Here is a 70,121-nt window from a genome sequence, read left to right on the forward strand (position 1 = left end):
AAGATCCACATCATACTAACCCTTGAGTTAGCTTTGGCTAATACGCCCAAGGCTTAGTATGATCGGTAGGTAACGATTACCAATTACATCTCTATGCAACTCTTGTTTATAAAATCAATATCCGCATTTATATTAAAACTCGAGTTAGCTTTGGCTAATACGCCCGAGAGTTAATATAGATGTGATTTTGACCTATCTTTTCCAACCGTTGGAATAATGCCTATAGTTGACTCGATCCAACTGAGTAACTAGGAATACTCAATCTAATTGAGTTTGTATTCACCCATGCGTTGATAGGCGGGACCAAGATTGTCCCTCCGTACCCTACCAAGATAATATGTATTGCTCTGCTTTGGCAGATTCAACAATACATGTGATCGAGGTAGTGATAGGTATCACGGCACGGTTAGGCATTAGAGTTGAGTCGATTGAGATCTAATCTAATCGAAAAGGATGCATCTTGTACACGACTTAGATCTAATCTAATCGCAAGGGTGCATCATGTGCACGACTTAGATCTAATCTAATCGTCAAGCACTAATTAATTAACTACTTATTAAATATGCATCACATACACAAGCAATTAATTAATCTATTTGTGATTTAGTCATGGCCCTACTACGATCTTCTCAAGACAATGAGAAGATCGATTGGTCAACCTAGGGTCAACAGCTTCTCCAAGCTCCTCCCTTTGACCACCTTGTGTTGCTCGTGCCCGCCTCGGAACTCTGTCTCGTGTGGACCCTCCACCGCTCCAATTTGTACATTACAATTTGAAACTCGAGTTACATTCGAGTCTAAATCTAATTTACAACAAGAATATAAGAGAAGGCACAACGCGCAGGTCGCGAATATAATACAACACTCGCAAACACATAACGGCACGCAGGCCGTATTATGAATTACAACACAATCCAATCATATTGGGTTTTTGGGCCATGACTATCATAAAATTAATATATAATTCAAAATTATATATTTTCATAATTTTCTGTAATTTTAAAATTAATTTTTACAATTTTTACGAGTAAAATTTCTCGACGGACCCGTTTAGCGGTTTCGGGCGCAATCGCGGAACGGATCCCCTTGCGGGGCCAGGGGCAGCGCCCCTACCCGCGATCTAACCATCGCGAGGGTTCCTTTGCGATCCAACAGTGCCTAAACCCGCTGTCCCAAAATGATTTGGGCCGAGACATTGCCGTTTCGGAAAAATCTTCTCGGCGGGTTCGTTTTTAGCGATTTCGGGTGCAACCGCGGAGCAAATCCCCTTGCGGGGTTAGGGGCAGTACCCCTACCCGCGATCTAACCATCGCGAGTTGCTCCTAAGCGATCTAATGGTACCCAAGCCCGCTGTCCCCAAAAATTTTGGGGCGAAACGAAGCCGTTTTGGAAAAATCTTTCCGGTAGCCGAAGCCTACAAGTGCCGAGACACTTGTGCTTCGCTTCTACGGAAAAATTACCCATAAAAACTCGAAAATCATAATTTTACAGAAAATTACAGAAACTTTAGTTTTCATAAAACCAAAAACAAACTCGTACAAGCCTTGCATGTGGCTCTGATACCACTGTTGGGTTCTTCGGGCCGCGAAAACCGCTTTTCGCGTCGCGGAAACCCCGAATCACCCAAGGCCAACGGATCCGTGCAAGGAAAAACCAAACGAAAATTACGAGTACGAGTTTCAAAATATCTAGATCTACTCCTAGATCTATGTGTTAAGAATATACCTTGAAGCGTGCCCTTTCGCGTTCCCGCTTGTCCAAGATGTCGCCGGATCTCTAGTTGTCAAAGTAGACAACCTCTATATGTATCCACACGGACACAAGTAGAAGGAGATGACCAAAACACAAGGTGTGCTAGCACCAATGGAGTGTTCGGCCAAGGAATGGGAGAAGGAGAAGAGAGAGCACCCAAGGGAGAAGAAGAGTGAATCAAATCAATAATAGGAAATTCAAACAACCCCTTAGCCATCAAGTGGCCGGCCACTCTAGGAGGTGTAACCCCCACATTAATTCCAATTAATGTGGAGACCATTAAGAGTTGTAACCCCCATGAGGTGGCACTCTAGGATGATGTGGATCAACACTATTGGTCCACATCTTGCCACCTCACTAAATGACATGGCAACAAGTGTAACCTCCTCATTTAATGTGGGCCGGCCACATTAAATGCTATGGAGGCTTGTAACCTCCATGAGGTGGCACACATTGATGATGTGGAGCAATCCTATTGGTCCACATCTTGCCAACTCACTAGTGATGTGGCAAAAAGTCAAGTCAAACATGACTTTTTCTCTTCCTCTCAAATCAAGTCAAACTTGATCAAATCTCTCTCATGGTTGATCTAATCCAACCATATGATTCAAGCCAACTTAATATAATGAATCTAATTCATTAAATTAAGTTGATTTAATGAGTCATAATCTAAATTAGACTCATTGAATACATGAATCAACTTGAGTCCAACTCAATTAGCCCAATTTGGATTACTCTTAATCCAATATGATTCATCAAATGAATCTAATCCTCTTGGTTCATCATATGAACCAAATCTCCATCTAATTGTCCTTAGTGTGTGACCCTATAGGTTCTTGTAACATTGGCAATGCCCTAAACCCATTTAGGAGCATAAGTAATGAGCGGTATCTAGCAACACATCATTACTACCCAAGTTACAAGAATGTCGAGATCCGACATCACCTTGTGACTACCAATTGTGACTCCTCACAAAATATGTGACATTGTCCTTCTATCCTAGACATCTAGATTGATCAATGTGAGGCATAGACCGTGTCATCCTCTAATCAATCTAAATCTTGAACTCCAAGTAGATTCACTCGATCAAATGAGCTCAACATCTAATGTTGACTCATTTGGGCATGGCCATGCACTTCGTGGTCTAACTCTATCAAGAATACCGATGTCGCTCCCGTCATATGGGAGGGATAGATCCCATCTACATCACTCACATCCCTCTACATAATTCGTTATATACCCAGTAATCGCCTTTATAGTCCACCCAGTTACGGGTGACGTTTGACGAAACCAAAGTACATAACTCCTTATGTAGGGATCCATGGTGACTTCAGGTCAAAGGACTAATAGTCATACTAATAGCCACATGAGAAAGTATATGCCACTCATATAACGATCCATGATACTTTCTCATAGCGGGTCATTCAGTATACATTCTCTAATGCATACCCATGTGTCAGCTTGATATCTCTATATCCATGACTTGTGAGATCAAGTCATCGAGCTGACCTACATGCTAGTCTTATTGTATTAACATTGTCCCTGAATGTTAATACTCGACTAGGAATGATTTAGAGTAGTGTTCCCTATATCATCTCACTATCGATTCAACCAATCGATTGATATAGGTAAGAACCTTCTACTCTAGGACGTTACTATACTTATTTTATCTGGCACTAATACAAATAAGCATAATAACCAAAAATCAAATGCCTTAATATATATACATGAATATGATATACATGAGTCCATAAAATCATCAAATGATTGGCTCTAGGGCTCTAACTAACAGAAATTACATCAAATGGATGTAAAAATCACTTTCCTTAATGGTGAGCTTGACGAGAAAATCTATATAATTTATCCAGAAGGTTTCATTGTTAAAGGCCAAGAGAAGAAAGTATGTAGACTTAAAAGTCTATATATGGGCTAAAGTAAGCGTCAAGACAATTAAACAGATTTAATGAAGTCATTTTATCTTATGGTTTCAAGATGATCAAATAGGATCATTACGTTTTCATGAAAAAAAAGTATGTCATTTTATCATTATATGTTGATGATATGTCAATAGTTGGAAATAATATAAGGTATGTGAATGAAGTCAAGAAGTGACTGTAATCACAATTTGATACAACGAATATGGGAGAAACTAAGTACATCTTAGGGGTGAAGATCATTAGAGATCATCCTAAATGAATTTTGGGTCTGTCACAAGAGTTTTATATAAATAAGATGTTACATCATTTCAACATGCCTAATTGCAACATAGAACATACACTTATTATGAAAGAAAATGTTTTGAGCAAGAGTAAGTATCCCAAAACTCCAGAGGAAATAGCTGAGATAAATTAAAAAAATCATATGACCGTGCTAGTGGTAGTTTGGTGTACACTATGTTGTGTACACATCTCGATATCAGCTATGTTGTTGGTTTAGTTAGTCACTTCCAGTCAAACATAGGACCGAGACATTGGAAGATGATAAAAAAAGATATTCAAATATCTAAAGACGACAATAGATTATTGTCTCTATTTCCAAGGATCAAATATGAATCTGAAATATTATTCAGATGCAGATTGAGCTGGGAACCTAGATTATAGAAAATCTATATCAGGCTATGCATTTTTACTGAATGGTGGTGTCATCTCATGGAACATAAGAAACAAGCTTGTGTACCTTTGTCAACTGTGGAAGTTGAATATGTGGCATGTTCAACGGTTGTACAAGAAGTAGTTTGGTTGAGAAGGTTCTTGAAATATTTGAAGATTGCCGAGGATAGCGGGAGTTCAATAACTGTCTACTATGATAGTCAAGCAACAATAACTTTATCCAAGGATCCCAAATATCATAGCAAAGGCAAGCATATAACTATAAAATATAACTTTGTGAGGGATATTGTGGCTAAAAGAAAGGTAATTGTTGAGTATGTTCCTACACGTGTTATATTTGTAGATCCTTTTACTAAGTCAATGACTAGAGAGTCATTTAAAGAACATGTAAAGTTTTTGAAACTTCGTAGAATGTAATAATATTATAATAATAAACAGATATTGTAATTTGATTGTGTGATTTGTCATAATTTATTCAATATATATGATTTTATTACATTCATATAAGATCTTGGTGAGCATGTTAGCAAGTTGAGATTAGTCCACTCACATGGACAATCACCTCTGTTTGTTAGGTACAAATAAAGGTAAGATCGTTATTTATGGGACAACTTACGTAGCTGTGAATAGAGACAGATCCATAAGTTAAGGTCGTCTTGATAATTATATCAATATGAAATCATTTATGTGTTAATAATGATCGAAGTAAATGAACCCACCATTTACTGAACTTGTTGAAGGCTAGATTGGAATTCATATGTTGAATTTAGAATTAGACATTAGGTATGTCTAGTTCAAAATTTATACAATGTTAAATTTAAAGGAAATATGCACTCTTTTTAGTAAAGAGAATAACATTGAAGCATGTGATTTATACCACATGTGCTATTGTGACAATAAAGGTAGTAGAAGAATGGATCTCTGTTTCTCTATTATGTGAGACCTTTGAGATTACAAGTTAATCTTAATTTTATCCTAAGTGACTATTTAGCTATTTACTTGAAATTTTAATTAGTGACTGCTACTTTAATATGTATCCTATAACTATGGATGATTCAATTTATGGAGCATAACTAGGAAATTGACTGATTTAAATGAATAGATTCTAGCTAAAAAGGAAGATTAAATAGATTTACATCTTTTGATGTTATTCACTGATAGACCCATTTCTATTATATATAGAAATAATTATGAATATTGAATATGGATCATGCTCTTGACGTTCATTATGAGTGATTAGAGATGCTCATATTGATATAGATGAAGATTATTTAATCTAGGTAAATAGAAAAACATGGATATCTCCAAGATAATGGTTTTGTTTCACTGGGAGATTGGATGTTTCGTGGATAACGGATATGTCCGCTAGGAGAGAGGTTATGTACCATTATGAGAGTATTTCTGATTCATTTGGAAGAGTTGCTAAGTGTAACAACTTTGTTAGTATTGATTGCTTAGAGAGTGGCTATGTACGGTGTAATAGTTTTCTTAGCAACTATCGTTCAGTGTGCTTGCTATTGCACGAATCATTTTCTCTAAGTATCGATTGGATGTTCTGATATGATCTTTGTGACTAAACTCTTATATAGTCTTGTGACTTATTAGTTTTTGTGATTTCATTTTAATTTGGTCTTTGTGGCTTGACTTGGACGAGTGAGAAATGTTAGAAGTGGGGCATGAATAGGATGTGCATGAGATGTGCGCACAAGACGTGCATGAGGTGTGCAGTTGCATTGCATCTGCACATGTTGTTTTGCCCACTATCGGCTGCTACGAGTAGCTTTCATCTATATATGTTCTAGCGTCCAAGTGAAGAGTGAGGGAGCTTGATTTTGTATCAATGACAAGGTATATCCAAGAACAGAATAGGATTTGGTTTGTGGATTTGTGAAGTTCTTTTTATATCTATAATTACTCTTTTGATAATGAGTACGAATCTTCCAAGGACAAACACGAAGAACACGATTCATTATAGATCATTGTAAGTTTGTACGTTCTTCTTATCATATTATTTTATGTATTCATAACTAATAATAATTATTTATTATTAATTTAAATTTAGGAAAAAAAATTAAAATTGAAAAACAATACAAGTTAGTGTAGAATTTGTAAATTAGAAAAAGGTACAACTTGCGGGACAATTTTCTCAAACTGTACCATGCACGATGGCTGATAGTGTTGGTTGCTACTCGGAAAACCTAGAGGTTCCACTGTACAAAAATTTTGTACAAAGGTCTGAACCTTTTCCTAGCTACCATGTGTTCTTTTAAATTAAATTTTGGATCGCCTGCGGAACTTAACACGTTCGACCCAAATCACCTTAAGTTATTAATTCCATTAAATATTAATTTCCATAATCGGTTCCCAGTACTGACGTGGCGAGGCACATGGCCTTCTTGGATATGGGAGCAACCACCACCGACTAGACAAAACCTTTTATAGAAAGCTAATATTTAATTTCCTAAAATAACTTAAGGTGAACCGAAAAGAACAATCAAATCACAAGGAAAAGAAAAAAACAAAAGAACACAACATCGAAAAACATATTCGAAATTCTAGAATCGTATGCCTCTTGTATTTGGTATTATTTCCAGAAATAACTAGTATGATGCGGAAAGAAAAATTACTAGTTATACCTTTTAGAAAGACCTCTTGATCTTCTACCGTATTCCTCTTCTAACCTCGGACGTTGTGTGGGCAACGATCTTCCGAGATGAGAAACCACCAACCACCTTCTTCTCCTCCTAGCTAGGTTCGGCCACAAAGAAGCTTTACCAAGGATGAAGAACAAAACACCAACCAAGCTCCAAGAGATGCAAGCTTTCTCTCCTTCTTCTTCTTCTTCTCCAAGTAGTATCCGGCCACCACGAGAACTCCAAGAGGGATGAAGTATTCGGCCACCACAAGAGGAAGAGAGGGAGAAGATGATAGCCGGCCACAACACCAAGGAAAAGAGGGAGAGAAAATAATAGAGGTTGTGTCTCATGAAGGCACCCTCACCCCTTCTTTTATATTCCTTGGCCTAGGCAAATTAGGAAATTTAATTACAATAAAATTTCCTTAATGTCCTTGACATGATTTAATTGAGAAAAATAAAATAAAATTTCCCAAATCAAACTCTAATGGCCGGCCACATCAATGAAGGAAAAAATTAGACAAGTTTTAATCAACAATTAAAACTTCCTAATTTGTTTCCGGAAATTTTAAAAATAAAATTTCTATTTAAAAATCTCTTCATGGTTGATAAAAGGAAATTTCTATAATTTTAATTTTATCAACATGTGGATAATTTTAAAGAAAAAAATAAAATATCTCACCAATCTACAAATAAGGAAAGAGATCTAATCTCTTTCTTTAATCTTTTGTAGATCTTTTACAAGAGAGATATTTTAATTTTAATTCTCTTTAATAAATTATTTCTTCCACATAATAAAAATTAAAATTAAAATCCCTTTTTAATTTAATTTGGCCGGCCCCCACTAGCTTGGGTTCAAGCTAGGGCAGGCCACCCAATTTTATACCTAGGCCGACCCTAGCTTGGTTCCTAAGCTAGCTTGGTCGGCCCCCTATTGGTGGGTATAGGTGGGTATAGTACTCTATGAATAAGAGGCTACGATAGGGACCGAGAGGAGGAATTGGTTTTGGTCTCCGGATAAAATTAAGCATCCCGTGTTCGCCCCGAACACACAACTTAATTTTATCAATAATAATTCATTCCACTAGAGAACTATTATTGAACTACCGCACCAATCCCAAATTATATTTTTTGGGCTCCTTCTTATTATGAGTGTGTTAGTCTCCCTGTGTTTAAGATATCGAATGTCCACTAATTAAGTGAGTTACTGACAACTCATTTAATTAATATCTTAGTCCAAGAGTAGTACCACTCAACTTTATCGTCATGTCGGACTAAGTCCACCTGCAGGGTTTAACATGACAATCCTTATGAGCTCCTCTTGAGAACATTATCAACCTAGTATCTCTAGGACACAGTTTCCTTCTATAATCAACAACACACACTATAAGTGATACCATTTCCCAATTTATCGGGCTTATTGATTCATCGAATTAAATCTCACCCATTGATAAATTAAAGAAATAAATATCAAATATACGTGCTTGTTATTATATTAGGATTAAGAGCACACACTTCCATAATAACCGAGGTCTTTGTTTCTTTATAAAGTCAGTATAAAAGAGCAAATGGTCCTACTCAATACACTCGAGTGTACTAGTGTAATTATACAATCAAGATAAACCGATACTAATTACACTACGACCTTTTAATGGTTTGTTCCTTTCCATTTTGGTCATGAACTACATTTATAATTTATAAAATCGATAACATTATCTTCGCATGTGACACCACACACTATGTTATCTACAATATAAATTAATTGAACAACTACAACTAAATGTAGACAATTTGACCAAATATGATTCTTTATTCATAATGAATGTTTACAAAGCTTAGGCTTTGGTATACACTCAACAATCTCCCACTTATACTAATGACTAAGTCATATCTTCTACCATACATATGATTCCCATTCCTCCACATGCCGATCAAAAGCTGTAGGAAGGGCCTTAGTGAAAGGATCGCCAGGTTGCTGATGCAATCTTGGCGATGACAACTTCTCCTCGCTCCACGATATCTCGTATCACGTGGTACTTGCGCTCTATATGTTTACTTGCCTTATGAGCTCGTGGTTCCTTCGAGTTTGCAACTGCATCGCTATTATCACAATAAATTGTGATAATTTTGGGCAAACTAGAATCACATCTAAGTCCATTAGAAAGTTCCCGAGCCATATCGCTTCTTTAGCTGCCTGAGGCTGCTACATACTCGACTTCCATGGTTGAGTCCGACACGTTTTGCTTAACACTCCTCCATGAAATGGCTCCACCTCCTAAAGTAAACACATAGCCCGATGTAGACTTACTATTGTCCCTATCGATTGGAAATCAGAATCCATGTAAGCAAATTCTGCTTGGTAAATTAGCATATAATCTCTAGTCCTTCTCGGTACTTTAATATATGCTTTACCGCAGTCCAATGTCCTTGTCCGGGTTACTCGATATCACGACCATGACCACGTAAAACAAATATCGTGTCTCGTACATAGCATTGCATACATAAGGCTTCCTACAGCCGAAGCATAAGGAACTGCTTTCATGTCTTCTATCTCCTTTGATGTCTTCGGAGACATCTCTTTAGATAGAGCTATTCCATGCCTAAAAGGTAAGAAACCTTTCTTGGAATCCTGCATACTAAAACGAGCAAGGATTGTATCTATATATGAAGCTTGGGACAGACACAACATTCTTTTCTTGCGATCCCTTATCACTTTGATCCCAAGAATGTGTGCACACTCTCCTAAGTCCTTCATATCAAATTGTTTGGACAACCATACCCTTACGTCTGATAATACCTTGACATTGTTGCCAATTAACAAAATATCATCTACGTATAGTACAAGAAATACCACCACGTTTCCGTTACACTTCTTGTATACACAAGACTCATCCGGACACTGAATAAATCCATACGACTGGATTACTCATTAAACCGGATGTTCCAAGACCTTGAAGCTTGTTTCAGTCCATAAATGGACCGATTGAGCTTGCATACTAGATGCTCTTTGCCTTTTTCAATGAACCCTTCTGGTTGCTTCATATGGATATTCTCTTCAAGACTTCCATTAAGGAAAGCTGTCTTGACATCCATTTGCCAAATCTCATAATCCATATGAGCAGCAGTGGATAAGAGTATCCGGATAGACTTAAGCATGGCTACCGGTGAAAAGGTTTCCTCATAATCGATTCCCTCTTTCTGAGTGTACTCTTTCGCAACAAGCCTAGCTTTGAAGGTTTCTACCTTCCGTCATCCCTCTTTTCCTTTTGTAGATCCACTTGCATCCAACGTCTTTTACACCATCGGTGGTTCTACAAGCTCGGACCTTATTAGAGTACATAGACTCTATTTGAATTCATCGCCTTTTGCCAAGATGTTGCATCTATATCTTGGAGTGCTTAGTCATATGTCAGGGATCGGGTTCATGTTTACCGGGATCAAATTCAAGACTCTCCCAAAAACATGAATCTTCAGGTTGCCTTACAACCCTCCCACTACGACGAGGCTGTCCGTGGTTGTGTATCATGTGTGACACGTGTTGCGGTCTCTTGTGGTACTTCATCTTGTCTTGTTGGTACTCAAGTAGACGTGTCCTCTAAGTTCTTCTAAAACAACTTTGCTCTTGGGCTTGTGATCCATTATATAGTATTCTTCTAGCGGGCATTGGTGCTAACAATGACGGTCTTAGGACTATAAAATAAACCACCTTTCGTTCCTTTGGGATATCCTACAAACACGCGAACTTCTGTACGAGATTCTAACTTATCAGCATCTGGTTTCAGCACATGTGCTGGACTACTCCAAATCCGAATATGTCTTAGACTGGGTTTTCGCTCATTCCACAATTCTATGGGAGTAGAAGAAACTGATTTAGAAGGTACTAAGTTCAAAACATACACTGCTGTTTCCATATCAAAACGAATTTGGTAATTCTGAATAACTCATCATCGATCTAACCATCTCCATAAGAGTCATATTCCTTCGTTCTGCCACACCATTCTGTTGGGGTGTACCAGGTGCGGACAGTTGGGATTGAATCCCAACCTCTAATAAGTAATTCCTAAACTCTCCTAAGAGGTATTCGCCACCACGATCTGACCGTAGTGTCTTGATACTTTTACCTAGTCGTTTCTCCACATCAGCCTTATATTCTTTGAACTTATCAAAGCACTCGGACTTGCGGCGTATTAGGTAAATGTATCGATATCTTGAATAATCGTCTATGAAAGAGACAAAATATTCAAAACCTCCTCTTGCCTGGACAGACATAGGACCACACAAATCAGAGTGGACCAACTCTAACACTTCTTTGGCTCTATACCCCTTGGCCTTGAACGGTCTCTTGGTCATTTTTCCTTCTAAGCAAGATTCACAAGTTGGAAAATTTTCCAACTCTAATGAACTCAAAAGTCCATCGGCTATAAGCCTCTGAATCCTACTTAAGTTAATATGACCAAGCCTTAGATGCCAAAGATATGTTTGGTTCATTTCCGAAGGTTCTTTTCTTTTATTAGAGTTAGAAGATGAGTTATAAATTTCCATGTTTTGCTTTGTGGAAGAAGTTGGATTTAAAGTATACAAATTGCCAACTAATGCACCAGAACAGATAATCACTTTATTTCTTTTAATAACTACATCGTTACTGAAAGAAACTGAATATCCATCTAAAAACAGTTTAGAAACTGAAATTAAATTCTTTCTAAAACTGGGTACATAAAGACAATTTCTTAAAACCAAATTCCTATTTCTACTAAAAGATAAGTAGACGTCTCCCACTGCAACAGCTGCCACCTTAGTAGCATTGCCCATGTAGACGGTAATTTCTCCTTCAGATAGTCGTCGGGTTTCCTAGAACCCCTGCAAGGAATTGCAGACATGATCAGTGGCTCCCGTATCTACACACCAGGTGTTGGTAGATAACACCGCTAAACATGTTTCAACAACTAGAGCATGAGATATACCTTTGTTTTGGTTCCTACGAGGACAGCCCGCCTTCCAATGTCCTGCCTGCTTGCAGATGAAGCACTTGCCCTTCGGCTTCTTCACTCCAGCTTTAAATCCTGTACTCTGAGACTTATTCACTTTCTTTGCTGAACTAGCTTGTTTCTTCTTCTTCTTTCCTCTCGGTTTAGAAGTAGAACCATTTTCAGCATAGTGAATTTGAGCATTGTGACGAAATAATCCTTCTGCTGCCTGAAGTTCTGTCAGTAGTTCCACCAATGAATATACCCTTTTATTCATATTGTAATTTAGGCGGAATTGCTCAAAACTTCTAGATAGTGTTTGGAGGATCATATCGATCTGGGTTTCCCCATCAATTTCTTCTCCAAGGATTTGTATCTCGTTCAGATAAGCCATCATCTTTAGGATATGATCCCTCACAGGAGTACCCTCTTGCATGGTGGCTGTCATTATCTTTCTCATGGCTTCTTGCCTAGAAGCCCTATCCTGATGACCAAAGAGTTCCTTGAGATTGTTCATAATATCATAGGCTGTTGGTAAATCTTGATGCTGATGTTGCAATACATTTGACATTGAAGCCAAAATATAACACCGCGCCATCTCATCTGCTTTTACCCATTTCCTATGATATTCAATCTCCTCTTGGGTAGATTCACCAGTAGGTGCTTCAGGGCACTGCTCAGTCAGTACAAATTTATAGCTTTCAGCAGTAAGAACAATGTCTATGTTTCTTTTCCAATCTATGTAATTAGGTCCAGTAAGTCTATTTTGTTGAAGTATGATAGACAGTGGGTTGAAAGTCATCCTAAGAATCACAAATAACTTTTGGTCAGAACTCTAAATTTAGAATAATATTGATTTCTCAAACAATACTATTTTAAATTAACCAACACCTCAAAACACCGTGAATTTTGTATGCCACGTTAGTGTGGACGTATACAAATTCAACATTTGTAAAAGGAGGGTTTTATCCCATTAATTTTATTATCTTGTCAACCTAATTTTTTGACAAATAAAATTAATAGTTGGTGTCTTTTGATCACACAAATAATAACAGTGATTCCGATGGGGAGAATACTATTAGATGTGTCTAAGTGTATACCATTACTTGACACTAAGTCCATTAATAAGATTATGCCCCTTCCGTTGGGGAAGATCACACGCTCTTAATTAACTTCCTATAGTCATCCAAAAATGGAAATCTGTTCTAGTGATCCACAAACAAGCTCATCCGTTATGGAGGAAGGCACTCAGAGCCAAGCTTGTTTGCATCACTTACAAACCAAGAATGGAGACCATGGGATTTATTTAAAATCCCTCTCCACTTAGTTATTTATAAATGAGGAATTTTAACTATACTAGCCTACTAAACATGTAAACTAACACATACACACAACAATATAAAAGCAATAAATAGAAAATCTAATTTTCAACTATTATGGCTTTTATCTCTAGTTATCCTCCGTGTGTTGTCATCCCTAGCTGCTGCCATCTTTGGCCATCTTGCTCCTAGTTCCGCTGCGCCTCTGGTCCTTAGAAGCTTCCACGCTTTGCAAGATTCGATCCGCGACATAAATAGAATTTTACATTTTTGATCCTATATTCCATAAAAGGAATGTACATGTATCTAGATCAAAAATAAAATCCTAATAAAACTAAATAGAGCTCCTGCTGTATTTTAATACAATCATGCACACACATATAAATGCCCTTGACATGTCCAAGGGTCCAATCACACACATAATAACTAAAAGTCATAATAGTTGGATCCTGCATCCACAAAGTTAGCACATCCTACTATTAACCTGCCTAAATTATGTATGACATGTGCATAATTAAACTAATACCAAATACACAGAGGCAAAACCCTAGCTCTGATATCAATTGTTGGTTGCTACTCGGAAAACCTAGAGGTTCCACTGTACAAAAATTTTGTACAAAGGTCTGAACCTTTTCCTAGCTACCATGTGTTCTTTTAAATTAAATTTTGGATCGTCCGCGGAACTTAACACGTTCGACCCAAATCACTTTAAGTTATTAATTCCATTAAATATTAATTTCCATAATCGGTTCCCAGTACTGACGTGGCGAGGCACATGACCTTCTTGGATATGGGAGCAACCACCACCGACTAGACAAAACCTTTTATAGAAAGCTAATATTTAATTTCCTAAAATAACTTAAGGTGAACCGAAAAGAACAATCAAATCACAAGGAAAAGAAAAAACAAAAGAACACAACATCGAAAAACATATTCGAAATTCTAGAATCGTATGCCTCTTGTATTTGGTATTATTTCCAGAAATAACTAGTATGATGCGGAAAGAAAAATTACTAGTTATACCTTTTAGAAAGACCTCTTGATCTTCTACCGTATTCCTCTTCTAACCTCGGACGTTGTGTGGGCAACGATCTTCCGAGATGAGAAACCACCAACCACCTTCTTCTCCTCCTAGCTAGGTTCGGCCACAAAGAAGTTTTACCAAGGATGAAGAACAAAACACCAACCAAGCTCCAAGAGATGCAAGCTTTCTCTCCTTCTTCTTCTTCTTCTCCAAGTAGTATCCGGCCACCACGAGAACTCCAAGAGGGATGAAGTATTCGGCCACCACAAGAGGAAGAGAGGGAGAAGATGATAGCCGGCCACAACACCAAGGAAAAGAGGGAGAGAAAATAATAGAGGTTGTGTCTCATGAAGGCACCCTCACCCCTTCTTTTATATTCCTTGGCCTAGGCAAATTAGGAAATTTAATTACAATAAAATTTCCTTAATTTCCTTGACATGATTTAATTGAGAAAAATAAAATAAAATTTCCCAAATCAAACTCTAATGGCCGGCCACATCAATGAAGGAAAAAATTAGACAAGTTTTAATCAACAATTAAAACTTCCTAATTTGTTTCCGGAAATTTTAAAAATAAAATTTCTATTTAAAAATCTCTTCATGGTTGATAAAAGGAAATTTCTATAATTTTAATTTTATCAACATGTGGATAATTTTAATGAAAAAAATAAAATATCTCACCAATCTACAAATAAGGAAAGAGATCTAATCTCTTTCTTTAATCTTTTGTAGATCTTTTACAAGAGAGATATTTTAATTTTAATTCTCTTTAATAAATTATTTCTTCCACATAATAAAAATTAAAATTAAAATCCCTTTTAATTTAATTTGGTCCCCCACTAGCTTGGGTTAGCTAACCACCAATTTATACCTAGGCCTACTTGGTTCCCAAGCTAGCTACACCCCTGGTATATAGAAGGTGGGTATAGGTGGGTATAGTACTCTATGAATAAGATGCTACGATAGGGACCGAGAGGAGGAATTGGTTTTGGTCTCCGGATAAAATTATGCATCCCGTGTTCGCCCCGAACACACAACTTAATTTTATCAATAATAATTCATTCCACTAGAGAACTATTATTGAACTACCGCACCAATCCCAAATTACATTTTTTGGGCTCCTTCTTATTATGAGTGTGTTAGTCTCCCTGTGTTTAAGATATCGAATGTCCACTAATTAAGTGAGTTACTGACAACTCATTTAATTAATATCTTAGTTCAAGAGTAGTACCACTCAACTTTATCGTCATGTCGGACTAAGTCCACCTGCAGGGTTTAACATGACAATCCTTATGAGCTCTTCTTGAGGACATTATCAACCTAGTATCTCTAGGACACAGTTTCCTTCTATAATCAACAACACACACTATAAGTGATACCATTTCCCAATTTATCGGGGTTATTGATTCATCGAACTAAATCTCACTCATTGATAAATTAAAGAAATAAATATCAAATATACGTGCTTGTTATTATATTAGGATTAAGAGCACACACTTCCATAATAACCGAGGTCTTTGTTTCTTTATAAAGTCAGTATAAAAGAAACGACGTCAAATGGTCCTACTCAATATACTCTGAGTGTACTAGTGTAATTATACAATCAAGATAAACTGATACCTAATTACACTACGACCTTTTAATGGTTTGTTCCTTTTCATTTTGGTCGCGAGCTACTGTTTATAATTTATAAGGTACTAATAACATTATCTTCTGCATGTGACACCACATACTATGTTATCTACAATATAAATTAATTGAACAACTACAACTAAATGTAGACAATTTGACCAAATATGATTCTTTATTCATAATAAATGTTTACAAAGTTTAGACTTTCAGTATACACTCCAACATATAGTTGTAGAAATCAACTGATGAGGCGACACCACCAGGATGGACCTGATCACTAATATAATTAAAAATAATAATTTTTGTTAATCTTATCTGAGATGATCTGGCCTCACGTATTTATATAGTGGCTATAAGAAGTTAATATGATGGCTTAATAATTTCACATTGTATCGACGAATTTAACAGATCCATAATGCATTCGACGTTTCATTGAATTTCAAAAGGAAAAAAACCAATATAAAATTTTTATCGTCGACAGCAGGGTTCGAACCTGCGCGGGCAGAGCCCAACAGATTTCAAGTCTGTCTCCTTAACCACTCGGACATATCGACTTTTGATTGTTAAAAACAATTTATGTAATTTATTTATATGTACAAATATTTATCTTGTTGCTGCAGATCGCGAGTTTTATAGATTACCTTATTTTAAATTTCCGAATAGATTTGGGTGCATTTAATTATAAACACCGTGTAAGGAAAAAACATGTATACTGAGAGATTGGACGATGAAACCACGCGTTTTGGCTATAATTTTTTAAAAATAATAATAATAAATTTTCCAAGGACAAGGGCTTGTCCTATTGACCAACAAAACTGACGCCGTATCCAAAGTGCAATCTGCCGTCTTAACACCGTCACCGCCACTCACGCGTTTCCCGTCCATTCCCACCGCCGTCACTGCCACTCCCGTCTGTCGACCTCGCGACTTTTGGTCCTCTCTCTGACGGCTCACGCCGCTCAGATCTCCGTCAGTTAACGACCGTTTCCCTCCCATTATAATAAAAGCGCGGCGCACGAAAGCGACAGCGCCGCCCATCCCACGCGTACACTCCTCCGGCACGCACAAACAACCACCGTCCTGCGCCCGCCGTGTCCCACGCGTCTCGAGAGCGCCGCGTAGCAGGAACACCTTGTCTCACTCCTAATCTCACGCTCGGGTTTCCCTAGTTACACCCCCTTTCACCTCTGAAACCAATTGGACGATTAAAGAGACATGCGTCCAAAACATTGGCGTGCATTTATCAGATCTGTATTGTAGCCTGGGCGGCTGCTGAGGCGGTCAAACCGTCCGCCTCCCCGCTTCTGCCTTCCTTCCTCGGAAAGCTCCTCTCTATTTATATTCCCCCCGCCTTCTCCCCTCGACAGCGCATTGTCCAGTCTTTTCAGTTCTCATCACAAATTGTAGAGCGATGGCTCCGATTAGCGCGAAGGTTCCCGACCATGAGGCCGGATGCGGCGGAGAAAAGAAGGGGCCGCAGTTCCGAGGCGTCCGCAAGCGGCCGTGGGGGCGTTACGCGGCGGAGATCCGGGACCCGGCGAGGAAGTGCCGCGTCTGGCTCGGTACCTTCGCCACCGCAGAGGAGGCCGCCCATGCCTACGACGCTGCCGCCCTCCGCTTCCGTGGCTCCAAGGCCAAGACCAACTTTCCCTGCTCCCCTGACTCCACGCCCAGCAGCAGCACCGTCGAGTCCTCAACCCCGCACAGCCGGCCGACCGCCGCCTTCGGCCCCCCGTCGCTGGATCTGGAGCTTAGGTACCCGTCGTCGAAGTTCCCCTTCCTGCACCACCCGGTCGCCGCCGCCGGCGGTCAACCCCTCCCGACGCTGCTCTTGAATTCGATCGCCTCCTCGAAGAAGGCGCCGTTTAGGGGTTTCGTGAAGCCGGTTCGCGGCGAGGTGGAGAGCGACTCGGATTCGTCGTCCGTAGTGGATTGCCCTCGTAGAATTAACTTAGATTTGGATCTTAACCTGCCGCCGCCGGCAGAGGGCGCCTGATCTAAAAGCACTCTTGTAGATAAATAGCTAAACTCGCTTTTTCCACAATTCCATTTGTGTTGTTCTATATAATGATTTGATCTGTCGATTTCTTTTTGGAAAACTATAAACCATGACAATATATCAGAAATCTTAGCTAATTTTGAGAAGTAACTCAAAAGTCATTCAGATCATGTCTTTTTGGATGATATCTGCGTAGTTGCTCTGTTTTGAGAGAAAACCATGACAATTTTTTTTTTTTGTTAATCTCTAAACCACTCCCTCCCTTGCTGCCTCGTTTCCTCCTTCACGCTTCTCTCGCCGGCGTCGCCGCCCTCCCGTTCTCCCACGGCGCGCTCTTTCCCACATCCGCCGCAGCCGCAGCCGCAGCCGCAGCCGCTTCCTTGCCCACACCACCATCTCCTTTTCTGCTGCGCTGACATCTCCTTTTTTGCTTCCCCTTATCCCTCATGCTCTGCATCTCCGTCCCCTCATAGCGGCTGTCTTTTGGTTTGTTTTTTTTTTTAAAAATCGTCCAACTTCGCCTAATTAGTCTCGGAGTTGGACGGCCCTCCACCTATTCATCCACCGATCTCTCCAGTAACACCGTCCAACGCGTCCTCGGCGGCCGCCGTTTTTCTAATAAAAAATTTATCGTATCGCATGTTCATCCTATCCAAAAGTCGAACGCGTCCTCGGCGGCCGTCGTTTTTCTAATAAAAAATTTATCGTATCGCATGTTCATCCTAAAAGTCGAACAGATGGAAATAATATTTTTGTTGGCCTCCCATGAACTCTTCGATGTTAGATTTTCAATATTCAAATCAATCATCAACGATGAAATATAAAATGGAATAATAAAAAAATTATAACACAAATAGTAAATATCATATATATTACGTACCTCAGTTGATGGGATCCCTGAAAGTCGAAGAGATGGAAATAATATTTTTGTTGACCTCCCATGAATTCTCCGACGTTGGTCCTTCGACGTTCAAATCAATCACCGACGATAAAATATAAAGCGGATCAACAGAAAAATTGTAACACAAACAGTGAATATCACATGTATTGCGTACCTCTGTCGATGTTTGGATCCCTTTATATAGAATTCCTGTAGCACGCCTGCACACTCCTTAAGGTGGACACGTTGCCCTAAATTTTCCCTGAAAAAATTTATCGATAAAGTGTCACTGACATAGTCCTTAATAGGCCGAGTATATTTCTGAAGTGACAATGGAAACTTCCGTCGTACAATCTTCTGGTTCTCCATGTCCGGTGTTGACGGTACTAACTCCCAAAATGATGTCGCTAGATACCAGAGAGTATGCTGCTAGGCCGAGCGGATTGGTCACTTGACAGGTCCCCTCGTTGTTCCTTGTGTCTCACCCGCTCGGTCGAAGATCCAATCTGCTAATGTCGAGTCCTGCCGCCTGGTCGAATGGGTAGCTGCTCAGACGAAGTTCCGCTCTGCAATGCGAATCATGGTGCTTAGCCGAGCGGGGTAGCTGTTCGTCCGAAGTTCCGTTACGTCAATGCCAAGTCCTACTCTGCTCAAATCAACTTCTGCACAAAGGTTTCTCCTCTGTCCGGTGTCCCTTATCGGGCATCCTTTCCTCGAGGTCGGGGCATCTCCGCCCGATCGACCAATGATAATTAAACGTTGACCGTCTTGACTTTGATCTCCATGGTGACAACTACCCTCTAGGTAGGTCCCTTCCTTACCACCGCATCACATGTCTTTTAATATCTTGGGTATCTTGTTTATTTGGTTATTTGGGTGAGAGCATCTATAACGCTAACTTATTATAATCCCAACTATTTCATTAGGGAGTATGGGCCTACTTATTACACATACATATTAATTAAATATATTTTTAAATATTAAAATTATTATTATTATTTTTAAAAAAATTAGTATTAAAACTTCTAATTTTTTATTATTAAAAAATACTCTCATATTTTATTATTTACCTCTTTTATTTAATTTTTAACTCTAAAATTTATAATTTTTTTATAAATAAATTTTTTTAAAAAAAACATACACTAGAGCTGGTCCAGCCCACTCCATCCTGAACGTATTCAAGAAGGGGTGTTATAATAGCCCCCACGAGCTAGATCAGCTGGAAGGGTGTCTAACTCTTGCAACGGAGATTAAGGGGTCGAGGGTCGTCAGTTGCACACGGACGTAAAATCTCGGTTTGCTGTGCTTTAAATTTCACTCGACCCCCAGTCACCCCTCCTCCCCAGCTTAACCGTAATTTATCTCCTCTGGATATCTATGGTGCCGGACCTAGAGAACCGCTAAGGTGATGATTTCACTTTTTGTAAGAAGGGGTGTTATAATATCCCTTTACAATTCTTTTAATATTTAAAGAGTCTTATAACATCCTATTAACTACAGCATTGTGGATGGTCTAAAGATAAGTGAAAGTTTAATTAATAAATTGATATTAGAGTTAAATCAAATTAAATTGAATGGGATAATTGATATTGTGAGTTGAATCAAATTAAATCGAAACTAAATCAAATTGAAAATTTTAATTATTTTGATTGAAAACGGAATTATATTTAAACGATCAGTTTGTTTTGTTTTTTTTTTAAATTAATCAATTTGGTTAATTCAATTTTCAATTTAAATCGATTTTGTTAAATTTATTATTAAAATATAGCGAATTGATAAATCTGTTATACGATTTATAATTTTTAATAAATTGATCATATGCTTTTAAATAGTCTATATTAATCTATAGACGTAATCCCATCTGTTACATTGTTATTAAACATTTGTTAACAAATTAATAAATTGTCTGCATTCTTGACTCCCCGCCATTTTGCTTATTATAAAAATGATTCATGATGTTAACTTAATTATTTTAAAAGCACATTGAAAATATTTAAAAATGGTAAAGCGTGTAATCGATAAATTATTTTAATACGTACTATTTTGTTTCTTATATTTTAAAGAATAGTCGAGTCGAGTGACGGGTTTAAAGGATAACTCAAAAATAATGGAGGTGCGGGGAATCGAACCCCGTGCCTCTCGCATGCGAAGCGAGCACTCTACCATATGAGCTACACCCCCGTTGAAGTATCGGATTAAATTAATAATATTAATGCATTAAACATATAATGAAAACAACTTCTCCAATCTCGAGAGTAGTTTCTTCGTAAAGATTGGCCAACTATTCTTCCCATCCCTTTCACGTCATAACTGTGGTAATCTACAATCCTAGAGTTACTGGAATTGAAACATAAATGAAGGTTGAAGTTTGTTTCGTTAATTTTAATAACCTACGCACTCTACAGCTTCCCATTCATTTTTGAGCAATTCACTTAGTTTACATCTTCGACTTTTCATGGAGCAGCATCCATCCAAACAAATTGCTGAAGCTTCTTTGCCTTGTTAAGTCAAAAGTTTCTTCTCTTTAACTTCTTACCAGCAATTTCAGGTTCAGTCAGTGTAGTTCCTCACTTCTCTGTAAATGCACAGCTCCATGTGAATCTCGTGTATCCATGTTTGAAAAGATTGTTTCAGCTTAACTTTTCTTCCAGGACATCAAACTTGCTATTTGCCCTACATTATCATGGTGCCAGGTGCAGGATTGCCAAAAGGACTGTGATCCCATACATCCAGAAAGTATTGATAATAAAATATTCCGAGTGTTTTATTTATTCTCTGTATCAGATATTATGTGACAATAGCACACAAGATCAACTTGCTCTATAACTTGTGTTTCCCTATCAATGTTAAAAACTCATCACCGTAAATAACATCATAATAGAGCGTGATGAATTTTGTCAACTGGCAGTAAGAAGTAACAAAAAAAAAAAATACACACACAATGGATATATTAACGAAGGGAATTTCTTTTTGCTCTTAGTTTTCACTTTGTGTTCAGGAGATGTCCTTTTGCAAGCTTTGAGCTTCTCCTGTTGCTGCATCAGTTTCTTCCTTGATGAGCCATTTGTGAGCCGCAACTAGATCGGGAAGCACAAGAGCTCCAGTCTGCCTCCAGCTTTCAGCATCAGGCGTCTTAAACCTATCCAACAACATAGCATGCATGCCTGTGCTCTGGGAGGGGATGTAATCCTTGCGAATGCTATCCCCGATGTGCAGTGCTTTTTCTGGAGCGATATTTCCTGCCTTCTCCAGTGCAATCTCATAGATCCTTGGGTCAGGTTTCTCCACACCCACTATGCCTGAGAATACACTGAAGTCCCATTCTGAGCCCTGGGAAATCTAACTTCGTTAATCCAGTGAAATGGATCAAGTCTATTCACACTAAGTCTAGAGTTTGCATTTCATGAATCAAAAGAAATGAATAGAACATATGTGAGTGCAAGGGGAGGTGGTGGTACCTGATTGAGCCCCATGGCAGGAAGAATAACATCTTGATATCGATACGATTCATTGCTGACAATTCCAACTTTAAGGCCCTTTTTTCGTGCCCATCTAAGGAAGGGTTGAGAATCAGGAAATAAAGAATAGGGTGCAGAAGACCCGAAGGACGAGTATATGCGCCAAAACACCTTCTCTAGTGTCTCATCGTCATATTTGTAGCCTGCCTGCAACAGTCAACAGCAATGTTCATTTTAGAATACTGAAAATCTTGGCATGTCAACTTCCATGTTCAGTCACCCAATCAACACATCTTACAAGGATCAACCAGTGTATCATAGAGTTCAAAGGGTAACTGCAACTAGAACTAACAGAAAAACAGAATAGACAGTTAAAATAATATAGTACATTTTTAAGAGAAAAAAATGCTTGACCTACTCGGCCAGTACATAAAAGTGTGCGCATCATGAGTTCCAAAATGCTAATCCTTAATTTAGTCAAGTGGTAACAAAAACTAACCAAAAACATAATGAGCACTTGACAATGTGGCACAGCTTTAAGAAAATTTGCTTCACTTAAACTAAGAAACCTGCATACCCTGATAAATGAGTCGTGTACACATAATCTCCACCAGTCTATATTTGCCATTTTGGTTGCATGTCCAAAACATGGATACTGTTTTGCTGTTGCTGTATATGCAGCCTTGAAGCTTTCGTGCATGCGTTTGTAGTCAGGACTGGGCAATCCTACTGATTTAGCTGCCATGCAGTAGTAATCTCCAAGTTCTCCTTTGTAAGCTATTAGAGTGCCAGTGACATCTATGGTTATACATTGTAGATTTGACAACAGTGACATAATGGCTATACCTAGAATCCTTCAGTTTCTGCAACAAACACTTGGTCAGTAATCTGTCAAACAGCTTCAAACAATGCAATCTGTTTCTGCAAACAATAAAGGCTTCACAAAACACGTATTGCTTGTTTAAGTGATGACAAACGCCAATAATAGTATTTTTCATATGATTACATGACATTACAGCAAAAACTGGAAAAAAAAGGGTCATAAAATGAGTTTATTCTCTATTTCTCTTTATAAATATAGATATATATATCAAGAGAAGTATTATCAGAATTAAAAAATTACTTAAATGAGGCCAATTTAGAATCGCTAAATCAAAACTAGTATAATGATGCATGCAAATGTATCAGCCGGATAAATTACAGTGAGTTGAAAATTGTCCCAAAATTTCAATTCTAGTTAAGAACTTTCACTGTGCTAAGAAAGTGGAGGTAAATTTAGTTCCTAAGTTCTTCATGCTGTTTCTTAACGAACAAATTAAAATTAGTAAAAGGGTCAAAATAAGCACAGAAGCAAAAAATATGGAGTCTACGAGAAAATCTTACTCACAAATGTCCATAAAGGAAAAGAGATCAGGTATGCAATGCACAGAGGGTTTAGGGGCAACAAACTGCCTATTCTTAAGACACTGACCATAATAGAATTACACAAGCACCAAACAGTTTTCAAGCAAATGCACCGTGATCCAATACATCTGCAGCTTTACAGAACAATGCCATACAATTTTCTTTGTTGATCCAATAATCTATTACGAAACATCATTGAAAAATATTTCAATAGAACGAAAGAAAATAGCAGGATAGAACATAGAAGACAAAAGATAGTTACACGACACGGACACATATACCAAGAAAGGAGCAGTAAAAAATTTTAAACAAGAAGTGTAAGAGAAAATTCAAGATCGACCTCAATGGACTGAAAGCTCCGATCTTGAACTCCCAATCTAACTGAATACTATGAGAAAAACTAAAGGAAAAAGAAAAAAAAAAATCTACTCGAACAGTTTCCAGTGGAACCCTCTCACATAAACCAAGTAGAACAATCGATTTAGTAACCCTAGGTTGGAAAATACAACATAAGATCAGAAAGAGAAAGAAGCGTTTACCTGCTGAAATTGAGAAGGAATCAAAAGGAGCCGGGAGGAGAGTCGACAAAGATCGTAACTTTGGTACTCGTAGAAGAAACAAAGAGGAAAAAAAAACGGTACCCGAAATCCAATCGCAAGGGGGAGCATTTAACCCCGGAACTAACCGCCGATCTCCGCGCTCAAGGTTTTGGTTTTGGTTTTGATGGAGTTGGTCAATTTACCAACCTTCTGGAAGACAACGTGGTTTTGTTGACAACGAAGACAATACCAGGGAAAAAAACAAAGAATAATAAACAGGTTAGGTATTTAATTTTAAGCGGTGACAGAGTCCATTGAATTATTGATATAAATGTTTTTATTTCATATGCTTAGACAAAAAGCATTGTCTCCATCGACAGAAGCAAGACAAAAAAGCATTATCAAGTACAAGTCTTGTAGCATTTGCAGGTTATGAGTATGCCATGGCATTTGCCACCCTCAAATCCCTCTGTCTTGCACACGCTGTTGCAATGGCCTTGGAAGCAAACTCCCCAGTAGCTCTTGCTCTTACTGGAGCAGACTTTGGCACCAACTTCAGTAACTGTTGTTAATTATCATTGGAGATTCATGATTGTCAGAAAAAAAAATATAGATCATATATATAATTGATTTTGATTTTAAAGTTAAAGGGGGAATAAAATCAGAAGAAGGAGGCTGAATATATATTTCGTCACCTGAAGAAGCAAGGAGGAGGAAGAACAAGAACACCAAACTAATAGTACTCACACCATTTTTGGCCATCTTCTTAATTAAGACCACCTTGGCAACTCCTTCGTTGGGCTCTGCACTCTGCAACATGGTAGCAGAACGATTGCCATACTTATAGAGTGAATTAGAGTGTAAATTAAGAAGCATTGTTATTGCCTGGTTTTTGAGATTATGGTATGGGATTATGCCTGCATAATACTAATTGATCAGAAGAATTTCTTTTTCTAAAGTGGTCCAAAGGATTTATGCCCTTCATTTATATATTTTGCTTGGAATTTCAAATGGTTTGTTGAATTTAGAACAATCATATTTCAACCCTGTAATTTACCCTCTTTTTTTATAATTTTAAATTAGGTGAAGTTTTGGTGTAAGTAAATTAATAAAAAAAACGGTGTGAAAATTTTAAGGAGTGTGTTTTGAGGATTTTGGAATTTTTGAGTGGGAAATGAAATTTCTCCTTACTTACTATCACAAAAATGATTTTAATGAGGTATTGCAATATTATATTCATATGGCATGCAATTTCTAAAATGAATAAATTCCTTTATTATTCTAAGCATATTTGAACTGTTTAAAGCTGTAATAATGAAAATGCAATAAAGAGTTGCAAGGTTGCTTATATAATTTATAAGCAATTAGATTACAAAAATGGGATTAAAATTGTTTAATTTTACTTTCTTGGGAGCATTAATTATATCATACTTTAATACGGCCACAATTACTTTCTATAAAAACTATTTTGTTTATAAATTTAATTTAATTGTTTCTAGAGATAAATTATTAAAGTATTTTTCTAAGAAAGGATATGTTACCCATATATATATATATATTACTATCAATTCCATTTGTGATGTTGCCATATATAGAATAGGCTTTAGTTCAATTCGAGGTGGTTTGAAAAATTTATACATTTAACCTTCAAAGTTGATTATGATTCATAATTCTAAACTGTCCATTACAGTTTCGTTCATGGCATCAATTTGACTATTTATAAATATTAACTTCATACAAATTATAATTTTATTGATTTTGTATGTTCATATTAGTCCTCAATATATGTAAAAGCTTATTATTAAATAATTTATATATGAACATATCATATAAGTGGTCTAGATGGATAAAAAAAATAGAACAAGGGTAAACTAAATAAAATGAACAAATTGAATTAGTTCAAAATTAATTCAAATGAAAAAGTGATAATTTTACATTAGTAAATTTAAAATAAATAAACTAATTTATATTGAATTATAATATTAAGAGCATTAAAATACCTCAATTCGGACTCGGCCCGTCAGCAAGTCTAACTATATCAAAAGTTATTTTAAACATAGAAAACTGACATTACAAGAATACTTTTAAGTAGAATCAGAAAGAATTTGCTTGAGCATTTAGCATCAACGCAAATGAATAAGGTGCTTAGTCGCACATATCTTGTAAAAATGAATTCATCCTATGTAACTTTTATTTCAAGCTACAGAAAAAAAACAACACGGCAACCAATTAAAGTCGCAGCTTAGAACAAATACGATCTGAAAGACTCCAACTGGTCAGATAGAAGCAGCATCTCTATGCCCCTTTCAGTTGGAGAGCACATTTAGTAATTTGCTTTTGCATTCACCAAGACCATATGCTCAATGAGGTCCAGCACTCGGTTGCTGAAACAAAACATCAGGTTTAGGTTTCTGTTGTAAAATTTTGAGATTAAATCAGACTTTAGATTTAAGTTATGGAGACTCATCGTAGTCCTAACCTGTAGCCCCATTCGTTGTCATACCATGAGACAAGTTTCATAAAAGACTCACTCAGTCCAATGCCAGCCTTGGCATCAAAAATACTTGACCTAAAAATAAACAAATAAATAAATGGAATTCATATCATTGGTAGGGAGTGTCAAAGTGCAGAACACAAAGAAACAGACTTTTACCTTGAATCGCCCACAAAATCATTAGAAACCACATCCTCATCTGTGTATCCAAGTATGCCTTTAAGCGAACCTTCTGATGCATACCTGAGACATTCTCGCACATCAGCATGTGCATCTCATTGCAGAAAAGAGGAAGACGGAAACATGTATTCACAAAATATAGTTACAAAAGAAAAGAAACAAATTTATACTTTATATACAATGTATGTTCTATACATTAGTTTGCACAGAAGAGTAACCCAGACAATGCTCAAGCTGGTTAAGGAACTACTTTAAAAAAAGCATCGGGAATGCCTGTATTGTTACTCCATTACTTTTTTTGTGAATGTGCATGTGCATGTGCATGTCCCACCACAAAGCCAATGGCTGAAATTTTTATCCCGCCAACTACACATGACAAGTTCACTGTTCCTAGTAAAAAAAATCCTTCAATAGCTGAAATTCTAGTCAACTTTTGGTAAAAATTCAAACACCAGCAACCAGTTTCCATTGTCTTCTATTTGTATCTCCAGACACTGGGAGCAACTTTTTCTAAAGGAGCAAATTATTAGGTAACTAGTTAATAACCCAATTTGGCCCTTGCTCAACAATGGTTGTTCACAGTTGATGTCAAGGAAAATTACCATTCAAAATTGTTAAATCAAAGGTACATAACAATAATATCATGATCTAGTATACAATGCCAAGTTCAGAAATAAAAAAATTACAAGATAATATAATATAGGAAAATGCATGACATAAAAGCAATGGATTCGGCCTTCATTTGTCAGACAACCAAAGAGTATATGAGATGTAAAATAGCTGAAAAAGCAATTATCTTTTAAGAAAGTTAATAATAGTTAATAGAATGCCTCATCCAACTTTCAATTGAAACAGGACATAAGATAGTGATACTTGTTTAATAAGAAACAATAACATAACATAAGCAAAAGTTAATGACTGAAATTTATCTAGTTCTACCAGTCACATACTTAATTGCTGCCTTCACATCATCATATGAAGCGCTTTTCTCAAGCCGGCAAGTTAAATCCACAACAGAAACATTTGGTGTAGGCACTCTAAAGGCCATTCCAGTCAACCTCCCATTTAACTCTGGAAGCACTTTTCCAACAGCCTGAAAACAAAGATGGAAGTTATCAAAAGTGGAGGTTGCAAAACAATATCCCAACAAACATTCAATCATACCTTTGCTGCACCAGTTGAGCTAGGGATAATGTTTTGACCAGCACCACGCCCCCCTCGCCAGTCTTTTTTTGAAGGGCCGTCAACGGTCTTCTGTGTTGCTGCAAAACAGAGGTGAAAGGCAAAAATAAGTAGAATAAAATGGATTCCATTCTGTGAAGCATATTCTGATAGTCATGATCTCTCCACAGTATCTGAAGAAAAGAAACCTGTGGTTGCATGAACAGTTGTCATAAGACCTTCCACAATGCCAAACTCCTCATGCACCACCTGTAAAAAATGGAAATGGATGGAACTGATTTATCAAGGGAATAGTGAACACACATCACATTATAGAATCTGTAATGGAATCACATCAACAAAGATGATTATCAAGCCTTACAAACTGCAACAGCTAACATTACCTTTGCAATTTTATTTTGTTGTAAAGGACATGGTCAGTTTTCTACTGAGTAGGGAAAAAATAAATGGACCAATTTACTAGATTGAGCATACCTTTGCAAGAGGAGCAAGACAATTTGTTGTGCAGCTTGCATTAGAAACAATATCCATGTTTGGCATGTAATTCTTCTCGTTTACTCCAACAACAAACATAGGAGCATCAGCAGATGGAGCTGATATAACTACTTTATTAGCACCAGCCTACAGGGAAACCATCAGGACAATAGTTTGGTTAAATTTGTACATGGAATGCTGTGTGAAAAAAACCAAATCAGGCATACCTTCAGGTGAGCCGATGCCTTATCTGTTGTTGTAAACACACCAGAAGCTTCGACAACAAATTGGACACCAAAATCGCCCCATGGAATATCAGCAGGGTCTCTGGTGAAAAAAGTGTTTGGTCAATGTTAAAATTCAGCCTACACTACTCATCATAGGGAAATCAACAAAATACTAACTGTTCTAATAAAAATTCTCCTTAAGCATTTTATATATGCATTAGCAGACGCATAGAATTATAACCATTTCCTGCAACTACTTTCAAGTCCTAAAATAAAAAGAATAATTGTCCTTCAGAACAAAATAAATTTGTCTAAGAGGTTTAATAATACTGGACATAAAAACAAAAGTTCTCTATCGTCAAGTGGGTTTAAGATACAAAGTGGTCAAACTTGTTAAATTGGATAGAGAACAAATGTATAATTTTCAATTTATTAAATGCAAATTGTTCGACAGAAAAAATGCATCTCAACTTTATTAAAAGAAGGAATACATGGAAGATACCATTTCTTTTGTTGCTTTACTCTACATTTTAGAATGCTATCAAGGTATGAAGCTTCTACCTCGATATTTCTGCCTTGGCACCTCCCAAATCTTATTATCATGTACCCATTTCATTTATTGGTTATTCAGGTTTCAGCCAGCCATAAAGAATGTGGCTCACTTTCATTGGCTCATTTCACAGTTTCACTTACATATATTAGAACTTTTTAACAGAAAATATTTGTCAACAAGAAGAAACTGTTTAAAGAATTACAAAACCTGGCATGATTTCAAACAAACTGATCCCAAATATAACAAATGCAATACCTATTGTTTGTAACCACAATTGTTTTCCCATTGATTTCTAAGGTGGATGCATCCACAACCTTAATTGTTCCCTTGAATATGCCATGTGTTGAGTCATACTTAAACATATATGCCTGAAAAACAAAGTTCACTTCTGTTAATTAATAATGCATACATTCTAAAATATGTATAAAAAATACGCATACAAATACTGACGGAGGGAAGAAACTTCTGCTGAGATTTATTTTCAGATATAGTTTTTTTTATAACAGGTGAAAGATGAAGTTTTGGATGGATTCACATAAGGTAGATTGCATAATTGTTAATACTGATAAAATGATGATGATGATGATGCATTTTGCTAAGCATAATTGTTGCTTTTGGTGTTTTATATATATATATATATATATATATATATATATATATCAACGGTGTTTGAAGAAGTTCATTGATATTTAATAGTGATTCTGTGAGTTTTGGGTTTTTTTTTTAAATATCTTTCTTTGGCAATATATTGCACCCTTGCTACTTGGCAAACATAAATAAAAGAAATCAGTTACGAGTATGATTTCACTAAGTTCCTTGGAATGAATTAAATCATGACATAGCAATGACCTCTGAATCCCTTCTAACTTCTCTATTTCTGGCTTACTAAGACAGATACAATTAATAGCACCTGTTCTTTCCATGACAAGCTATGGATACCTAATTAGTGATAAATCTGTCAGTATTCTCTATACATCTTTTTGGTGTAGTCTAGCATTTATCTCTGTCCTCTCAAGTTATAGAATTAAGCAAAAACAAGCATCCATAGAGATATTCTCATGCATATAATATAACCAGTCCAACAAAAAGACCATGTCCAATTAAAAGGAAAATACACACACATGAAATTAACTGCAAGATCAAGAATATACATAGGAGAAAGTTATGGAGAGTGAAGGAACAATTGGAAATATATCATATATTTGTTTATGCAGTTGCACTTCAAGAAATCAATGGCACTTCGCCATTTTAAATAATTTTATCAATCCAACAAGATGAAATATAGTGTTTCCTTACCATATACTTAGCATCAATGAATGGATCATTTACAGCTACTACTTCAATATCATCTCTAGTAGTGGCAATACGCAATACAAGTCTTCCAATTCGTCCAAAGCCTGACAATACACTTCAGATGGTTAATGTGATGAACTGATTGCAACAATATTAAAAATAGATCAAAAGAAAGATTCATTAAAGTTCCAAGGCTCAAAGTTGTTTAGTCAAACATTGCTGATAGAATACAGAAGATGCACATCTATCTGCGGTTGTAACAGGCATGGGAAATAATTATTTGGTAAGGATCGTTGATGCCTACTTGTCCACTCAAAAACTCCGTAGTGCACTAATGACAAAGAGGTTTATGTTAGAGTTACAGCTATTTACGTGAAAGCCTAACTTATTCGGAGGACTGATCTACACATTTCCACACCACCTAGTCCCTTCACATGTAAGCATACAAGCACACGCCTAACACATGGTTACCATTTGAAGACGAGTAATATCCACTCTTATTGTTCCAAAAGTTTGAGGTATTAGGAATGAAACCAAACTACACTGGATTCTTAACAAGGATATAGCATAGTGCTAATAAGTTCTTTTTTTTGTAAAGGATATGAACATATCAACCCAATAAGGAACTATTTTATGCTTGCTGTCCATCCATCCACTAATTAGCATCTAATGCTTAACATCCTTGGAAATGTCCATCCCATGGAAACCACTCTTTATTAGGAGCAGCTATCTCATATTATTCATGGGTAATAAAGAAATTGAACTTTACACTAGTCATATCATGTTCCTTATTCCCCACTATGTGGTAATAAAACAAATCAAAGATTTAGTACGTATGCAGTATAGATTCAATGAAAAACTGCATGCAATAACTATTTTCATTGACAAACTTAATGAAATCACAAAGCAGAGGATAAATGTAAGTTAAAATGGATTGCTATATCCAGTCTTCATATTTTTATAATGAAAGTAAATTCTTTCTCAGATACAGGACTTCAGCAATTGATCACTATAAAGCTGAATGGAGACAGAACAAATAATCTGCCTAAAAAGCTAAAGCTTAAAACTGAACTAACCATTGATGCCAACTTTTGTCTTGCAACCGCCCGAAGAACCTACAAATAAAGTCACATAAATGTACCGGAACTACAAATCTCTTTAACAAGAAGGCGACAAAACTCACTTTTAACATAAGGAGGGGCCTCAGTGGCAGTGGCCCTGATAGGCTGATTTCTTCTTGCATCAGATCTCCTGAAAACATAAGCTAAAAGGGATCAAAGATCATTCAATTCTACAGAAGGAACGCAAATCTGCAGTGGAACTTACTTTAAGGAGCACACCTTCCCTGAAGGAAGTGAAGATCCAATAATACTTAAACTGTTGTTTGTCGATTTAGAACTCTGTATATAAGATACCTGGGAGAACATGAAGCAAATATCGGTAATCAAAAGAAAAACATAACGAAAAAAAAATAAAAGAAATGGCCTCTCAGCCAAAGAAAAAAAAAGACGACATATTTAGATCTTACAAAAGCAATGAAAAATCAAGTAAATATGCGATTCTATCGAAAAGAAAATCGACTCGCGAATTCATCTCATAAAGTGAATATAACAAAACCTACAAAATGAGGAGAGATTATTATTTTTTTTTTTAAAAAAAAAAAGACACAAAACGGGTACAAGCGAAGGGAGGAATTCCGGGATCCGACCTTGAAAGAAGGTTTTCCAGGAGCTCCCGAGAGAGAGGGTAAGCGATCGTGGGATCCATGAAGCGCCGGAGTCGCCGATCTGAGAAGAGACGATAAGGCCATCGACGAGATTGCCCTCTTTCTCCTATTCTCTTTTCTATCTGTATCAAGAGACCCCAATCTGCCGGCAGACGAGGGGGAAAGGGAGGCAATAAAGGAGCGAGGTTGGCGGCGACTCGAGACTTTTTCCTCTAGTTCTCTCCGCCCGCTCGAGCGGCGCCCGTTTTATATCCCTTCAAACGTGACACACTGACACCTACCACCTTAGCACGGCACCCACCCCTCGGGAAGCTTATCGGATCCTAATCTGCGCAAACGGATCCGCAAATGCGAGACACCGAGTTGGAACCGCACCAGACCTCGGACCTGTCACGATCGGACATCGAATGAAGCGGACGAGTGGCATTTATGATGCTCCGGCGGAGTATTTTACCGATGGCACGATTGGGCACGTGGGATCGTCTTCGTCTGGCGTTACCGTTGCGGCGTTGACCCGAGCAGGCGGCGGCGGCGGCGAAGTGGCAACACTGACGCAAGCTGCGATGCGATTGGAAGATGGGGGCAGGACCCACACGATACCGTATTGTTAAACATTAGTGTTATTACCATGCAAATTCTAGCATAAACTCCACAATTAAAGATGATTAAGACTAATGACTTCTATTGTTGGGCGAACGCAAAGATAAACCACAACTTCTAATTTTTTTTTTGTCGACCAGTTTCCAATTAGTCAATGTAAAATTTCTTAGAATTAGGCCCAGCAAATTGGGCCCGCTAGGAGTCAGCTTTCTTTCAAAATGTTTGGTGGCACTCAATTGAGTAACTAAGTAGTGCATGTAACGAGCAAATGCAAATATTTCTTCATTATAAAATATAAAATTATATCTTCAAAAATTTATAATAATTCAAATATCCAATTTTTTAATTCATTTGATTAATATTTTTAGATTTATCATCCCGATTAATTATTGGAGGGTTCATCATTGCACTAATGATCAGTTTACATGAGAGAACAGAAATTAAAACTAAGGAAAAGTTTCCGTAGTAGAAAAGTTTTCATCATTTATTTCATTAAAATTTTTAGATGGAAGAGAAATGTAATCCATCAACGAATAATTTTGGAGTCAAAATTAATCACCTCAAAATCGGACGGAAAACAGCTGATGAAAAAAATAACACATATACCCTTTTTTATTTACAAAATTACACCATATACTAAAATAATATGACGCATATATCATTTTTAACTCATAAAATTACACCATGTATATTAAAAAATGACGTATATATCTTTTTTTTATTTACCACTATCAAAATAAATTAAAAAAAAGATTACTTTATCCTTTTACTTTTCTTCATCCAAAAATAATTTTCTATTATAGATTACTTTTCCTTCTTCATCCGCCCTCTAGGGTAAATCCAGCAAAAGTCCCGGACTAAAAATAAATAAATAAATCTTAGCATTTTAAAATTGTAGGCAGTAAAATGAAATGTCATAAAATAAATATATATTAGGTCATCTCTGATCCGCAACGCAAAGCAATCAGCTCTTGAGACTGATATCTCCGCTTGGTAGCTGCGCCATGGCCTCCACCACGCTAACCACCTCCTTCTCCCTGCTTCGGTACACGAATCCCTCTCTTTCTTCTTCTCTTCTCCTCTCGTATCTTTGTTCCCATCGTTTATGGTTTTCTGCTTCTCCATACGAGCAGGCGTTATCGTTCATTTCGAGGCCACGCGGTCGCCAAATCCCTCCCAAATCTGTCCTTCGCCCGTCTCCCCGGCCAATCGCCCGCCCTTCTTCGCTCTTGCAGGTTTACAATTTGGCATACTTCTTGTTTGATTTGGATTTGCACGCTGTATTTTGTCTTTTTAACCGAATCGTTAGTTGATTGTTTGATGTTTACATCGGCCAAGTTGTCAAGTTTGATGTAGATCTTGGCCTACAATCACTGTTTCTCGGCGCTGATCATTCTCACCTTAATTTTTTCGATCACAATACGAGTTAGGTTTATTTGCCGTAATGCTGATGAAGAGGCTGCCGCCATAGCGGCCGCAAAGGTTGCAGGTAGTGGAGCTCCCACCATGTATGATTCGATATTCCTCTTTTTCCGTTACTTCGCTGGTTAATTTTACCCTGCATTTTTTTGCTGAGTGAGGCATGGTGTCACAATCTTTTGATACAATTGATAATTAAAACAATTGAAGAATAACCCATGAGTGCACCTCGTTTTCTTAGATTTGATAAGATAATAGCAAAGGAGATTCCTTCAACAATCGTGTATGAAGACGAGAAAGTATTGGCATTCCGTGATGTTAATCCTCAAGCACCAGTCCACGTTCTGGTAATACCAAAGATAAAGGATGGATTGACCCAACTTGGAAAGGTGCCTTCTCTATGATACTTTTCTTATCCTTTGATGCATTTATTTATCATAAAATAAAGCTTTGAGTGATTAATACAGATGGATTGAGGACGAACTGTTTTTTGTCTTTGCTTTAACAAGAGCATAGTAAGCATCCAACTGAACGAGGATTATATCATCAATTCATGCATAGTAGTAGATAGGAAATGGCAATGCTGTATTGAGCTCGCACTTGAGAATCAGGATATTTTCTTCGATAACTCTACGATACTTTGGTCGAGAGAAAGTAGAGCATTGTCTTGCTTCATATGTCAAGTCTTGCATGTGAAAAACAATCATATAGTTGTTGTACCAAGAGATTGTGTTTCAAGTGCAAGTGTGAAGATGTTCTTGTTACTCCTAGGCTGAACCAAGGCATGCTGAGATATTGGGTCATCTTCTTTATGCTGCGAAGGTAGTGGCTGAGAAGGAAGGCATCGTAGATGGTTTCCGCGTTGTTATTAACAGTGGTCCTCAAGCATGTAAGCCTCTTTATTGTCGATGTTCTCCTCGGTTTCTAGTCAGCAGCCTTGTAATCTTTTTTGATGTTTTTTGTTATAAGGTCAATCAGTCTATCATCTACACCTGCATGTGCTCGGTGGAAGACAACTCAAATGGCCTCCTGGATAACTGTTATATCGGCCACCTTGTTCATCATATATCTTAGAGGCATGCTATTTGGACCTTTTTGTTACTCTTTTCACAGTATTTTTATTGCCAGTATCATCAAAATTTAGGCAAGCCACTGCGAGAACATTGTTCTGTTGCTGTCAAAGAGAGATCATGTACCAATTAGTTTCTCTGTTTACTTTCCTGGATGATAAACTATGTTCCATGAAAGTGTTTGCTACTATGCTTGTCTAAATGGTTTGTGATCACTTCATGATATTCTCAATAAACTATTCATTTAGCAAATATATTCGTTGTTTCTTTATGCATTGATCTAATTACAGTGGTAATCTGTTCCACCTGTTCATCAGTGGTATTCCTCCATCTGGATAACAACCAGCATCTATCATCTCTTCAAAAATCTCCAAGCATTTCTTTGAAGTCCATGTAACTACATCAGCTTTCAACCCTTGCATCTTTAAGGAAGTAATGGGCCATGCCCTCCAGTAATGCCATGGACACAGAATTTGAGCCCCTGCGGGCTGGATCAACTGGTTAAGGCGTGGCATCCTTACACAATGGACACAGAATTTGAACATGGTAAACCCTTTTACCGCAACTTATCTAATTAAAACATTGAAATCCAGTCAGTAAGTTTCATTAAACTGGTCTAATCTTGTCTACAAACTTACATTTAGATCCTTTTATTTAGTTCAAATTCACATTCAATTCAGTAAAATTGAACCAAAGTCCCAATCAAACCTAACCAGCAAGTCAAATTGTGTGCAAATACTGAAAACTCACCCCAAATCGAGTCCAACTCGATTATCCAAACTAACCCCAAATCATTTTAAAGTTAGACCCAAGTACCACTACTCAACCCTTTAACATGTTGGCTCAGCTCTAACTAAATCCGAATATCTACTAATAACCCTTAGTCACTCTCTGTTGTATACCACTCCGAACTAATATCCCATATGGACTTTGATACATTAATTCACATGATCTTACACGGCATTTTGCAAAAATATTCATATTTGATGTAATGGAACGTATAACATCCACACAAATTTTCTTCATGCAAATTAATTCATATGCCTCACATTATTGACTTATTCTTTTCCAGCTATATGGTTGAATGTCTCATTCTTGGTTCTTTGAAGATTGATAGACGTGTTGAAGTCCTTTTAGTTATTTCCTTCTCCTTCGATGCGATCAAAGAGTGAGTAAATTCCAAGAAAAGTAGCCAAAAAATGGTTGGCCAATTAGAAGTGTGCCTCATTGTGACAATGGAATGCAAATGAAATTCATTAGGAAGGAGGAAATTTAATGCTTTTGCTAAAGTCGTCGTATCTTGAATATTTGGTGGGGTTTTATAAAGTGATGGATTTAAGGTGAGCAAAGAAAGAAAAGAGAGAAGTATTTTGATTTTAGCACAATTATATTTAACTCTGCAATGATTTAAACAAAACCATTAGTCAGTTGTGAGCTTTCACAACGGTACGATGTCAAAATAACATGAAGTCAAGATACCATCTTTGGGGATTCGGGATACATATTTGCGTGTGATTTAGAATGGAGTGGACAAAAACTTAATTAAATCAAAATAAATGAATTAAATCATAAAAATCTCAATTCTTTTAATTTATTCAATTAGATCTCGATTTTAAAATTTAATAATTGATTAAATGGAATACTATATTGCAGTCGACTGGATCGATGTTTAAGAAAAATCTTTAAAATCTCGATTTCTAATTGATTGTCCAATAACAATCCAGTGTTAAAAAGGATCCAATGAAATTGATCAATTTACATAGATTAGATTTTCTTTTATTTCGTTTAGATAAAGTTTGATGGTTCAATTTATCTAACAAAAATATAATTTATTTGATTTTGATTTAATTGATGGGTTATGTTATTAAGTAAAAAGGTAATTATGTTTATCTCATGATCTCTCAATGGATTAATAACTCTCATTTATTAGAATAAAAGATTATAACACTCATCCATAGCCGGCTAAATATAAGTAAATAGATCTTCACGGATATTTTATCATAACATAATGATCTTTTACATGAAGAAGATCAAACACCTAACTTAACTCTTATTCATATTATTAGGGATGACCATTCATATTGTCACTGAGGGTCATTTTGGTTCCCTTGGGGTGGTACAGTGGTTAAAATATGAAGTGTTATCACATTAAGTCTTGGGGTCAAAACTCGGAATGTCTGAACATGCCTCCCCCCATGCTTTGTCACTTGTACGAATGACTAGTAGTCACAATGATTTATCTCTTCTGTGTTGACCTAGGGACGAGGATATTGAGACGAACGAATCGTCTTTTGTCACACTGAGGGTCATTTTGACTGAGATAAATCTTATTTCATTGCTTACTAAAAACTAAAAGAATTACAATGTATCAATTAGTGTTTTATGAGTCAAATCAACCCCAAGACTACGTTACTATACATAGTAGAAGACCCTTAAGTATCACTTAAGTATCTATGATTCATATCCAATTACAATATATTTATAGGGATTTTTTTTTCTAAATGAAGTGCGTAATTATATGATACTGGGATCGCCTGCCTCAGATTTATCTGTTTCATGATTTATTTATTTTTATGAGTCAAATTCGTGTACGTAGCGGTCTGTGTGGAGAACCTTGGTAGAAATTCCCCTCAATAATTAAGAACGGAACTTAGGTGAGAAGGCAGGCTTTGACCATTTAAGTGTTAATCAAATCTCACAATGCTAATTTAGTTAGCAGTTCAACTCCAATGCTCTCAACTCTCTCAATCAGACGACGACTTGGAAGAGCGAGTCTCGATGGAAAATTTCATGTAGGCCCTTCTTCAAAGAAATTAAAAAATCATGTAGGTCAATTGTGATGCTAATTGATTTAAAGAATTGATCAAACACAGAATTTAAGGTCATGAAGCTTTTCAGTTTCAGCTGCTCTACTTTTCTCCAACCACATGTGCCTTATATATAACACACACAATGCAGAAATATATATATATATATATAGGAACAAGCTAAGTCTTCTCTCGTAGACCCTAAATAAGAACAAGAAGAAGAAGAAGATGGAAGAGGAATTGATCAAGATGCAGAGGTCGTTGATGGCGAGGAGGAAGGTGAGGCAGTACAAGAAATCGGACGCTCCGCGGATGCGATGGACGGAGGAGCTCCACCGCAGCTTCGTCGCAGCAGTCGAGTTCCTCGGAGGTGAAACTAGTAAGTTCCTGCTGCTTTTTTTTTTTTTTTTTGATCGATTGCTTAAACAAAATGAATCAGAAGGATCTGTTGATTACTTGCCTGTGCAATTTGAAAGCTTACTTCTTGAACAAGAAATGAAGATTGAGAGAGAGAGAAATGTGCGACGACGAAGTCAAAGCTTTTCATCATACATAGATTTTTGACTTTTATGGATTCAGTCGCTTTAGATGTTAGTCCACGCTTTGAATAACAAAACTTAATAAATTCATTAATTATCGTAAGATCATTGAAATACCCTCCTCTCCTCTTTGCAGGAGCTACGCCAAAGAGAATTTTGGAAGCCATGGGCGTTAAAGGAATAGGCATGTCTCAAGTTAAAAGTCATCTTCAGGTACCTCTACATACACTAATATATATTTTTAATTTCATAAAGTATTTAATAATATAAGATGGTACGGATATATATTTAGATGATCAATAAATGCTTCAGTTAGTTAGATGATGTAAAATTATGATAAATATGCATATCAACCAAGAAAGAGGAAGATAAAAAAAGACTTGATTAGTAACAATAAAACAAGATAAAATTTATTTAAATATAGATGATGATATAATAGGAGATAGAGTTCAATAACGTAAAAGAATTCATACAGCTGACCCCATCTAGTGGGAAAAGATTTACTTATTGTTGTTGTATTTAATAATATAAAAATATAATAATAAAAAAAATATTTAAATTCAAAAAATGAAAAGAGCGGGGATCTGCCGAAGCAATTCTCACGCTTTGGAACTGCACTCTGTAACTGATCGATGAAGTACTCTTTCAATCGACAGATGTACAGGAGCGGGTCGAGCCTCCACAACGTCCACCAGCTGCTTCCTAAAGAGAATCCTTGGAGACGACGACGACAGCTGCAACTGGAACTTCCTCCGCAAGAACTTATCGCTTTCCCTCGCGCAAACCCAAATCCTTCTCTGCTCCTCCGTAGAGCGCCATTGGAAGCGTCGCTGAGAGATGCCAAGAGCATCACAGTGCCTGTGTCAAATGCTAGCGGGCGTGGCCAGTGCTGGGGTTTGAGGAGCTATGCAACGTCCGAGGGCGGGAACAATGGAGCAGTAGTAGTGAAGCAGCACCATGAGTTGAGTTTAGAATTGACCATCTCGTTGCCTTGCAGTTCCTAGCTGATCATCTGTTTGTAGAATATATAGGACTCGTCGTATAAATTTCTACAGAATTTTCTGTCCCCAAAACTTTCTGAGTGATCCAGGGAGATTTTGGGACGGAAACTTTTGTAAGGATCAACCTAGCTATATGTGTGTACGCACTTGTGCAATGTATCCGTGGTTAACTGGTTTTGCATAAATTAGCAGATAAGATCAAGCTTTAATTATGAATTGCACAAGAGAAACAATTATCGACGGAATAATCTCTTGATGCATACAGACTTAGCAGCTTCTCAAATCCCCCCCTAACGTTTTAGTATATTAAAGCATATGTAAGGTTTAATTTTATAGGTGTAAATGCCTGAATCTGTTAAAATTGAGTGACTGAGTAGTAAAATTGGTACCAACGACTTTTTGAGACTGCGGGAATTCTCGTTAGGTGGCCGTAAATTTAGGGAAGGGATCAGTATTTGTATTAGTGGGAGATAATGATGCCTAAGTGTGGATCATTGTGGTCAGCACCCTCGTCGTATCCGATCCAAGGTCATCACTCCTAAAAGTAGATCATTGGTGGCAAAAGGTAAATACATTCGTCTCCACCGTCCCCGCTAATCTGTCCCAGGATCAACACGGAGGAGGTAAATCACGAGCGGCTACTAGTATTTAGAATAGTGACTAACACATAAGGGAGACATTTACCTCGACTTTATCGAGATTCTAACCCTATACCTTATTAATGGCAACACCTCATGTGCTAACCACTAGATCCATCCGAGAGGACCTCCTAAAAGTAAATGATGTGGCAAAAGGTAGTCTAGAGCATCTCATTATGTAAATTTACGTAATTGGGTTCATAAGAATTTTTTTTAAATTTTTGTCACATTTTTGTTAATTATTTTTTAATAAAAAAGGAAAAAGATATTTTAAAAAACAAGTGCAATTTTTTTTTATAAAATCTTATATAAAAGGGAGATGTATATTTTAAATATTTTTTAAAAAGTTGGATACAATAATAGCATAAATTGCTTTTCTTACTATATATGGGCAAATGTGGAGCATAGTTTTGCTATTATTTTTAAAGTGCGAACTGTTTTGGATTGGTAGGGGCTAACGGGCCTCATATATGAGATGAGAATGCTATTGAAAAACTCACATGATGAAGCTGAATGGATAGTACCTATAAAAGAAAGGGAGAGAAAAAAAAAAACAAACAAGAAAAACGAGTAACTAATATAATTCACTGACTTGGTCAATCGTATGTAGACTCGACTTAGTTCGGAATCGATCATTTGATAGTTTAAAATCATCAATTTGATAGTTTTTGAGAGGTTGATCTTTAATCTTAATCGTCCATGATCACAGTTCATAGTTCGGAATTGACAATTCATGCTTCGTGCATAATTCATCATGATTTAAAATTATTATATTTAAAAAATTAAAAATTTTAAATTCATAAAAAATGACTTGCACTTCCCTTACGATACAGGGGATTGAAAATCCAAATAGTTCTCTAACTTTTTGATTTTTTTACCTTTTTATCTTATGAAACGATGTGACTACTCACTTTTATTTTCCATTCTCATATTTGTTCCGTATCAAATTCTTCGACTTTGTCATCTGAAAGTTATATTTTTTTTAGATTTTTTTTGTTCTGTTTCAATTGTCAAGTAATACTTGGGCTTCCAACAAGTTGAAAGATAATATCGATCATCATTCATCCAATATGTTACCGCTAACATTGAACATCTATGTAAAATACGGTATTCAAATAATAATTAAATAATAAGGTTTAATGGATGAATAACCTTACCGAAATTTTTAGGAATTTTCAAGAATTTTTTAGAAATTTTTCTAGATTTAAACGGAGTATGTATGACAAATTATGAGGATAAATCGGTTAAGCTTAGAGGATACTTGTTTAGAATATCTAATTAAAGTGGGAGTTAATTGAGGAATAAACTTAGGATTTAATTGATCAAACCCTAAGTTTTATTCGCTAATTCCTCTCATATTTCTCCCGATCCCTTTTCTCTTCCTCATCTTCGTCGACTTCTCTTCCTCTCCCCCTGACTCCTCTCGCGCGCCGACCCTCTCCTCACCGTGCCCTAGCCATCCTTCCTCGCACCATCGCTGACAACTTCTCCTCTCTTTTCTTCTTCTCCGCGAATCTTCCTCCTCTGATCTCACCAGCGTCGAGCTCCTCTTGATCCAGCCGTCGGTTTCCTCTTCCTTCCTCGGCCATCTCCGCACGGACGCACCCTGACTCCACCGCAGCCACTCGTGCCCTAGCGTTGATCCTTCTCTAGGCATCTCCGCTTGAAGCCGCCGTCTGGATCGGTGGCCTTTGCAAGCAGCCAACCCCAGCGAGCTCCTTTCGGCTGTCAAGCCATCGACTACTACCGAGGTCGGATCCTAGCTGTGACTTTCTGTTCTCGGGGCACAACACACACGATTGTGCATATGCTAATTACATCATTGTTGGGGTCACCACTAGTCTTTTTCCATTGCCGAAGAACTACCACCATCGGAGATGAGGGGTAACGACTTTGCCCTATCTAAGTTATTTCATGCAGATGATTTAAGCATGTAGAATATGAATTTGGAGATTTGTGGATGCATTAATTGTGGATTGAGGTGTTAATTTGAAAGGACAATGATTTTGTCTTCTCCGGTTATCATTATCAGCAGTAAGAACCTCCAGACAAAGTTCCCAACAATAAGCTTTTCTAGTTGTGAGTCATCAGCGGAATAACCTGCTACCAACGATCACATTGGAGGTAACCACTTATTACTAGTAGATGATTTGGATGTAGATCTATGGTTAATGTTGATTTTGGGGCATTGGATTAGTTGGACAGTAGCTTCACTTGGTCCCGACCACTGTTATTGATAGGAGGATGCTTCGGTCACGAGACAACAGTAGTGTGCACTGGAATTGGGTGAGTTTTAGAGTTGATTTTATTCTTGCTTTGGATTTGGTGAATGATTCATGATGCTTAATAAATTAAGGTGTTAAGAGATAATGGATGGATTGAGTTAAGATAATTAGAGTTTCCTAATTGAATTAGGAATTTGGTTTAACTATTAGATACATGTTGGAGTAGCTAAATTATACGTTTGATTTGCAGGACTTCGATTCGAGACGAGTGTCTCGACGTTAGATTGTTCAGCGCTATCTACAGTTAAAGGCGGGTACTTTTGACTTATCTCTTTGATATAGTCATTTTCGATATGCATAATAGTATATAACTAGTAGCAATGATTATGCTTGCATTTACTTTGGTATGTCACTATTTAGTTCTTATTGTTGGAACCCCAAGGTTATTTTGGTGTGATCAACAAGTTAAGTTAGGTCCTGTGTGTTTCTAACCTTGTGTCTAAGTATGCAAGAGCTTAGGAGCACAGGTAGTCGAGCGGAAGACGTAGCTAACGAGAACGACGACATGCGGTGCGTCTGAGGGACGAGGAGCTGCGGAAGAGTACACCGGCGGACAAGAAGGAAGTGTGCGGTGGTTCTGATGGACGAAAGCCGGAGCGGAAGATTGCTTGGGAAGCAAGAGACGCAGCTAGTGAGAAGTTCGCACGAGGTGCGGCCAAGGGACGAAGACTGCGGATGAGTACGCTGGCGGACGAGAAGGAAGCACGCAACGATTCTGAGGGACGAGAAGCCGGAGCGGAAGCCCGCTCGAGAAGACTGGAAGTTAGGTTCGGGTGAGCCCTATTCCGGATAACAGAAATCACCCAAGCGAGCGGATCCGGAGTTGAAGACCCGGACCGAGGCGACCAGAGCCGGAGCAGAATACCCGGACTGAAAAAGTCAACTAGAGTTGACTTTTGGGTCCGGGGGGCCCGGAAGTTGATATTTGACCATATCGAGTTAAAACTCGATCTGAACGTTGGGGGATAAAATTTACCCCCCCCCTAGGGCACTCGAAACCTTCCAGGTGCCCCGACCAAGGCTATAAATATAGCCTTGGTTCAGAAGCTTTTCAACAACTAAAAGCAATTCATTTCCAACGCTTGTACGCTTCAGTTTTAGATTAACTTCTTTATTTTGCGCTTTCACTGCTGTAAGAGGTTTCTCTGCCCGAAGGAGACACTAGTGTGACATTCCTTGGATTAACAACCTCCTTGGTTGTAACCAAGTCAAATCCGGTGCCTCATTTTTCTGATTTACTTTCTGCCTACTTTAATTTACAAGTGTTAGTTTAAGAGTTCGAGAAGGGTGTTTTTGTTTTTCAGGGTTATTCAACCCCCCCTTCTAGCCGGTCACAACGGTCCTACAAGTGGTATAAGAGCCGAGGCGCTTCAGGAGGACTAACCGCCGAATGAAGCAACGAGATGGTTGTACCAAGCATCCACCCATCGAAATTCGAAGGGGATTTCGCCTCTTGGAAAAAGCTGATGCAAGTATTCTTTACCACCGATTTTGAATTAATGTTAACAATGGAATTTGATTTTACAGCACCGGAAGGTAAGGAGAAATCCAATTGGACAAAAAAGGACCAAGCCGACTTTATGGCGAACAGCAAAGCAGAATACCATCTGTTAAGCGCTCTTCCGCCTCAAGAAGTCAACAAGATCGGGAACTACGACTCGGCAAAGGAACTTTGGGAGAAGTTCCTCGAGCTGCATGAAGGGACGTCCGAAGCCAAGCTCACCAGAAGAAATCTACTTGGCAATCAGCTCACCAGCATGCGACTTGGGGAAGACGAGACAGTTGCGCACTTCCACTCGAGAATCAAGGAGATCATCACCAGACTCTCGAATCTCAGAGAAAAGGTAAATAACCGAGATTCGTTAAGGTACGCTTTAAATTCCTTTCCTAGAAATACCAAATGAGCATCATTAGTAGATGCATTTTACATTTCTAAAGATTTAGAAAAAAATTTATTAGAATAATTCTTTTCAACATTTGAAGTGCATGAGTTAAGATGTGCAGGAATGAAGGAGTCCAAGAACAACGTCGCCCTCAAAGCATCGAGAGATGAACCTGAGTCGGAGTCTTCTCTCGACGACGAGGAAATGATAATGATGGTAAGGCGATTTAAGAAGTTATGTAATTATAGAAAAACTAATCATCCACAAGGTATAAAGAAAAGGACGATCCGCTGCTACCACTGCGACAAAGAAGGGCACGTCAAGGACAACTGCCCCAAGCTGAAGAACAAGGACAAGGAGAAGGGTAAGAAGTCTATCCAAAAGCGAAAAACCCTAAAGGCGACGTGGGATGATACGTCGTCGGAGTCGGAAGTCGAGGCATTCTCCGGACTTGCTCTAATGGCAAGTCATCAAAACGACGACTGCGAGTCAAGCTCTTCCGAAATGAGCATCGAGAGCATCGATGAAGGGGGAGCCATGTCGGAAGAAAGTACCAGTTCAGGGGGAGAAACGGACAACGAGATTGACAAGGTAAGTGAGGTACGATCACTTCCTCCTGATAAACTCTTTAAGTTTATTAAACTATTAACCAAAGACTGCTGCAAATTAGAAAAGGAGATTAAAAACTTAAAAATAATTTTGGCTAAATCTTGTCCCTTAGAAGAATTAGACAAATCAAAATTAGAAAATGAGAAATTGAACTCAGAAAATAAAGATCTGAAAATTCAAGTAGATAATTTGAAAAACCATGCATGCTCATCTAATTTTAGAAAATTTAAAAATTTAAATTGGTATTATAGATATCACCAGGGACAAATTAGGAATATTTCAAGAAAATGTGTACCTAAGAAATATTTAATTAATCCAGTAGGTTGGAACCTATATTGGGTTCCTAAATCTTGCTTAGTCTAAATCTTAAACGAAATTAATGCTTTCAGTGAGAAAATTAAATAGTGAATTTCTTTATGAGACTTTGTCTAAGGAAATAGTTGTTGCTTCAATAACCAAGAAGGTCTAGTGTCTCGCCACGACCTGAAAGCCAAAATATTGAAATAAATATTTAATTAACTTTCGGTCAAACCATTAAAATTAGAATTAATTAATGCTTTTAAAGTTTTTCAAACATTTTTTTTCAAAATATTTTTACACTTAGAAAAATCTTAAGTTAGGATTTTTTCTTTCAAAAATAATTTTTTTCAAAGACTTAATTTTTTTTTTCAAAAATATTTTTTCTAACTAAAATTTCTTTTCAAAAATATTTTTTTACTTAGAAAATTTTTCTATTAGAAAAATTCTCCTTTATACTTAAAAAAAAATTCAGAAGATATTTTTTTTTATCTAAGTTAAAAGCTATTCTGAAATTGAAAATTTCTGCTTAAGTTTTTTTTTAAAAGCTGTCTAAGTTAGAATTTTTTTTATAATTTCACTTAGAAAATTTTCTTAAATTTTTACATAATTTTTTTTTTCAAAGACTGTTTATTATTGCAAAATTTTTTTAAGGATCTCAAAATTTTCTAAGTTTTTACTCTTAGATTTTTTTTACAAACCCCATTTTTTGATGTGATCAAAGGAGGAGAAGGAAAAGTATAAGCCTAGGGGGAGGTACACCAAAATTTAACTTGTTTTATTTTTGCACTTAATTGCAAATTTTGTTAAGTTTATTTTATGTCTATTTTTTTCCCTAACTTAACTTGGGTTGCTCACACCAAAAAGGAGGAGATTGTTGGAACCCGAAGGTTATTTTGATGTGATCAACAAGTTAAGTTAGGTCTTGTGTGTTTCTAACCTTGTGTCTAAGTATGCAGGAGCTTAGGAGCATAGGTAGTCGAGCGGAAGACGTAGCTAGCGAGAAGGACGGCACGCGGTGCATTCGAGGGGCGAGGCGCTGTGGAAGAGTACATCGGCGGACGAGAAGGAAGCGTGCGGTGGTTCCGAGGGACAAAACCTGGAGCGGAAGATTGCTCGAGGAGCAAGAGACGCAGCTAGCGAGAAGGTCGGCACGAGGTGCGGACGAGAGACGAAGACTGTGGATGAGTACGCTGGCGGACGAGAAGGAAGCACGTAGCGATTCCGAGGGAGGAGAAGCCGGAGCGGAAGCCCACTCGAGAAGACCGGAAGTTGGGTTCGGGTGAGCCCTATTCCGGATGGCATAAATCACCCAAGCAGGTCCGGGGCGCCCGGAACGTACCGGGGCGCCCGGACCCCTCCGAGGCGTCCGGAACGTACCGGGGTGTCCGGAAGTTGATATTTGACCAGATCGAGTCAAAACTCGATCTGAACATTGGGGGATAAAATTTATCCCCCTAGGGCGTCCGGAACCCTCTAGGCACCCCGACCAAGGTTATAAATATAGTATTGGTCCAGAAGCTTTTCAACAACTCAGAGCAATTCATTTCCAACGCTTGTACACTTCAGTTTTATATTAGCTTCTTTATTTTGCGCTTTCACTGCTGTAAGAGGCTTCTCCGTCCGAAAGAGACATTAGTGCGACATTCCTTGGATTAACAACCTCCTTGGTTGTAACCAAGTCAAATCCGGTGCCTCGTTTTTCTGATTTACTTTCTGCCTACTTTAATTTATAAGTGTTAGTTTAAGAGTTCGAGAAGGGCGTTTTTGTTTTTATTTTTCAGGGCTATTCAACCCTCCTTCTAGCCGGCCGCAACAGTCCTACACTTATAGTATGCCTATATTCGTATCTACTATACATTTATATATAACTGCGTGGTTGTCTATATTTTCCAGTCGTGTGTGGCTGATGTATACTTGTAGTTGTATGTATACTTCAGATTGTCATCGGTACAGGGGAGATGCTGTCAGATTTTCGTCTGGTAAAGACTCCTCTGGGCTTGACAATCTATTCCTCAACAATTGTGGATACTAGACAAGCTAAAATTTCTTTGACGATCATGGATAGGATGAGAAAGCTTTGAGCCTTTTGTGACCACTACTTTTGGATATTGAAATCTACTTCGCTATCTGCTTCATTAAAATCAAAAGAAGTTGTAAAATAATTCTCAAGTTCTAGTGTGGAACTTGAGGATCCTCGTGGACGTTTCGTCAATTTTTTTAATAAAATTTGTGCTTTTGTTAGTTGTAAATTAATATTATTAGTATTTTGTGCTTTAGAAATATTAGGTTGTATTCCATATTTTATATGTATTTTGTACAAATATCATATGAATAATTTCTAATATTATATATAATATTATTAGAATAAGGAGACGAAGAATTTTTAAATAGAATTAAATCATCGTAATACACACCTAATATTTCTTATAAAACTTCTAATTATATCTAGGATCTAAAGCAAATGTAACTAAATAAATTTAAGGAATATGAAAAAAAATTCATTTTATTTTCATTGCTAATATACAAGAAAATAAAAATTAATTGGTACTATTTTCATTTAAAATAATATTATATTACAAAACTTTTCTAAAACTGAATGAGAAGTAGGATAATATAAATTAGAAAATTATTTGGTTACATCATTAAATACTTTTAAATTATTTGGTTTGAGTGTGCGTACTCTTAATCCCGATATAATAACAAGCACATATACTTAGTATGTATTTCTTTAATTTATCAATGGGTGAAATTTAATTCGATAAATCAATAGGCCCGATATGTTAAGAAATAATATTATTTATATGGAGTGTTGTTGATTATAGAAGGAAACTGTGTCCTAGTAATTTAGGTTGATGATGTCCCCTTGAGAAGCTCATAAGGATTGTCATGTAAACCATGTAGGTAGACTTAGTTCGACACGACAATGAAGTTGAGTGGTACTACTCTTCGAGTTAAATATTAATTAAGTGAGTTGTTAGTAACTTATTTAATTAATAGACATTCGATATCTTAGACACAGGGAGATTAATGCACTCATGATAAGAAGGAGCCCATAATGTAATTTGAGATTGGTGCGGTAGTTCAATAATAACTCTTTAGTGATATGAGTTATTATTGATGAACTTGAGTTGGGTGTTCGGGGCAAACACAGGAAGCTCAAGCTCATCGGGAGACCAAAATCAATTTCTCCTCTCGGTCGCTGTTGTAGCCTCTATAAAGCCTTGTATCCATAAAGTCCACTTCTTACCCAAGTAATGGGTTGGACACATCCTTGCTTTGAGCAATGGGGGCTGGCCAAGCATTAATTTGGAGCCAAGAGGTGGTCGGCCAAAGCTTGGTGCCCAAGCTAAGGGTCGACCACATGAAGAATAAAAGGGATTTTAATTTTTGTTAAAATCTTTCCTTATGTAACCATTCATGAAGGGATTTAAAAGAGAAATTTTAATTTTAAAATTTTCTTTTATAGCCATGCTCATGGTTTTAAAAGAGAGTTTTAAAATTTTAAAATCTTTCCTTTTATAGCTATCTACAAAAGATTAAAAAGATATTTTAATTTTGTTAAAATCTTTCCTTATTTGTAGTTATCTATAATGTTTAAAAGAGAGATTTTAATTTTTGATAAAACTTTCCTTTTTTGTAACTATGATTTAAAAAGAGAAGTTTTAGTTAATCTTTCCTTTTTTTGTAGTTGTCTACATGTTTTAAAAGAAAGAGATTAATTTTAAAACTTTCCTTTGTTGCCATGTACAATAAGAAATTTAAAAGAGAGATATTTTAATTATTGTTAAAATTTCATTTTTTAAAGGGAGGTCACAAATAAGGAAGTTTTAATTATGTTTAAAACTTTCCTTTTTTGTCATGAGCAAGGATTATAAAAGAAGAGAAGGTGATTTCTTATGGTGTAACACATATTATTATTCTCCTCTTCTCCTTGCTTGTGGGCGGCCCTCTCCTTCTCTCTTCCCTTAAGGCCGGCGACATCTATATTCCTTTCTTCCTCCTTTTCTTCCTTCTAAGGCCGGAGCTTGAAGAAGAAGAAGGAGAAGACAAGAAGTACCTAGGTGGCCGGTTGCTTGGAGGGGAAGAAGAAGAAAAGGAGTTTCCTATTTTGGCATCTCTTGGTGACTCGAGAGTCTTGGAGGAGAAGACGTGGTTCGGGTGGATTCCATCTTAGTAGATCGTTGCCCACACAATGTCCAAGAGGAGGAGAGGAATACAACAGAAGATCAAGAGGTCTTTAGCTACAAAGAAAGGTATAACTAATTAATGGTTTCCACTTCGAATTAATTAGTTAGTTTTCTTTGCATGAATTCTGAAACACCAACATAAGAGACTAGTGATTTTATGTTTCAATTTCGTGCTATCGATTTTGTATTTTGATTTTGCGTTTCGATCTTGTGTTTCTATTGTGGTTTCTGTAGTTAAACCTAGGGTTATTGTAAGAAGTTAAATATCCAATTTCTTTGAAAGACTTTGTCTAGGAAGTGATGGATGATCTCATAACCAAGAAGGCCTAGTGTCTCACCATGCTTAACCTGGAAGTCAATTTTTGAAATAGATATTTAATCAACTTCTGTAATGTGGTTTAACTTAGGAAGATCACATCGGTTAAACTTGGAGTAAAATGTTAAGTATCGTTTCCAATCTAAGTTTAACTTCTGAAGAGCAACTTGGATTAATAATGTTAAGCATCGTTTGCAATCCAAGTTTAACTTCAGTAGAGCACATGGGTAGCTAGGTTAAGTTCTGTGCTAGTACAAATCTTTGTACAGGGGAAACAGAACGGTGTTCCGAATAGCAACTAATAGTAAAATCAAGGGTGTTAGCGTTGCTTCAAGTTTCCGCTGCAAGTTATCATCAACGGAACGATTGGAGCTAATTATCCCCCTCTAGCTCCCAAAATGCCTAACAATCACTACTTCTGCTAGTGGTAAATCTAGATAATTATGTATGAGTACAATCAATTCAATATTCCGTCGGGTGCTTTACTTTTATGTGCTATTTCAACGACCCATAGTCACCTTCAGCTTGCAATTTGTAGGAAACATTGCAATACTTATATTTTGCACGTAATTCTCCTAACGAAATAGTAACCTTATCAAAATGTTTAGTAAAAATAGAAGGTTTTAAAGGAGGAACTTCCCAAACTTAGAAGTAATTATATTGATATTTCCTTGTCCCTTCGAAATCGAGATGATGAACCTCCTCGCCCACAACCTCCTCCTTGCCCTCGGTCAGCTTCCATTATAGTCGGAACTTAGAAAAGGAGTCAAAAGTGTATAGAATTAGATCCGAAAACGTGTAAAGATTACAGAATTAAAAATAAGAATAGAGAAAATATATATATGAAAATAATTAAATGACCTCTCTATTTATATAATTTTGAAAATAATAAATACTAAAGTATAGTTACTAATCAAAAATAAAATAATTTTTAACCATTGCTTTTTTCTCCATTGACTAGACTAAGGATTCCAACGTCAAAACGCCAACTAACAGTCCAATAAAAAAAAACAACAATTGAACAACCTATTTGAACCAGCGACTACCAATTCGAGCTAGCGCTAACCGTCGATTGGTGGTTTGGGAGGGGGTGGTCGGGTCTAATCCTATGTTGTTATTTTTTTTTTTAAATTCAAATATTATTATATCCGGACCTTAACAATTCTGATTAATCTTGAAAATAAAGGACCTTTCTCTCGATTTGTCCATGGGATAAATTCAAACTTACTGTGGCAATTGAAAATCTATTATAAATTCTGTCTGGTTCTCGCTAGATTTTAAACTGTAGTATTTTATGAATTCATCCAACATTTTACTCTTGCCCTGTGTGATGCAAAAAATATAAAATAATAAAAAAAAATGATAACGCATTCACCCAGGCGTCCTCTATTATCCGTCCAAAGGCCTTATGAAAACAGAAGTTACTGAAATAGGAGGAATTTATTGTAATGAATCCCAAAGGATTCAAGCTTTACTCTGCGACACCAATTTACCACTCCAATTATCAACTGCATCGTGCCAAAGGGGTCCAAAGGAGCGAAGCACCTAAGCAATTAAAAGGGAAAGAGAAGAGAGAGGGGTACAGTTGCCGTCTTAATTGGGCCTACTTTTACTTGTCGTTGTCTGGGGAGGATCCGACCCGTTTGATTCCGTGAAATGGTTCACGCGTGGCGGCGTGGGAACCAAACAAAAGCGGGCAAATGGGCAATCAATGCTCCTCCACATCCCATGTACATATTGACGACTCGGCCTACAGCTATCGCATTGAATGCCGGAAATCGACACGCCGCATTAATGCTCGATGCAGAGGGCCATTAATGCCCTGCGAGCCGCATATATATGGACACAGGGAAGGGACGACGCCATAAAACAAGAGCGACGGACAACGACGCCATCCCTCTTGACCATCCGTCCCAAACTAAACAATTAATTTTATAAGCCGATTTCATATTTACTGTTGCCAGAGAACTATTCAACAAAAAAAAACAGAGGCAGCTCTTCTGTGAATTTGAAGGCTTAATTTGGTAAATTATCTAAAGAAGACAGAGTTAATGAAGTTGGAGAATGAATGTGATTAATGAAATTAAATTGTGCATGGTGTCAGTCGGCTTGTCATCGGGAATATTACCCTTTTTTGCGCATGTTTCATGCACGTCACTACAAAATCACTTATCGGCTCATCGGCGGAAAAATGGCATCAGCTTTAAAACGAACAGAGCGAAAAGTGAGATGAATCGCTCACAAATTGGTGATTAAACAATGCCAAGAACTAGTTAGCATATATACGTATTTATGAGCAAGTTTGGCAGCACCATCTAGCATATTGATGACGTATTATACAGAAATTAAACCTGTAAAAAACTGAAGCACTTCATCGATCCATCACCAAATCACAAAATTTGCGGTCCTCAGTTTGAATCATTCATTGCTTCCCGTTTGGAATGAGAAGTTGAGGTCGATGCGGCGGGGCTTCTTGTTGGCGTCGTTGACCGGTACGTGAGCCGCACACCTCGGGCACCGCGGCTCCACCTTGCAGACGAGCACGTAGAGAAGGCACTCCGGGCACGCCACCACCGCCATCGCCGGCTCGCCGTTTAATTCGTCGGGTTCGTTCGGCCGCCGCTTGGCGGACGAGGAATTGGTGGTGATGGTGGTGGTGGGGGCTGAGGACAAGGAGGACCGGGAGGAGGAGGGCGAGGAGGCGGAGCCCAGGTGTGCTACTGGGACCCGGGCGTCGGCGGCCAGGCGCGACTCCCTCTCCAGTGCTGATTTAACCTTCTCCAGGGTGCAGACGCTGTTGTACGCGACGGAGGTCGCCGCCGGAGGATGCTTCCGGCCGACGGATGCAGCAGAGAGCCACGGAGGCGAGAGACTGAGATCGTGAAGATGAGGAGAGGCCGGACTGGGCTTCTTCGTCTGTTGATGGCACAACTTCGCTGACTGCCACCATGAAATTAAATGGAAACTTTCTGAAATTACGACCATAAAACGTTCTTTTACCAAAAAATAAAAATAAAAATGGATGATTTAACGAATAAAAAAAGTACAGGATTTGGGAATTTTTGGAAGAATGAGAGATCTGAGTATAGAATGGGAATCGAAGGTTTACGATTATTAATTCGTATAGATAAATTCTAAAAGAAAAACTTGTTGATTCATCACCATCAAACAAGTACGAGATGAACTGCAGGTAAATTGCTTCGATCGTGGTACGATGTACAGGGGTTCGTCGCAACGTATCGGCGGGGAATATCGTTGCGTAGAATCGAAGAACACGATCGATATTTATGTTTCCTAATAAACACTACCGGAGATTAGAAAATTTTCATTTGTCCCTTTTATCGCAACAAGGAAAGATCCAATTCTACGGAAACATACGAGGAGCCCGGCGGATCGAACCCCAGCAAACGGAGAGCTCAAGGGAAAGAAAAGCGCCGTCGATTAAGGTACGGACAACGAGACGTACCGACGGAGCGAGGCGCATCTCACCGCCGGCGGTCCGGATCTGGAACTCGAGATTCACTTCGGCGGCGGTGGCGGCACCACCGTCGCCGCAGCAGCCACCGAGCAAGTCGAGAGTGACGAGCTCCGACTTCCCCTCTCCTTCCTCCTTGTAGCCATCGACCATCCGTGCCAAGGAGCTCACCTCCGCCACCATCTCCACCACCTCGACAGTACGATTTCTCTCTCCGGAAACCAGAAAGACCGTCCTCTGCAGCCGAAAGGAAGAGGACAGACTAAAGGAGATGAAGAAATGGGAGTGAGATAAAACGATATATATCGCACTTGGGTCTTGGGAGAAATCCATTTTACCTATAATTTTAATAAATTGGGAAAGAGTGCGAATTATTTGTTTGAAAATATTTTTACAATTTACTCCGTTAATTTTCCTCAATTTTCAATTACTGACACATCATCCGGTCAGTGCAGACCACTCCCTTCCTCTCTTCCCCTTCCCTCCCATCTTGCCACAAGTAACCATCTTGCCACAAGTAAACATGGGGCAAAAGACGATTCGCCCACCCAGCACCTCTGCTAATCCATCCCTAGGCCAATATAAAAATCACATATGGCTACTAGCCATTAGTGTAAGTGGTCAAGATATGAGAGAGCACATGATCAGACATATCCAATTTTAACCCCAAGATCTCATATGGTAACACCCCAGCCTGAACTACCACACCGCTCAAGAAAACACCTCTAAAATAAACATGTGACAAAAGGCGAATACGCTCGCCCCTAGTGTCCCCATCAACACATCCTAGGACTAACACGAAGGAGATAAATCACGGGGCGATTACTAGCATTTGGAATAACCTCGACTTTGTCGAAACTTAAACCCCAGAACTAATGATGGCAACACATTATGTGCTAGCCACTAGACCATCCCAAGGGGATGACCTCTAGAGTAAACATGTTGGCAAAAGCGAATACGCTCGCACCCAACGTTCCCCCGTCCCAGGTGTTGGTTGCTACTCGGAATACCGTTCTAATTCGCCTGTATAAAAATTTGTACAAGTATAACACTATCCTAGTTACTCATGTGTTCTACTGAAGTTAAATTTGGATTGCAAACGATACTTAACATTATTAATCCAAATTATCCTTCAGAAGTAAACTTGGATTGGAAACGATACTTAACATTTTTACTCCAAGTTTAACCGATGTGTTCTTCATAAGTTAAACCATATTACAGAAGTTAATTAAATATCTATTTCAAAGATCGGCTTCCAGGTTAAACATGGCAAGATACTAGACCTTCTTGGGTATGAGATCATCCACCACTTCCTAGACAAAGCCTTTCAAAGAAATCAGATATTTAACTTCTTACAGTAAACTAGGTTTAACTACAGAGATCTCAATAGAAGCACAACATCGAAACATGAAATCGAAAAATAAAATCGATAACAAAACAATAACCTAAAACCGATAGCTTCTTGTGTTTGGTTTTTCAAGATCTATACAAAAGGATAAACTAGTTATGATGCGGAAACAAATAATTAGTTATACCTTTTGTAACTTATAGACCTCTTGATCTTCTATTGTATTCTTCTCCTTCTCTTGGACGTCGTGTAGGCGACGGTCTACCAAGATGAAATCCATCAAAGCCTTTCCTTTTGCTTCCAAGTTTCGACCACCAACCAAACTCCAAGGGATGCTAGACAAGAGAATTTCCTTCTCTTCTTCTTCTCCTTCAAGCAACTGGTCACTAAAAGAAAACCAAACTTGATGTCGCCGACCTCTAAGAGAGAAAACAAAAGGAGAAGAGAGAAAGAAGAAGACCAACCACCAAGGGAATAGAAGAGAGGAGTTTCGACCACAATAGAGAGGATGCAAGGCTTAGGTTGTTCTCAATGAGGCACCCTCTCCCTCTCTTTTATAATCCTTGGTGAATCCAAAAAATGAAAGTTTTAAAATAAAAAATTAAAACTTCCTTTTATTCCTTTACATGGTCGGCCACCACTTGTGCATCAAACAAGTAAAGATTTTAAACAAAAAATTAAAATCTCTCTTTTAAAATCCCTTTTGTGGTTAGCTATAAATGACATGTTTTATAAAATTAAAATCTTCTCTTTTAAATCCTTTTGTGGATGTCTATAAAAGAAAAGATTTAAAATAAAACTTCTTTTATATCATCGTTACAAAAAAATGAAAGTTTAAAAATAAAAATTTTCTTTTAAATATCATAGATAACTAAAAAAAGAAATATTTCAAATATCTCTTTTAATCTTTTGTAGAAAACTATAAAAGGAAAGATTTTAAAATTTAAAACTTTCTTTTAAAACGGAAACATCATAAAAGGAAAGTTTTTAACAAAATTAAAATTCTCTTTTTATTTCCTTTTGTGACCAAACTAAAAAAGGAAAGTTTTATGATTAAAATCTTTCTTTTAAATCCTTTTATAGATGACTATAAAGGAAATATTTTAAATAAAATTAAAACTTCCTTTTCTATTCCTATGTGGTCGGCCACATCTTGGACACCAAGATATGCTTGGGTCGACTACCTCTTGGCTCCAAATAATGCTTGGGCGACCCCTTGTAAGTAAGGCTTGGCCGACCCATTACTTGGGTAAGAAGTGGGCTAGAGGTGAATATAAGACTTCATATAAGAGGCTACAATAGGGACCAAGAGGAGGAATTGGTTTTGGTCTCCCGATGAGTTTGAACTTCCCGTGTTTGACCCGAACACCCAACTCAAATTCATCAATAATAACTCATACCACTAAAGAGTTATTATTGAACTACCGCAACAATCTCATATTACATTATGAGCTCCTTCTTATCATAAGTGCGTTAATCTCCCTGTGTTTAAGATATTGAATGCCCATTAATTGAATGAGTTACTAACAATTCACTTATTAATATCTAGCTCCAAGAGTAGTACCACTCAACTTTATTGTCATGCCGGACTAGGTCCACCTGCAGGGTTTACATGACAATCCTTATAAGCTCCTCAAGGGGGCATCATCATCCTAGATTACTAGGACACAGTTTCCTTCTATAATCAACAGCATAACATATAAATAATATTATTTCCCAACTTATCGGGCTTTTGATTTAACGAACTAAATCTCACCCATTGATAAATTAAAAAAATAAATACTAAGTATATATACTTGTTATTATATCGGGATTAAGAGCACACACTTCCATAATAACAGAGGTCTTGTTCTTTTATACAGTTAGTATAAAAAGAACAACCTCAAATGATTCTGCTTAATACACTCATAATGTACTAGTGTAATTTTATAGTCAAGATAAACTAATACCAAATTACACTACGACCGTTCCAATGGTTTGTCCCTATCTATCTTGGTCGTGAGCTACTATTTATAATTTATAAGGAACTGACAACATGATATTCTGTGTAACATCACACACTATGTTATCTACAATATAAATTAAATGAACATCTACATCTTATAAATGTAGACATTTGACCAATGTGATTCTTATTTCTAAATAAATGTTTATACAAAAAACTAGACTTTTAATATATATTCCAATACCAGGGCCAACACGGAAGAGGTAAATCATGGGCAACTACTAGCCTTTGGAATAGTGACTAGTACATAAGGGAGGTATTTACCTCAGCTTTCTTGAGATTCGAATCCCAGACCTTATGGTGACAACACCTCATGTGCTAACCACTAGATTGTCCCGAGGGGAGAGCAATAGTAAACATGGTGGCAAAAGACGAATACACTCGTCTCCAGCGCCCCCCGCCAACCCATTCCAGGGCCAATATGGAGGAGGCAAATCACGGACGGCTACTAGCCTTTCGAATAACAACTAACACAAAAAGGAGACATTTATCTCAGCTTTGCCAATATTCAAACCCAGACCTCATGGTGGTAACACCTCATGCGCTAGTCACTAGACTGTCCTAAGGGGAAAGCAATAGTAAATATGGTGGCAAAAGATAAATACACTCACTCCTAGTACCCCCCGCCAACCTGTCTCAGGATCAACACAGAAAAGATAAATTACAAGGGCTATTAATCTTTAGAATAATGACTAATATATAAGAGAGACATTACCTTTATTTTGCTAAAATTCAAACTCAAATTTTATGACAACAATATCTCATGTATTACTTACTGTACCGTTCCTAACGGACACATCCCCAGTCAATGCTTCATTACGTTGTCGTACGTGATCATTCGAATAATATTTAATTGTAGCCGACGTTCTTCGTAGTCCTTCCCTTAAATTAGATTAAAAAAATAAATCATCGGATTGAAAATTTTTTCTCCAAAAGTATATATCACATACTATTTTCATAAATTTATCATTTTTAATTAATTCAGCATCCGTAGTGACATGGATGATATTTAAATTCTCATGCAAGTTGAGGTATTAAATCCTCGAGGAGTCAATTATTAATGAGTCCGCAATGGTTGTGTTTCATTGGATTATTTCCGAGTTAATTAAATAATATATGATAGCAATATTGGTTGGACTTTGACTCAGCCATTATTACGGCTGGCCGGCACCAAATACTTTTAATTTAAATTATTTTTATTTCTTTGATGACGACTTATTAATTTATTTGATAGAACAAAAATTTAGAGTTATTATTTTCAAATACTACAAATTCAAATAATAATAATAATAATAATAATAATAATAATAATAATAATAATAACCGCCGCATGCAACCGCAAATACTCAATCTGTTTCAATGTGAACTAAACAACCGCTACTCTCTCTCGCTGTCTCCGGCCATGGCTTCCGCGTCTCCTCTTCTGCTAACCTTCTTTTGCTTCCTCCTCCTCTCGTTCACCATCCTCACAACTTCCCCTTCCTCCCTCATCGAAGAACTCAACCGCCCTCCGCCGCCGGACTTCGCTGCCACCGTCGCTGCCAACTGCGCCCGCGACCCCTCCCTCCGCTACTGCAACCACTCTGCCGACCTTCCCAACATCTACAAGTCCACCGTCGTCGCACGTCACCTCTGCGTCGAGTCCCGCAATCCTGACTGCAATCGCTCCTTCCCCAGAATCGACCTCCGCTCCCGCCCCAACCTCGCGCCACTCTACCTCTCCTTCGCCTTCTTCTGGGCCTATTGCCCTTCCTCTGTCCTCGCCATCGACCTCGCCAACAACTCCCTCGCTGGCGCCTTCCCATCCGCCATCCTTCTATGCACGCATATCCTCTCCCTCGACCTCAGCGACAACACACTCGCCGGCGACGTCCCGGTCGACTTATTATCCAACCTCCACAATCTCTCCTCTCTCAACCTCTCCTACAATCACTTCTCCGAGTGCGGTTCGGACTGCGCCCCGTTTTTCCGACTGTTTAATTCTTCCAGCTTCATTCATTCCGGGCTCCGGCAGGAAGACCACCGCCATAGCTCCGAGATCACCGCCACTGTCCTGCTACTCACAGGAGTTCTGGCCTGTATTTTCTTCCTGCTCTGCATCGTTTGCGTACTCGTCCGTCGACGCAAAGGCGATCGCTATCAATTCACCACGGAGGCGCTGTGGGAAGCGACTCGTGGATTCGGGGAGAGCAATTTGATTCGAAAGGGAGAGAAGGAGGATCTGTACGTCGGGAGACTGAGGAACGGACTTCAGATCGAGGTTCACGTGCAGAGAGGCAGATTTTCCAAGGCTTTTCGCAAAGCATTCGAGGAAGACTGCAGGAGTCTCCTGCGGCTGAGGCACCGGAACTTGGCAAAGGTGATCGGGTGGTGCAATGAGAGGGAGTTACTCGCCGTTGTCGTCCAAATGGCCCACATTTGCAGCGTTGACGAATGGCTGCTTCTGCAATCGCCGCCGTGGAAGCAGAGACTCAAGGTGTTGATGGGCGTCGTCGATGGCGTCTGCTTCCTGGAAGAGCACTGGCCTCGTGTTGGGTACGATATTAGAACCAGAAGCATATCGCTGACAAGGGAGATCGAGCCTCTCATCTCTAAAGTCAGAGTTGGGAATTCAGATTCTGAATCAAAGAGTAAGTCCGCTAAGTTATTGCAACATAATCCTGATTTCTTTAGTATCTGATTAACAACCGATCGAGTGATTTCAGAGGTGCGGAGGCTCGGATTGTTTGTTTTGGAGTTGATAGCCAACAAGCGGCCTCGGGAAATTTTTGAAGCAGGGGAAACAGGGTTGATCGAATGGGTGAAGGTGCAGTTCCCTGCGCAGGTGAAGAAACTGATCGACGAGAAGATGAAGCCTACAGCTACTGCGCTTGAGCAAATCAGACAGATCATCAGCGTTGCATTAGAAGCCGCTGCCGACGCATCGTCGTCAACTATGAGCCATGTCTGTCGCCTCCTTCGTAAGGCCTGTGCTGTTGATCAAGAAATTCACAAGCAAACAAGATCACGATCACACAAGCATTACTAAGTGCAACCGCCTAATTTTTTCATAAGAATATTGTAAAAGTTTGCAATTACTGACCATGTCAATGCATTATTACTCTTAATAAACTATCACTTGATAGACTCGAGCAGACAAACTACAAATATGTTTCCTCCCTGCTGTTAATTTGCTGCTTAATGGCAGGAACTGGAAGTCGACTAGGCATGTTCCTGTGTGGATCTCTCCTGTGGGAGTTGCATACTTGCGATGTCCTCCCGCGGCAAATCATACAACGAGCTGTTGGCATCGCAGCTTCGACCGAATTCAGAATCGTCTTGCAACAATGGCTGAGTCGAGTTCCGATTTCTCCTGAATACCAAGTACAATATTGCGGCCATGTAAACGAGCATGCCTGAGAACCCAAAAACTCCGGCAAATACAATGGATGCTGTTGGCAGGCCGCTGTGCAAAAGCAAACTGACAAAGCCAGTGACGAGATAGTAGCTATTGATGACTACAATCAGTGAGCTTATTAGCCATGTCACGGATGCAACCTGCAGGAACAGTGTACGAGAGTAATCTTATAGATGAGCAGGGATTGTCCAAGTATCTAGAAGAGTTTTTCTTTGGACACAAAATCTAATTAATCTTGTAGATGAACAAGGTTTTACTAGAACTACGATCACCATCTCGGTTGACAATTGTCTCGGTAAGGAATTCTGTGAAAACCTACCGCAATAGAATTGGAATATGAACCCATCTTGGTCTTACTGCTCGTGAACTTCAGAAGTGGGACGAGAGCAAAAGGAAGCTCAAATGATAAAATCATCTGCATAAAAATGACTGTTAGCTTGATCAGGACATAAGTTAAATGATCTAACAGAAAGATCAAGGTTACAGGAGGCAACATTTTAACTCCAGAAAGGGATTTTGTAGTTGCATAAAGATTTTGTTAAGTTTAATCATCATGGAAAAGATAGTAAGTAGTTCATATACCGACGATATAATAATCAGCTTTCCAGCTGCTGCAGATCCACCAATTAATGCAACTATGAGACTTGGCACAATCGCTAAGGATCGGGTCAAAAGGTTCCTTAACCATGGTGAGATCCGCAGATCAAGAAATCCCTGGAAAAGGAAAACAAATTCCATTTAATGCTTCAATACTAATCAGATACATAGCTAGAATTCATAGGCATATGGAAAACACCAACTGAAAATTGGAGACATATGATCATGAATTTCTTTAAGTAAAACAGAAGAGGGGAAAATGTAATGCCAATAAGTTGTGTGCCAGGAGAACAAACTATTCAGGAAGATTGTAGCAGAGAAATTCAACAAAAATACTCCTTGAGATCTTTGTTTTCCCTTCATTCTGATGAAAGGAAACTGAGAGTAAAAAATTTTCTTCAAAAAGATAAATAATACGAGAGTGATAACCTGCATAACATATTGTCCAGCATATGTTCCTGTTATAGTCGAACTCTGGCCTGATGCTAATAAAGCTATTGCAAACAGCTTGGAACTCCAGTTTCCGAGAACATTCTTGATGAGAAAAAGTAAATCTGTAGTCAGCTTATCGTGCAAAAATCACAGCTAAAGAATCACCTCTAGCATGAGGCAGACAACACTAGGTCACAATTCAAGCTTGAGATATTCCAATTCAATGGACAAATATGCATCTTTATGCTCAGAATAACAAAGAACTGGTGCTCATTACACATTCTAAAACCGTGCTAGTCATGTATACCTTCAGGAGAAATGATGCTTTATTGAGGTCAAGGTCACTGCAGTTTTGCTGATCTTCAGGGTTTAGATTATCAGAGCTACAAACAGCACCGCTCACAGATATAACAGACACATTAATGAGAAAGGCCACTGCAAGAGCAAATGCACTTTCAATGGTGTAAAACCTGCATGCCTCCTATAGAAGAGAAACATGATAAGTGGTTGACGACATACTTGAGAATTCTGATAAATATCTATGATAGCTAAAACAACAATTCCTTGAAAAATGAAGTTTCTTCTACTACTTGTACAAAATGTGAAACTAAAAGAATAGTCGATGGAAATAGAAGAATAATAGATTGAAGACAAAGACAGTATTCACCTTGATGCCCCGAGCTGAGCGTGGTATTTTCCTGGAGAGCACCAATGCTGAATGAAGGAAGAGGTTGTGCCTGCATTGAATCACATATGATGAGACCTCAAACATATATGATAAACCTTCTTGTTTAGTAAAAGAGAAACTTACGGCATCACCATTGCACCAAGTAATGAGATAGCTAGACCTGTGGAACCATTTCCTTTAAGCTGGGGGACAAAGAGTCCCTTAAAAACTTCTGAAGAATTTGGCTTTGCATAGGCAAGTTCAGAAAAGAAACAACCAGCCATCGTGAGTACCAGAAAAGCTATAAATAATTCGAGTTTCCTTACCTGCAAAATGTTTTTGAGGTATATAGAGTAAAAGTGTGAAAGTACAAGTTCAAGGGAAATACATGTTCATTTGTAAGTGTAGTTATTCTGCTGCTTTCTAAAATCAAAATGACAACACTAATTGACTATAATCATCATTAAGAAGTTTTTCTTATAAAATTTTTGAGGTGAACAGTAGACAATCCACTGATTATAACAATTAGGTTCGTAATTATGAGTAAAACAACTGCTAAAGAATATTAGTGCAATTGCGAAGCTCATCTTACCCCATATTGTTGTAAATATAGCAGCAGCAAAGTACTCAACCCTGTGATAAGAACACCACACCATACAGGTATTTTGAAGAGCATATTCAAAGCAAAAGCTGTTCCAATAACTGCAAAGAACAATGGAGTGAGGCCTGTTCCTTCTATAAGATGATCTATAAGATTACTTTAGTTGCATGATACTTGAGGTAAAAACAGAGAATTAGGCTGGAAGTGTTGATACCTTCAGGAATATCACATGCAACAACTGCGATTTCAGCCAGAAGCCACAGGATAAAGTTAGGAACCCTCGTGTATTCAGCTCTACAATGCTCAGCTAAATGTTTCCCTGCAAGTGGAGGTTTCTTTGAAATTTGAGAGATATTGAGGCAAGAACAACAAGGAAACTATGTCTATCTGTAAGAGATAGACCTGTCACAACTCCTAGCTTGGCTGCAAGTGACTGAATGACTAAGGCAGAACAGGAAGCCAAAAGTATGATCCAAAGTAACTGGACAATAGATGAAAAAGACTTACTTCAGTGAATCAACAAAGTTACTAATCACTGAAAAATAGCAATAAGTTATATCAACTGGGGAATATATGCACCTCATACTTGAACTGTGCACCTGCCTGTAAATCTGTCTCAACTATATATCACAAAACAACTGTAAATATGTCAGCCTGGAATATGATGGACTGCAAAGACTATAGAGAAAATAGTAACAAACAAAACCGAAAGAACTTACAGTTTCCAGGATCAATATATGCAATAGAAACAAGGAATCCTGGGCCCATATACGCAAACAGAACTTTCCAATCTTTCCTCTAGAAAACGACCATGCAGAAGTTACACCAATCATCCATAATCATAGTTTGATCGAAAAGGGAAAAACTTCTATAAACAGAGGACTATTTTGTGAAGGTTTTCAATAAGGGCACTATGCTAGAACCATGACTTTTCTTCTTTACCCGTTCATTCTTAATTGTAGTGATTTGATGAAAGGTGGTATTTAAATATACAAAGACTTGATTCATAAACTAAAAAGTATTATCAAACAAGCCTAGTGAAATCAACTGAAATTCTCCAAAATTAAACGATATCAACACCCATGTTAGTCCCAATTGTATGTCGGGGTCGGGTAGATGCATCTTATTCTTTGTTGAACTATATGAAGATAAGAACTAGTGACGAGGAGATACTTGAACAAACTAATTGAAATAATTTCTCTCAGTAAACAAAGCTATACCTCAGGAACAATGATCTGATCCACCTCAATGTTCTCGATGAGAGGCAAGCTATTACCGCGAGATATACCACCATTTTCATTGCTCGTGATAAATTGGGATGGCCTGGAGCTACTTATCCTCATCTGTGAAGAAGAAACAGACTGAGAACACAACTATACAATGCATCAATATATAAAGAGCCCAGCTCTCAATCCAATTCAAAGAATAACTTCCATCTGATTAGTTAACACAGCTTTTTCAAAAGAACGGCTGTCAGGCCACAGAATAATGAATCGAGTGCCGCTCCATATAAATATAAGAGGCCAGAATAAAACAAATATAGCACATTCCTCAGATGAGATATCCTTCCCATAAACAACGCAAAGGATGTAGTAGCTAGTTTGGAAAAACAAAGATAAAACAATTCATGCCGAGAAGTGTGTTCCATAATCTAAAGCAGGAGAACCTTATAACATTCAACGACAATGCACAAAGGTTTGATTTTTATGGAATCAAAGAGACGAAGCGTCTGCAGAAGAATCACAATTTCTTTTATGGCGGCATAATCGTAGGAACGAGTGAAGCAGATTAAAAGAAGTGTTGTTTTTTTTATTGTAACTCGTTTGAGATCAAGAAAGAGGGTAAGAACAAAGAAACCTGGGGTTCTTGGAGCGTGAGGTTGAAGGGATGTTCCAAAGCTTTTGAAGTATATGCGCTGGTTAACGATTGAGAATTAATTTCAAGCCGTATTACAATAAATTTATGCAGATACAAACTGTTCCAATTCGTGAGAACCAGAACTAAAGTGCAATTCAATCACGTGTCAATATTTGAAGGATGCTCTTAATAAATTAGTTGACTCCGCTGAGAAAAGTCCAATTCAGTGGTTCAGAACTAAAGTGCGTTGGAAATCCAGGCAACTAAACTGGAGCTAGAGCACGATTTGATCTAAAAGTCAAACTGTAAGACGTTTGCACGGTGGAAACTAACGTAGGTCAAGACACGAGAGCCATCAGTCGCTGGGTTGGTTTAAAGAGGCGATGGATAAGAACTGGATGGACGGCGCAGAGCCGATGTTAACCTACTTTTCACCATTTTAGTTTTTCCAAAATGCACGTTTCGCAGAGTGAATGGATCAACTGGGACTCGGTCAAGGTCTGTACCTCTCAATGGCACTGTGTCGCCCTATCCTAAAGCATCGTTCGATTAATTAGTCCGAAAGTAACGAGCGTGGAAGAAAGAGCTTCCTGTACTTCGGATTAAGAGGTGCGTGACAAAGAAGGGAGTCGAACCAACTGTGCATCCAAGTGTCAACTCATGAAGAGGGAAAGAGTTAACTAATATCTTAAAGAAGTCGAACACTTGAATTACTCTAAGAAAAAAAGGGCACATCTTCAAAGAATAGAAGATCACCTGGACGCCTCAACAGACACTCCAACTTACTAGCTTAACTTACTAGCTTAGAACATTGGTGTTAGGATTAGTACTAATAATTATAAAAGATTCCATTTTTAATCTTATTTCATTATTAATAAAAGATAAAATTGATTATTATATTTGTTTAAATTCAGTGCCGATTGAATAGGTATAATAACGTCCTTGGATAGTAAATTTTTATCTACAATATATTAATTGGTTGAATTGATAGTGAGATATTATACATATACATGGAATACTACTCTTAACTATTTCTAGTCAAACATTAATTACAAGGACAATATTAATGCGTTGAGACTAGCATGTATGTTAACGGATGACTTAATCTCACAAGTCATGAGTATGAGATATCAGGTTGACACATAGGTATATATTAGAGAATATATATTGAATGCCCCGCTATGAGAATATTTCATGGATCATTATATGAGTGTCATAAACATTCTCATGTGACTATTGGTATGAATAGTCCTTAAACCTGAAGTCACTACAGTTCCCTACATAAGAAGTTGTATACTTTGGTATCGGCAAACGTCACTTGTAACAAGATGGACAATAAAATCGATCACTGGGTATACAATGAATTATGCGGAGGGATATGAGTGATGTAGATGGGATCTATCCCTTGCATATGATGGAAGCGATATCTATTGACCCCTTAATTAGTAGGACACAAGAAAACATGACCACGCTCAAATAAGTCAATATGAGATATTGAGCTTATTTGATTGAGTGTGTCTACTTAGAGATCAAGAAACATAAAGGTTGATAAGAGGATGACACGGTCTATGCCTCATTGATCAATCTAGATATCAAGGAAATAAGGAGTAAGTCATACAAGATACACTACAAGAATTTTTACATTCAACAACACCCAATAGACAACGCTTTTTAATAAAAACGTTGTCGTTCTTTGTTTTACAACGCTTTTAGTGAAAAGCGTTGTCTATGGTATTTACTTTTTACTAAAGACAACGGTTTTTAATGAAGTGTTGTCTTTAGTATTGTTGTTTATGGTCAAAGACAACATTTTTTTAAAAAACGTTTTTTAAAGTGTTGTGTATGTTTCCCCTAAACTCACTTAAAATAAATTCGCAGCCCTCGCTTTGCTAAACTCTAAACCCTCAACCCACTCCCTAACTCTCTCCACTCTCCACGAGTGCCTTCTCCTCTCTCTCCTCTCTCTCCTGAGCGCCTCTCTCCTCCAACTCTCCACACTTCTCGCTGAACTTCTCCTCTCTACCAACTCCTCCAAACCCTCATGACAATCTCCTCCACGCATTAGAGGGTCCCTAAACATTTTCTCAATCTCTTCCTAATCTCTATTCTCCAACTCCTCGAAACCCTTCGATTTTTTCCTTCTCTCGAATGAGTCGAGAGTCAGAGGAAAGAAAGAAAGGTCTTCAATTTCTTTCAATCTCTAGAATAAGATTTTGAAAATTAGATTTTGAACTAGCCTAATTTTTTGTTCATTAATACATCAATTTTCCCCGATTGTATTTTCTCATGATTTAATTTGGAATTTTTAAACGTTTAGCTATAGACTTTGGCAGTAGGTATTAATCCTTAAAAATAGCATGAAGCATATAACATGCTATCCTTTTTTCTCAAATTCAGTGTGAAGCTGTTGGCCAAGTTGCAGATATTATTCACATTCCAGCCTTTCTTTGTCGTCAGGTATAATGTGCAGCTTGAAATTAATCAATCTCTAGTGTTATTCTACTATTATTTTTATTGTGTACCCTTAATGCGCAGAGAATATCTCTCATTTTTATTGTATCTAAAACTTGTGTTCTGCATTATCTCATCTTAATTCTGGGCAGTGACTTGTGCCTACTCAGTTTGTTGAATTTATATCAACTACTATTGTTATATTTATGTCACTTGCCTTCTAAGAGCTTAATGGCTTAAGTATGATTTAATACATCATGCACTATTGCATTGAGTTGCTTATGTTGATGTCCCTTTGAGGAAGTTGCACATTCTCAAGTGCTAAAGAAACAAAGTTGCTTATTATAAGTTATAATTCAAGCATTTTCCTGGAATGGTTTCATTTTTCAACTAAAGGTTAACATGTTTCAATAGAGAATATGTTTTGGTGAATGCTCCAATATTATATGACTCTACAATTTATACCAAGGCAAAAGTACCTAACTACCTATACGTAGACTCTAACAAACATGTACATATGGATAATATAGATAACTAGGTTATCTCCCCAAGTGAGAAATTTGCTATTGGGATTGCATTTTGATGAGAAACCTGTATGGTCAAAAATTTTCAGGTAGAAATACAATTTTGATTAATTGTTTAAATATTTTGTTATAGTTTCACACTATTGTTTGTGTTAATATTTTTAGGTATTAGCTCATTGTTGATTGATTAGTTATAAAGAATGGACAAAGATTGGATGTCAAAGGATAGACTATCACGTGAATATGAGAATGGAGTTGAGTCTTTCTTGCAATTTGCAATGGAAAACACTAATGATCCGAATATGGGAATATCTTGCCCATGTGCAAAATGTGGCAATCTAAAGAAGAAAAATATACAAACTATCAGGGCACATCTGTATTGTAACGGTATAGATATGACATATCATACATGGATATGGCACGGCGAAAGATCTACGATAGGGATTTCACAAAATGAAAGTGACCAAGTAGGGCCAAATGAATATGTTCGTGAGGAACCAAGTAGGGCATTATAAACTAAATATAATCAACATGTTTTTTTTTAATATTTTAGGGTCAATCAGTTGCATTGACATTGGAATCTTGCTCAAATATTGCTGCATATGGTACAATTGTTTGTTTCAATGGCATGGAAAAAATGCTTCATGGTATTCCATTTCCCAAGAATTGCATTCGAGTCTCCATTGATCAAGCAGTGGACAAATCTGCTCCTTTGCCATATCCAATTCCAAGTGAATGTGAAGTAATTGGTGATGCCATAGGAACTGTTGTGGCTTGGCCTGAACAGCAGATTGTGAAGCAAGATGAGGTATATGAGATATTATATTTCTAATTATATTGTCACTTTATTATTATATTTCTAATTATATTGCCACTTTATTATTATTCAACCTAGCTATCTAACTTGTTTATATTTGAAATTATTAGAAGCCTAGAAGGAAGAAGTTTGAACGAAAAAAATCAAAACCTACTTTGTCAACAAGTGTCCCAAGAGCATTACATATGTTATATTGTTACAGGAAGCATGCTCTAGATGGAGGAAAATGTATATCAATGTGCTTAGATAATGAAGTGTTTGATGAAGATTGTGAACTTTTTCTTGACCTTGAGGACATCAATTCTTTGTATCATTTGGAGTCAATTTCAGGAAATTTGATCGTTGCCTACATATGGTAAGTAAGTTTATTTAAGCAATTTCAACAACTTTTTCATCACATGTTTGCTTCCCAATTTTAGCAACTTATTATGGTTTATTGTTACAATTTCACCAACTTATTATGAGTGATCATTATTTTTTAATCCACATGATTGTTTTGTATCTAAATTTTATTATTTAGTATCTAAATATTATTTTCTCAGTTGCAACTGCATTGCTTTACTTATGCTGGGAAATTATTGCATTGCTTTATGTTTGCTGGGAAATTCTAATATCTAGCAAGACAGAAAATCCCTGATTTGAACTGCAAGAAGTTTACTAATATTGTTGTGTGAACAAGTTTACTCTTGAAAAATTCAACTTCTAGTAATTTTCTCATACCATGTTATTCTCATTAAGTTAATAGTTCATCATTTCTATTGAGAGGTTTACTAATATCAATTGATGTGGTACACTTTACATAAATATAGCTCATTCATTTTCAACCGGCCCTTAATGTTTGCCTTCTGCCATTTGTTCTTCTAGACAGGAAGTACTTTGCTCATATCTTTTTTCTTGTATATTTTTAAGTATCTTAAATGTGCTTGTCCTCAAGAAATAAAAGAATTTGCATGTATACATTTCTGGTATGTTTAATATGCAAGACTGTTCATAGTAAGTTCTCATGTATGGATGTTACTATCATCATCCATAACTTAGTGTTATGAGTGATCATTATTTTTTCCAACTTATTATGAGTGTTTTGTATCTAAATTTTATTATTTAATATCTAAATATTTTTTTTCTTTGCAATGATAGGTGTCTGTATAAAAAGATGGTGAAAGATACCAAGACAAAGAAATTCAGATTTATGAATCCTCACAAACTCCCATATCTGGCAAAAACGGCACAAGACAAATCAGTTAAGCTTGAAACCCTGAATCAAAGGGCAACTCTTTTAGCAGATAAGCTGACAAGTGCATCAACAGATCAACTAGTGTTAGTGCCATGTAATGTCGGGTAAGCAAGAAGTAAAACATCACTTTCAATTGCTTCCTTTCGATAATTTATTCAATTTTATGATCTAATCCTATGTATTTGCCTAGTTTCCATTGGAATCTTAGTGTTATTGAACCTTACAAGGATGCTATTTACCTACTGGATTCCCTAAGTTGCCGCATTCGCGATGATGATTCAAAATACGTAATGGAAATGTGAGTTCAGATTTCTTTTAGTAAATATTTATTATAATAAAAATCTTATTTAACAAATATTCTTAACGTATGAAGAGCCTTAAAATTGTTTAATTCAACCAAGGGAAGGAAAGGTAGGAAAAATGTTAAGTGGGAAGTAGTTAAGGTATGTGTACTTTTGTTTAACATATATTGTAATGTGTATAATTTTCATTAACAATTTGACTCTAATTACTATATATAGGCTCCTCAACAACCGGATGTGAAACAATGTGGTTTTTTTGTGATGCGATTTATGAGAGAAATTATTGAAGAAGTTGAGACTATTGAGAGAGATTCGCTGCAATCAATAGTAACATTATTTAGCTTATCTCAAATTATTTGACATAAACTATTTAAAATTGCAAAGTGATCAGTGTTGATTATTTTTTCCATTAACATA

General features: G+C 37.5%; 8 protein-coding genes and 2 non-coding genes across 11 annotated transcripts; 4 read left to right on the forward strand and 6 right to left on the reverse strand.

Moving 5' to 3' along the window:
• Positions 1-16,406: 16,406 nt before the first annotated feature.
• Positions 16,407-16,488, reverse strand: TRNAS-UGA. Its single transcript has one exon. It is a non-coding gene; the product is annotated as a tRNA-Ser (tRNA).
• A 789-nt stretch (positions 16,489-17,277) lies between these two features.
• LOC122021908 (ethylene-responsive transcription factor 11-like) lies at positions 17,278-18,070 on the forward strand. Its single transcript, XM_042580088.1, has one exon. The coding sequence runs from the start codon at positions 17,346-17,348 to the stop codon at positions 17,928-17,930; it is 585 nt and encodes a 194-aa protein (XP_042436022.1). The 5' UTR covers positions 17,278-17,345; the 3' UTR covers positions 17,931-18,070.
• A 2,851-nt stretch (positions 18,071-20,921) lies between these two features.
• TRNAA-CGC lies at positions 20,922-20,994 on the reverse strand. The gene has a single exon. It is a non-coding gene; the product is annotated as a tRNA-Ala (tRNA).
• Positions 20,995-21,552: 558 nt separating this feature from the next.
• Positions 21,553-24,457, reverse strand: LOC122021899 (haloacid dehalogenase-like hydrolase domain-containing protein 3). 2 transcript variants are annotated; one of them, XM_042580079.1, is made up of 4 exons: positions 24,317-24,457; positions 22,849-23,134; positions 22,272-22,478; positions 21,553-22,143 (listed from the first exon to the last, which is right to left on the reverse strand). In XM_042580079.1, exons 2-4 carry the CDS (start codon positions 23,104-23,106, stop codon positions 21,808-21,810), a joined length of 801 nt encoding a protein of 266 aa, XP_042436013.1. In that variant the 5' UTR covers positions 23,107-23,134; positions 24,317-24,457; the 3' UTR covers positions 21,553-21,807. The 2 variants fall into 2 exon arrangements, with proteins under 2 accessions (XP_042436013.1, XP_042436011.1); XM_042580077.1 differs by having other exon boundaries at positions 24,215-24,427.
• Positions 24,458-26,250: 1,793 nt separating this feature from the next.
• LOC122021890 (glyceraldehyde-3-phosphate dehydrogenase GAPCP2, chloroplastic-like) lies at positions 26,251-32,592 on the reverse strand. Its single transcript, XM_042580065.1, has 14 exons — positions 32,326-32,592; positions 31,944-32,032; positions 31,801-31,868; positions 31,694-31,732; positions 30,621-30,721; positions 29,580-29,692; positions 28,772-28,871; positions 28,545-28,691; positions 28,259-28,319; positions 28,053-28,150; positions 27,839-27,981; positions 26,868-26,951; positions 26,694-26,783; positions 26,251-26,598 (listed from the first exon to the last, which is right to left on the reverse strand). The coding sequence occupies exons 1-14, from the start codon at positions 32,425-32,427 to the stop codon at positions 26,538-26,540; spliced, it is 1,296 nt and encodes a 431-aa protein (XP_042435999.1). The 5' UTR covers positions 32,428-32,592; the 3' UTR covers positions 26,251-26,537.
• Positions 32,593-33,840: 1,248 nt separating this feature from the next.
• LOC122001580 (14 kDa zinc-binding protein-like) lies at positions 33,841-35,686 on the forward strand. Its single transcript, XM_042556409.1, has 6 exons — positions 33,841-33,988; positions 34,077-34,178; positions 34,374-34,451; positions 34,604-34,751; positions 35,134-35,251; positions 35,332-35,686. Exons 1-6 carry the CDS (start codon positions 33,948-33,950, stop codon positions 35,397-35,399), a joined length of 555 nt encoding a protein of 184 aa, XP_042412343.1. The 5' UTR covers positions 33,841-33,947; the 3' UTR covers positions 35,400-35,686.
• A 2,732-nt stretch (positions 35,687-38,418) lies between these two features.
• LOC122001587 (transcription factor HHO5-like) lies at positions 38,419-39,939 on the forward strand. Its single transcript, XM_042556422.1, has 3 exons — positions 38,419-38,618; positions 38,915-38,991; positions 39,435-39,939. Exons 1-3 carry the CDS (start codon positions 38,468-38,470, stop codon positions 39,780-39,782), a joined length of 576 nt encoding a protein of 191 aa, XP_042412356.1. The 5' UTR covers positions 38,419-38,467; the 3' UTR covers positions 39,783-39,939.
• Positions 39,940-52,246: 12,307 nt separating this feature from the next.
• On the reverse strand, positions 52,247-53,759 carry LOC122021916. The gene is made up of 2 exons (XM_042580098.1): positions 53,464-53,759; positions 52,247-52,937 (listed from the first exon to the last, which is right to left on the reverse strand). Exons 1-2 carry the CDS (start codon positions 53,653-53,655, stop codon positions 52,416-52,418), a joined length of 714 nt encoding a protein of 237 aa, XP_042436032.1. The 5' UTR covers positions 53,656-53,759; the 3' UTR covers positions 52,247-52,415.
• A 4,441-nt stretch (positions 53,760-58,200) lies between these two features.
• Positions 58,201-59,859, forward strand: LOC122021932 (LRR receptor-like serine/threonine-protein kinase FLS2). Its single transcript, XM_042580121.1, has 2 exons — positions 58,201-59,455; positions 59,531-59,859. Exons 1-2 carry the CDS (start codon positions 58,228-58,230, stop codon positions 59,851-59,853), a joined length of 1,551 nt encoding a protein of 516 aa, XP_042436055.1. The 5' UTR covers positions 58,201-58,227; the 3' UTR covers positions 59,854-59,859.
• Positions 59,860-59,904: 45 nt separating this feature from the next.
• On the reverse strand, positions 59,905-63,881 carry LOC122021925 (metal transporter Nramp3-like). Its single transcript, XM_042580109.1, has 13 exons — positions 63,740-63,881; positions 63,239-63,317; positions 63,099-63,139; positions 62,922-63,000; positions 62,734-62,838; positions 62,511-62,620; positions 62,063-62,244; positions 61,919-61,988; positions 61,559-61,732; positions 61,249-61,353; positions 60,805-60,936; positions 60,542-60,637; positions 59,905-60,362 (listed from the first exon to the last, which is right to left on the reverse strand). The coding sequence occupies exons 1-13, from the start codon at positions 63,860-63,862 to the stop codon at positions 60,027-60,029; spliced, it is 1,632 nt and encodes a 543-aa protein (XP_042436043.1). The 5' UTR covers positions 63,863-63,881; the 3' UTR covers positions 59,905-60,026.
• Between the last annotated feature and the right edge of the window lie 6,240 nt (positions 63,882-70,121).

The sequence above is a fragment of the Zingiber officinale genome, chromosome 1A (assembly GCF_018446385.1).
Source record: "Zingiber officinale cultivar Zhangliang chromosome 1A, Zo_v1.1, whole genome shotgun sequence".
NCBI lineage: Eukaryota > Viridiplantae > Streptophyta > Magnoliopsida > Zingiberales > Zingiberaceae > Zingiber > Zingiber officinale.

What these genes read in the sequence shown, in the direction of transcription:
- LOC122021908 (XM_042580088.1), top strand. Translation starts at nt 17,346, where the DNA reads ATGGCTCCGATTAGCGCGAAGGTTCCCGACCATGAGGCCGGATGCGGC.
- LOC122021899 (XM_042580079.1), bottom strand. Translation starts at nt 23,106, where the DNA reads ATGTCACTGTTGTCAAATCTACAATGTATAACCATAGATGTCACTGGC. An exon ending in TACACGACTCATTTATCAGG is followed by an intron (nt 22,479 to 22,848) that starts GTATGCAGGTTT and finishes TGACTGTTGCAG; the next exon opens with GCAGGCTACAAATATGACGA. An exon ending in CTGCCATGGGGCTCAATCAG is followed by an intron (nt 22,144 to 22,271) that starts GTACCACCACCT and finishes TAGATTTCCCAG; the next exon opens with GGCTCAGAATGGGACTTCAG.
- LOC122021890 (XM_042580065.1), bottom strand. Translation starts at nt 32,427, where the DNA reads ATGGCCTTATCGTCTCTTCTCAGATCGGCGACTCCGGCGCTTCATGGA. An exon ending in GTCTTGCTCCTCTTGCAAAG is followed by an intron (nt 28,320 to 28,544) that starts GTATGCTCAATC and finishes CATTTTTTACAG; the next exon opens with GTGGTGCATGAGGAGTTTGG. An exon ending in GCTCAACTGGTGCAGCAAAG is followed by an intron (nt 27,982 to 28,052) that starts GTATGATTGAAT and finishes CTTTGTTTTCAG; the next exon opens with GCTGTTGGAAAAGTGCTTCC.
- LOC122001580 (XM_042556409.1), top strand. Translation starts at nt 33,948, where the DNA reads ATGGCCTCCACCACGCTAACCACCTCCTTCTCCCTGCTTCG. An exon ending in GGTAGTGGAGCTCCCACCAT is followed by an intron (nt 34,452 to 34,603) that starts GTATGATTCGAT and finishes TCGTTTTCTTAG; the next exon opens with ATTTGATAAGATAATAGCAA. An exon ending in TAACAGTGGTCCTCAAGCAT is followed by an intron (nt 35,252 to 35,331) that starts GTAAGCCTCTTT and finishes TTTTGTTATAAG; the next exon opens with GTCAATCAGTCTATCATCTA.
- LOC122001587 (XM_042556422.1), top strand. Translation starts at nt 38,468, where the DNA reads ATGGAAGAGGAATTGATCAAGATGCAGAGGTCGTTGATGGCGAGGAGG. An exon ending in GTTCCTCGGAGGTGAAACTA is followed by an intron (nt 38,619 to 38,914) that starts GTAAGTTCCTGC and finishes TCCTCTTTGCAG; the next exon opens with GAGCTACGCCAAAGAGAATT. An exon ending in AAGTTAAAAGTCATCTTCAG is followed by an intron (nt 38,992 to 39,434) that starts GTACCTCTACAT and finishes TTCAATCGACAG; the next exon opens with ATGTACAGGAGCGGGTCGAG.
- LOC122021916 (XM_042580098.1), bottom strand. Translation starts at nt 53,655, where the DNA reads ATGGTGGCGGAGGTGAGCTCCTTGGCACGGATGGTCGATGGCTACAAG. An exon ending in AGATGCGCCTCGCTCCGTCG is followed by an intron (nt 52,938 to 53,463) that starts GTACGTCTCGTT and finishes TCATGGTGGCAG; the next exon opens with TCAGCGAAGTTGTGCCATCA.
- LOC122021932 (XM_042580121.1), top strand. Translation starts at nt 58,228, where the DNA reads ATGGCTTCCGCGTCTCCTCTTCTGCTAACCTTCTTTTGCTTCCTCCTC. An exon ending in TTCAGATTCTGAATCAAAGA is followed by an intron (nt 59,456 to 59,530) that starts GTAAGTCCGCTA and finishes GAGTGATTTCAG; the next exon opens with AGGTGCGGAGGCTCGGATTG.
- LOC122021925 (XM_042580109.1), bottom strand. Translation starts at nt 63,862, where the DNA reads ATGAGGATAAGTAGCTCCAGGCCATCCCAATTTATCACGAGCAATGAA. An exon ending in ATCAGATCATTGTTCCTGAG is followed by an intron (nt 63,318 to 63,739) that starts GTATAGCTTTGT and finishes GTCGTTTTCTAG; the next exon opens with AGGAAAGATTGGAAAGTTCT. An exon ending in GTGCACAGTTCAAGTATGAG is followed by an intron (nt 63,001 to 63,098) that starts GTGCATATATTC and finishes TCTATTGTCCAG; the next exon opens with TTACTTTGGATCATACTTTT.